Source organism: Heterodontus francisci, chromosome 14 (genome assembly GCF_036365525.1).
Source record: "Heterodontus francisci isolate sHetFra1 chromosome 14, sHetFra1.hap1, whole genome shotgun sequence".
Lineage (NCBI taxonomy): Eukaryota > Metazoa > Chordata > Chondrichthyes > Heterodontiformes > Heterodontidae > Heterodontus > Heterodontus francisci.
The window spans coordinates 51,020,032-51,092,120 of NC_090384.1; positions in this window are offsets into that span (position 1 = coordinate 51,020,032).

A 72,089-nucleotide genomic window follows, 5' to 3' on the forward strand; every position below is an offset into this window, starting at 1 on the left:
TGAAGTGAATTGATATCGTACTCTGTATTTCAGTGATGTCAGGTTATGCAGGGGAATTGTATACCATGTAGCACTATAGAATTCAACAATAAAAAAATGTCCCAAGGTGGGGTTCTTTTGCACACAGAATACAAAAAACACATGGTACATTATAAAAACGATATGCAGAATGTGATAGAGCTGCATATATTTTTAACGCCAGGAAACTGAGAAAGATGTAGAGATTAAGCCAAATTAATTGTGATGTGGTATGCTAATAAAAAAACCTTCTGAGATCTCAGAACTTGACAGCTGAATGGAAACAGGTGACCATTTTCCCCTTCAGTTCACATATATCTTTACTTGTCAAATCCTATTAAAAAATATGAAAAATGCGGTTAAAATAATTTCTATGTGCTAGACACAGACGTGAATATCTTAAGTGAGGCTGAGAGAATGAATTCTATTAACAATAAACAATAACTTACTGCCCTTGTGCCTCATATTGAGAAAAAGGATGAATTGAGATTGAAATCTGAATCAATTCCCAATACAGATGGACTTGGATGAAATCCAGATCAAGTCTGATTTTTGATAGTGGGGGTAAGAGATATCTGATATGACATCAATTTTAAGCAAATCACATACAAATCATTTTATAAACATCCACAGTGTATTCGTGTTTGCAGAGGAGAGTGTAAATGGCAGGAGACATTAAAATATGGGTACCAATGATTGCAAGAGTCTGCTGATTTAGTGTAGCCTTTGAGTATTTCTTGGCAATTCTGAGCTCCAGGAAATATGTCTCTGCACTGTAAAACCATTGTACTGGAGAAACGGTGTTAGCTAATAACCTTACACCTCTAGAGTTTTGTAGGTTTTGTACATTCATTCACAGACATAAAAATGAGTGAGTACAAATGCCACTGATGTATAATGGCATAGATTTGGACTACCTGATCGCAAAGTGATTTTGAAGCTCCAACCTCATTTAAATTTGCCAAACGAGCTGCAGGGTGCCAAACAGGCATTGTGACGCAGCTCGCCAGGTTTCACACTAGAAATCTGGCCAGAGCTGCTAACAGCAAAGGTAAATTGTGGGGTGGGAGGGGGAGCCTTCTTTTCTTCCTTCGACCTGCACTGTGCAGGTTCTGAACAGTTCCCACCTAAAATGGCAATCGAGGTCCTATTTACATAATTGGACTCTGATTTCCATATCAAAAGGGGGCTATCATCTGAAACAGGTGTATGCTTTGGACACTGAATAGTAAGCCCGTTTGAAAATGGAGCCAGCCACATTGCCAGAGGTAATGTGGTGGTGGTGATGGAAATAAGGCTCCATTTTGAGGTGGTGACTGCGCCATTAACGCCAGATAAAGGTACTCAAAATCAACCCCCGAGAGTTAGCTCTCTGATAGTCGTTCACATCCAAGTGCAAGCCCATTTTGCTTATTTTTATGTTTTCTCCACTCCTGTCTTGAAGACACAGGATTGATTTTTCTCGACATGACCATTTTGCTGCACCAGTTCATGCATGGAAAGTCATGGGTAAGGGAATTTGCTAAATTGTTCGAGTGCTTGTTCTTGTTTTGTGTTTGTTCAGGCAAATGACGAATATAGGATGCTCCTACTTAAAACAGACAAATAATAAGATAATGACACCAAAGTAATGCAATATAGTTTCCATGTCATTCTGTGGCTTTATACAGCTTGCTGTCACTTTTATTTATCCAGTTATATAAGTAGGCACCCAGGGTTGCTAAGTATTGAGGTTATCAAAGAGAGTTTAAAAGGCTAGTACGATGATTCGTTTGACAGTTTTGAAGCTATTTATGCACCATTTTTTAAATGTTGTCTTTGTTTTTTGAGCATATACTTAGGTCCTCATGAGCTTTTATGCTAATTTTTTTTGGCATTACTGGCATCAATGAGTTTCTGCAGAGGAATCCATGATCTGAGGTCTTTGGAAGAATAGAATAAACAATAAGAGGATGACAGGCAGGTTAGGCTGTTTGAGAGATGGTCTGTGCCCACCTGCCAACATCTGCACAGACCAAGGTGAACATATCACACTTTGACAGATGATTATTACATTTGAGGCAGCAGCTCTGAATGTAGTAAGACAGTAAGCCTGATGACAAACTTATAGTTGAAAGCCTAACAGTTATGCTGGATGGTTCACTAGAAGCACTCTAATCACAGCATGTCATGCTCCATGTACACTACATGAAAGAAGTCATGCCAGGGTAATAATCAACCAGCAAAGCCGTACCAAGATGCCACCAGCCATACTAGCAGGCATTATCTCGCTTCATGAGTACAATTGTAGAAATTATACTGATAATGTCCCGAGCAGCAGAAGCAGATACAGAGTCATTACATTTGCACATACCATGAAGCATAGGGCTTGGATCCATCTCCTTTCAGGCATGCTGCAATGCTGATCTATGGGAGGTGCCATGGATTAACACAGACAGCCACAATCCTTATAGCCACATCATGCAGCACCACTTGTACTTGAACAGTCCTTGAACAGTGGGTCAGGTGCTTCGTTGTCAGCCTGTCATTGAGGCCTGAGGCTCCTAAGTGGTCATTTTCAATAAGCTTGATGATTATTTAGAGCGAATCATAAGGCAGGACTTTAGTAATCTCATTGCCACAATTAAATTCTGCTGTCGCACTGATCTGTGGCTGTAGTGAAGGCGAACATAGATGATGGTGAAACAAAAACAAGAAATGCTGGAATCACTCAGCAGGTCTGGCAGCATCTGTGGAAAGAGAAGCAGAGTTAACATTTCGGGTCAGTGACCCTTCTTTGGATGGTGATATCTGTCAGCAAGGCAGCCTATCCAAATCCTCCCACCAACTCAAATCTGATGACCGTACAGTAAGGTCATCAGACAGTTACATAAGTAGTGAACATGATCCATCCAATAGATTATTATAGGCATCCAGCAGCTATCATCCTTACCTGTTCCTGTCTTGAAGTAGCACTTAACTTAAAAACCATACAGGTTTATGAAGCCCTAGATTCCTTCCACAGCCTCTTCAGCCTTCTACTCCTTCAGCTGGTCCCCTTGCTGCATTTGAGTGTCTTCCTCCTCTGTTGCCTCTACAATGATGCTTTTTTGCAGCGAAAAGTTGTCCAGCATGAGGCTTATTACCACAATCCTTGACACCTGATGGTCTAAGGACTTGAAACATTTCTTCAACATGTCAGTGGTGGCTCTATGATTACTGTGGTAGAAGCACACACCTCATTATATTTGTTTTCAGTGTCTTTGGATGCTGCAAAGATGTCAAGAGCCATTGGTACAGATCACCCTTGATCACCCAGGGGCCACCCTTATACTTGTCTTTGTAGGTCAAATATTGTTGAAACATTGGATCACCTTAATAAAATGGTATTGTGACAGCTGCCTGGGAAGCGAGGATTGGCTTATATAATGTGATAATGGTCACAAATGGGCTGAACTTTCATCCAGTGGAATTCATTCAGGAAATGCAATGGTGCAATGGAGCTTGGAGGGCTACAAAAGTGTAATGTATATTCCCATGGATATTCATGTCCTACCAATCTGCAAAAATGCAGCTCCTGGTGCTGTTGCTGTTTGTTGATTGTCCACTGAGAAGGATTTTGAAATTGTTCAAACAAACAAGATATCTGTCATTTGTTTTATGTTGTGGTGGATTGAGTAATGTGTCTGATATAGCTACTGTTACATTGGAAGCATCTGGATGAATAGAATTTAAATGCTGTCATTAATCTAAAAGCCATTATCAGTATGGTGTCTATGGATGAGTTTAGTTGCAGGGTCACTTTTCAGCATGTGACAAAAATTCATCATAACCTCCCTTGTGATTTGTAACCTGTGCAATGACTGCTCCTCTGACTTATTGATGTATATACATCTTGTTCTGTTGATGAGCCTGTGAGGGTAAAGTGGATGCACAGAGCCTCTGGTGTAGTCTGACCTGTCTAACATCTCTTCAATGATCCTCTCTTCTTCCCGACAATAAACACAAGTACAGGGAATTCCCATGGAGAAACCTATTGTGGGACTATTAATAAGGTTGGGACAAAAATTGCAGTAGCCCAATAGTTAAGTGGCAGGAAGATAGAAAATAGTAACAAGAAAAAATCTTAACAAGTCAGGGGTAAATTTTCATTGAAATTTTCAGACAGGGAAATGTAAAACTACAATTGTGTCAAACATTCAGGCCCTAACAATCCAAGACTCCCACATTTCCTATGCAATAGGAGGATGTTCGCATGTCATAAGAACCACATTTAAATATCAAAGGGAAATGCAGGTGGAAGTTGCACAAATGGTACTCCCATCTCCACCATTTATGTGTGGTTCACCTTTTTTATATCTGTTTTGGGAGTAAACCAATTAGAAATTTACACCGTTGTGGTGGTGGTCCAAAATGGGTCAACATGCTGGTGGGCATTACAGCTGCAATATTTACTGTGATGATTGGCACAGAAGACAGAGGATGAAACAAGCTTCATAGAACATTTGCAACCTAACAAGGAGCAGTTGTATGGAGAAACTAAAGTTATATATGGTGTTATAAAAACAAGACATGCTGGAAATACTCAGCAGCTCTGGCAGCATCTGTGGAGAGAGAAGCAGTCACTGACCTGAAACGTTAACTCTGCTTCTCTTTCCACAGATGCTGCCAGAGCTGCTGAGTATTTCCAGCATTTCTTGTTTTTATTTCAGATTTCCAGCATCTGCAGTGTTTTGCTTTTATCTTGTCTATAGTGGTTATTACTGACCTGCATCACCGAGTTCAACCTGGAGCCAGTATGTTAAATTTGAACAAAGAATATTATGAAGGTATGAGGGACAAATTGGCTGAGGTGGATTGGGAAAATACATTAAAATGTGTGACAGTACATAGGCAATGGATAGTCTTTAAAGAAATATTACATAGTTTACAGCAATTATACATCCCTTCAAGGCACAAAACCCCCAAAAGTCAACTGTGGATAACAAAGGAAGTTAAGGATTGTATAAGATTAAAAGAAAAGGCATATAAAATTGCCAAAAATAGTAGTAAACCTGCGGATTGGGAGGATTTTAGAATACAGCAAAGGAGGATGAAGAAACTGATAAAGAAAGGGATAATAGAATATGAATGTAAGCTGGCAAAAAATATAAAACGGACTGTAAAAGCTTCTGTATGTATGTAAGAAGGAAAAGTTTGGCTAAGACAAATGTGGATCCATTACAGACAGAGTCAGGAGAATTTATAATGGGGAATAGAGAAATGGCAGAGAAGCTAAATGATTACTGTGGGGTGGCACAGTGGCGCAGTGGTTAGCACCGCAGCCTCACAGCTTCAGTGACCCAGGTTCAGCTCTGGGTACTGCCTGTGAGGAGTTTGCAAGTTCTCCCTGTGACCGTGTGAGTTTCTGCTGGGTACTCCGGTTTCCTCCCACAGCCAAAGACTTGCAGGTTGATAGGTAAATTGGCCATTGTAAATTACCCCTAGTGTAGGTAGGTGGTAGGAGAATTGAGGGAAGGTGGGGATGTGGTAGGGAATATGGGATTAAATGTAGGATTAATATAAATGGGTGGTTGTTGGTCGGCACAGACTCAGTGGGCCGAAGGGCCTGTTTCAGTGCTGTATCTTTCTCTATGACTTTTGACCTGTCTTCGTTGAGGAAGATACAGCTCCAGCGACCCGGGTTCAATTCAGGGTACTGCCTGTGTGGAGTTTGCAAGTTTTCCCTGTGTCTGCGTGGGTTTCCTCCGGGTGCTCCGGCTTCCTCCCACAGCCAAAAGACTTGCAGGTTGATAGGTGAATTGGCCATTATAAATTGCCACTAGTATAGGTAGGTGGTAGGGAAATATAGGGACAGGTGAAGATGTGGTAGGAATATGGGATTAGTGTAGGATTAATATAAAATGGGTGGTTAATGGTCGGCACAGACTCGGTGGGCCGAAGGGCCTGTTTCAGTGCTGTATATCTAAAATCTAAAAATCTAAAGAAATCTCCCAGAATTAGAAATCCAAGGAATTAGGGAGAATGAGGAATTGAAGGAAGTTAGTATTGGTAAGAAGATTGTATTGGAAAAATTAAGGGTTGATAAATTCCCAGGACCTGATATGCTACATCTCAGAGTGTTGAAAGAGGTAGCTATGGATATAGTGGATGCATTAGTGGTCATCTTCCAAAATTCCATAGATTCTGGAGTGGTTCCTGCAGATTGGAAGGTCACAAATGTCACCCCACTATTTAAGAAGGGAGGGAGAGAGAAAACAGGGAATTACAGACCTGTTAGCCTTACATCAGTTGTGGGTAAAACGATAGAATTTATTCTAAAGGATGTGATAAATGCACACTTGGATAATTATGATCTGATTGGGCATAGTCAACATGGATTTATGAATGGGAAATCATGTTTGACAAACCTGCTGGAGTTTTTTGACGATGCTACTAACAGAATTGATAAAGGGGAGTTGGTGGACGTGGTATACTTGGATTTTCAAAAGGTCTTTGATAAAGTCCTCCACAGGAGGTTGGTTAGCAAAATTAAAGCACATGGGATAGGAGGTAATATGCTGGCATGGATTAAGGATTGGTTAACAGGCAGAAAACAGAGAGTAGGAATAAACGGGTCATTCTCGTGTTGGCAGGCTATGACTAAAAGGGTACCGCTAAGATCAGTGCTTGGGCCCCAGCTGTTCACAATATATACCAATGATTTGGATGTGGAGACCAAATATAGTATTTCCAATTTTGCGGATGACACAAAACTAGGTGGGAATGTGTGTTGTGAGGAAGATGCAAAGCAGCTTCAAGAGGATTTGGACAGACTTAGTGAGTGGACAAGAACATGGCAGATGGAATATAATGTGGAAAAGTGTGAGATTATCCACTTTGGTAGGAGGAACAGATGTGTAGAGTATTTCTTCAACGGTAAGAGATTAAAAAGTGTAGATGCACAAAGGAACCTGGGTGTCCTTGTCAATAAGTCATTAAAAGCTAACATGCCGGTGCAGCAAACAATTAAGACAGCTAATGGTATGCTAGCCTTTATCGCAAGAGGATTTGAGTACAGGAGTAGTGAAGTCTTGCTTCAATTGTATAGAACCTTGGTTACCTTAGGAAGGATATTATTGCCATAGAGGGAGTGCAACAAAGGTTCACCAGACTTGTTCCCGGGATGGTAGGACCATCCTATGAAAAGAGATTGGGGAAACTGGGCCTGCATTCTCTAAATTTTCAAAGAATGAGAGGTGAACTCGTTGAAACCTACAAAATACTAAAAGGGATAGACAGGGTAGATGAAGCTAAGATGTTTCTCCTGGTTGGAGAGTCTAGAACCAGGGGATGCAATTTCAAAATAAGGGGAAGCCACTTAGGACAGAGATGAGGAGAAATTTCTTTACTCAGTGGGTTTATTTATTTTTATTTAGAGATACAGCACTGAAACAGGCCCTTCGGCCCACGGAGTCTGTGCAGACTATCAACCACCCATTTATACACTAATCCCATATTCCTTCCATATCCCTATTTGTCCCTATATTCCCCTACCACCTACCTATACTAGGGGCAATTTGTAATGGCCAATTTACCTATCAACCTGCAAGTCTTCTGGTGGTGGGAGGAAACCGGAGCACCCGGCGAAAACCCACGCAAACACAGTGAGAACTTGCAAACTCCGCACAGGCAGTACCCAGAATTGAACCCAGGTCGCTGGAGCTGTGAGGCTGCGGTGCTAACCACTGCACCACTGTGCAGGTTGTGAATCTTTGGAATTCTCTACCCCTGAGGGCTGTAGAAGCTCAGTCATTGAGTATGTTTAAAGCAGAGATTGACAGATTTCTAAATACAAATGACATAAGGGGATATGAGGATTGTATGGGAAAAAGGATGATCAGCCATGATCATATTGAATGACAGAGCAGGCTTGATGGGCTGAATGGTCTACTCCTGCTCCTATGCTCCTATGTCATGATCCCTGCGGAGGACACCAACAAGCCAAAAGAAATGAATCCCCTTACTGAACCCAGTTTTGTTAACCAAAAACCAAACAGACAAGATTTCCCTCTTATAAACCTTATTTTAAATCTCAAACCAAAACCGACATAAATTAAACATGAACTAACAGTTAAATCATGATCGATGTATATATCTTAAAGGTTACACGTTAATTTGCAGACGCAACAGATAGTCCTTATGGATCCTCAAAATAGGCTTATCAGCAAAGTGGTGCTGCACAGTCTCACAGTACAACAAAATCAGAATCTTCTTCAGGTAGTTTTTCACGTTCTGTCCTCCAGAATGTAGATATGGAGATAATGAGGACCCATCGATCGCGAGCAATTCAATTTTCTCATTAATGGTTTGGTTTTGTCGCCTCTCAAACAACCTGAACCTTGCCCACTACTGTCCTGATGGTGTAGTATCACCGATAACTCTTTCAGTCACTGAAGACAGCTGCCATAAGTCATTAATCAATGGTCAGCCCTTTGTCCAGGCTACTCTGCCTGCAGTCAAACTGCTTCAACCAGCTGCTTTGTAATCTGATTCTTCAGAATTCCAGAAACTTACAGCTCTCAGCCTATCTCTTTAAAATAATATGACTGATTTTCCAACCACTACAGATCCTTCACAACTCCCCAAAAGTATTTTTACAAAATACACACAGCCTTTAGCTGGCTTAACACTCTGTCGAGTTTTCTTGACAAACTGAAACTAAAACCTCCAGTCACATGTCCTTGGTAAAAGAAACTGCTTGTTTGTTCTCAATCACAGGACTGTTTGTTTTTCTAACTTGGGTTTTACTCCCAGAACATGGAAATCCCCAGCCTCAAATCAGTGACCATTTCAAAAACACAAACACAAGCTGTACAGAACTCAGTTTACCCACGAAGATGTCATAACACAACATAAAATGATATTCTGCTAGAACAGAATTCAATCATTTTTGCCCTTCATATGGCAATCAAGATAATGGAGGCTATCAATTTTACACCATTGGCAGCTTCTGGGTGCAATAGGAGGCATTACAGGCCTACGGTTCCAGAGCCACAAAGATGGTAATCATCAGCACATAGATTTTGGTTTGGAGCAGCACCGGCAATTCAAAATGCACGTCAATGTACATTTTCCCAGAGGTAATCCTATATCCAATGATATTTTAGTGTCACTGAGCTCTTTAAAGGGGATGGTTGCTCGGAGATGTAACTGTAGTACTGCACAGTTCATGTGCCACAGACTGAGCTGTGCTAAAGTGAGACCCATGCCCGGAGCAGCGTGTTCATTGAGTAGGCCTTTGGTGCACCCAAATAGTATTTCAGGTATCTGAAACACTCTGGCAACTACCTCATGTAAGCCCACACATAAGTGGCCAAACGTGCAGATGCTTTGCATATCATACAACATTGCCATTGATGGGGGAATCCATACCCAATTGACCAATTATTATCAGGCACCTGAGCAAGTGGAGGAACATCTGCTTCCTGAACAAGCATGAGGGCAGCTGTGTCAACTGATTGACACTAATTTCCACTCTGTTCCTGCAGAGGAATATTAGTCATGCTTTGAAATTTTCTATGCTGGACCACCATTACTCTACATCTTACCTGTAACTCATCAGTGTGAGCATTTACTAATGTTATTTGATGTTTATAGATGCTTGATGTTTATGCACTTCTGTGCCTTTAATGGAGTACTGTGATTTAGCTGATAAGAAGAGCCCTTCCCCTCCTTCTCCCAATATATATCTGTCTCTGTTTCTAAGGGGATAAAACTTAAAAGTGCACAGGGCCAGAGAGAACACAGGGAGTATCTGGAGACCAAGGGCCCAGTGGGGAGTTCCACAGGAAGGCATCCCAGCTGAGAACCGGGCAATGCTGATTCACCTAATCTGAAGGCTGAACTGGGAACCATACGGACTTGCAAGTCAAAGCTGGAAGTGGAAGGTGGGCCACAAAGGTTCCTGTGAGTGTAACGGGGGAGCCCTCCAATGTTGGCTGACCTCAAATTGATTGGGGGCATCATGACCCCTTGATCCCTCATTGGCTCTGCCACTGGTGATAGCTGTTTATGTGCAAAGATTTATGTGTAAGGTGTGCCACCAGATGTAGGGTGAGATAACATGTGTATGGTGTGTGTGTGTGTGTATGCCACCAGGCTCTTGTGGTGTTATTAACTCTGCTGAAATCTGAGAGTCCAAATCTATCTCCACGTGTTATGGTCCCCTAGGGCTTTTTCTACTACTTGCAGGCTTTCAAATTCCAAGCTTGGTGTCACTTTTATAGTATTTGACTTATCTCTTCTTCTCTCTACTCTTTGTAATCACAATGGTATTCAGCACTATAAGCCTTGCTTCTTCACCTAGGAGCCTTGATTTTAAAAAAACAAATCATGAACATTGGTTTGTTGACAGTTACCACTCATAAACATAAATTATTGCTGAATGTTGAGCTATGAATTCACATTTATTGCAAGCTGCGCTGAATTCTTTATAACCAGCATGCCACCAAGCTGAATGGGATCCAATCCCAGATCCCACGGAAGAAAGGACTCAGTGCACTCTTAAAACCTCCCCTCCCAGGACCCCAAATGTATACAAATCACATTTCCTATTTTCATTTGTATAACATATTTGATGTTAATATGACTGCACACTCCAGTGTTCCAATGACTGAGATTTCTAAATGAGGTTAAAAAAGAGGTTGGCATGCTTTGCTTTTGGGACTTCAGGGGTGGAATCTTACTATCTTAGTCTCTGGAGCATTTTCAGGTCATGAACCCAACCTCCTTATCAGCTGGCTTTCTGGTAACCTTTTACCAGAGCAAACCAATTAAGAACTCACCTCCAAGCTCCTCGAGCAATTAGGGTGGGTGACATGGCCATTTTGTTAGAGGAAGGATTTCTGTTTAAAGGGATCATGGCATGTTTCAGAGAAACTCACCAGTAATTGGATTTTTCAGGCTGCAACATCCACAGGAATGATGAGGAGACCTGAGGAGGCTGCTCAACAACCCAAACCCCCATCACCACACCCTGTTCACCCCTGGTCTCCCACTCTTAGCTGGAGATCCACCTGATGGGGCTGCAGTGAGACGAGCTGTCCCAAGGATGGGTGGAAGCGGACAGCCATCCCAACCAAGCAGGCGTGGATGGAAGTGGTCGAGGAAATGAGCAGCAGGTGTGTGTCCCATCCATTCTGGTGACAGTGTACTAATAGGATCCAGGGCATCAGGAGGGCATGAAAGGTGAGTGGCATAACACTTTCAGATGCCAATCCCCACAATCTGATTTGCCCAGCATTCTCCTGCACAGCACGCCTCAGATCAACACGCCTTACAGCTCCACTCATTCCTCTCCCTGAAGGCACCTCACATCCCCATCTGAGCAGCCAACACTCACACTTACCCTCATCCTATTGCATTTTCACACCCATACCTCACAGTCAACCTCCACAAATGCTGTCCTTCCCTCCTCTCCAAACAAGCAATTACGAGCACTCACACCTCCCTGCTTCCTATCTCTACAGGAGAAGAGAGCACACAACTTGGTAAGGTAGGCCTCCAGTGACAGGCACCTTGGCCACTGGCAATGCATGACCACCTGCTCACTTGGAAGGAGGTCTTATTCCAGGAGGCTGCAGATGTCAGCAGGAACCTGTCATGAAATCCTGAGCCTTCTCAGGCACCGGTACTCAGACATATCGAGAGATCTCACCAGCCAACCCCTCTGCCCTGTGGAGGGGCATGCAGCGGAGAAGGAGGCAGCTGCCACTGCTGCTGGTGTTCCAATTGCTGCTGCTGGAGCAGTTGGCAGTGGTAAGCCCCCTGCCCTTGATCCTCATCGGGTTGGACGATGGAGCTACAGAAGCTGCTCCTATGCTGTTTTGAAGGCTGGCAGCAGGGAAGTGCAATGAAGGTGGGTGGAGTACCTTCCAAGCAGTTGACAATCCCTGTCTAGCAGTGATAGCACTCTGTGATGGAGGGGATGCTTTGCACAGCAGCCTCTCACCTGGCCATGGCTGGAGCCCTTCAGTGTAAGTATAAGCCTTCACAGTTTCACTGAGGAAGTTCATCCCACTGTCTTCTCCAGCCTGCCAGGTTGGGAATACAGCATGGAGCTGCTCCACTGTGAGAAAGAGGAAATCCATGTGCAAAATCGCCTTTAATAACCTTCTTAATTACTTTAATTGGCTTCCCGCCTCACCTACAGAGGTTTTCTATTTCACTACTGCCCCGGGAAAGGCGGGAAGAGAAAGGAACATATTAGTATACCGGCCTGATGGCATTTTCCATAATTTTCCTTGGCCGCCTCCATGTCAATCTCCTACCTCCTCACCAACACTGCCCCCAACTCCCTTGAGGATGGCCTGCTTCCATGGCATCCTCTCTTCGAGGCACAGTCCCAGCAGTGGCCACCACTCCTCTTGGCGCTGCTGGGATTGCTGAGCTGCCGGCCCTCTGATTGGCCAGCAGCTCCTGGGGGCAGGCCCCCGTCCTTTAAAGGGACAGGAATCCCAACTGCAACCAGTTATTTGCTGGAGAGCCAAAAAATGCGTCTGGTAGTCCCACAAGCGGCAGAGGCAGGGTTGCCCCCAGCATTTGGGCCCATCGTTGGGGTCCCCATTGCACAATAAAATTCTGGTCACTGTGTGTGAGCTACCTCTGGGTTTTTCAAGTCACATTTTAGCACTCAATGAAACCCATCATTTCCCATGAAAGCATTTATCTTCCTTTACTATGTCTTATCAAAGTGATGAAGGACACTCTTGGGAATGAAACTCTGAAGATGGCAATGAGTAGTTCTCTGGAGCTCTACAGACTTATTAGCTGTGTGACACAAAGTCACATACAGTGAAACATGAATAATTTAAATCAGTTGCACAATACTAGAAATGCCTCTGAGCATCACAACAATGTCAAAAAGATTTTGACTTTCCTTGGACATTGTTTAAAATAACTGGTAACTAAAGTTACTATATAAAATAAGAATTCACAGAGGTTATGGTAAATCCAGAGGAAAGTCAAAGTACGTCAAAATTGCCTGTTGAAAATATATAGCCTGGAATACTAGGCCTAGTGTGTCGTGAATAGTCAATAGCCTCTTTTTTAACCATTTATCAGAAGCACTAACTGTTTGTTTTAGGGTTAATACTGCTAGTAAAATTATGAAATGTGATACAAATGTATTAAGTGTTCTGATAACTTTTGATCCCTTCTTTATTTGTGTTGCTGACTTTATGGGCTGAATCTCCTGGACTTTGAAAATTGTCAGCAGTTGGGACCATTTTTAAGTCCCGACCCAGTTCGCCTCCTGGATTGCTGATCAATTAGGGACGGTGAGCAGGTTGTGGAGATGGGAGGGTGAGTCAGTGCATGAGACTGCAAGGCCGGCCATCAGCCTTCACTGTGTATGCAGTGAGATTGCTGCTGTTGTGCATGGGACACAAGAGGGCTGGACAAAATGGAGGAGTGAAATGGTGGAGGCAACGGCTGCCATTTCCTCACCACCAGCACTATTCCTTACTGCAACCTCCAGGAGATTGGAAGGAAATTGCAAGCCTGCATCTGCGGATGACTTCAGGCTTGCTGATTTCCTTCTGAGGGCAGTAGATTTAATTTATTTGTCATGGTGCTGCAACTTCCTGCTCTGCATGCGCTTCCTATTTTCTGATGAGCTACGGACACAAAGATGGTCCCGTGCGACGCTGGTAAAATCTCATTTACACTATAAAATTGATGCTAATTGGTTGCTGATGAGCCTTAATTGGCTTCCGGCTGCTGCTGGGCAGTTTGGCATCAGCACACTGAAACCACCTCTGGGAAAACATGAGGAGATGGGAACATATCGAGGAACTAGCATGACTTCTTTCTCTGTGATTTTGCCAGCAAAGACCCCACCCACCCCCACCCACCCCCACCCACCTCCAAATGCACCTCTGAGACCCTGGGACAATTCCCTCTGATGTCACCGACTGCTTTTTCTGAATAATATTTGGCACAGAGTCTCTAGTTTCAGGGGTTTTTGCAAAGTCAAAACTGATCCCATTAACAATCAGGAATGAAACACCTCCCCACTCTATACACAGATCACTTGGACCCATAAAAAGAAACACTGCTCAACTAGACAACTGCAGGTAAAAGATTGGCCGCTATGTTTACGGAGAAGGAGTGTGTTGTGGTGTTGTGGGGGTGGTGTGGGGAAGGTTGTAGCTGCTAGAAAACCTGGAAGTGTGGATTTCCTGAAGGCCCTACTGAATTTAATGGCAGAACCTAATTTAAATTTTTGGATTTCATTTCATGGCCAAAGGCCAGCAACAAACTAGATTGAGAGGCACCAAGCTGCATCCAGGAGTGGAGAGGAGAGAGGGAGAGCTCAAAGTTGAGGGGGCATTGTGAAGAGCCAGAAAAGATATTGAGGGGCTGGAGAAGACATGGAAACGCGGGGAGCTGAGGGGGGGGGGGGTGCGTTGGGAGGCAGGAATAGATCGTATTGACCAGTTGCTGGGAGGGAAACAGTTAAGTTTGGTGGGACGGAGGAAGAACTTCTGCTCCTGGCCCACAAGATGTGCTTCAAAGTCACTTACCTGATGGATGCAGCCCTTTTCACTTCGTCTCAGCTGCTGGTTTTCCTGAGCTCGCAGGTTTTAAAAGTAAAATTCTGGTTAAATTTGAAAAAAGCAACCTCATTAAAATATTTTGGTCCCTGTCCTGCCTCAAGAGAGGATGTTAGTTGCCCACACCCCAACATTCCTGCATTAAAACCAGGAGTGAGTACATTGGAAACTGGTTGGGGTCAGGTTACCAATTTTTAAGTTTTTAACAACCACCTGCCTCGCACGCAACGCCTATTCTGGGTGGTTAAAATTACCACCTTTAAGTTAAAAAATAAAATGTAGATTAAAAAATTGCAAAATGATAAAGAGGCCATTACATGGAGACTCTGAGATCAGATACCCTGACTAGATACATTTATTGAATCATCAAAGTATCTCCATCAGACTACCGGGAATCAGATTTTTCCACCACACCAACAAAGATCAGAGGTTCTACATAGGAAATGTTAATGAAAAGGAGCTAATTTGACATGAAACACTTTCATCCTACTTTGAAAAAGGCAGAGCTGGGATGTTGGAGAGAGTAAAAACAAAGGAAAATCAATAATGAGGCTTAATTAAAAACCTGAGTAAAGGACAGGCACATCTATACAAATCAGATATCAGTTTAAATGAAATCTTAAAGAACATCAGGACAGCTGAAAGCAACAGTCAACAACACTTGGTTCATCATGTTCAAGACTTGGGCTGCATATTCAAATTGGAAAGCCATACATTTTTCATATTTTTAATGTTGCTGGATATACCACATTGGAGAAAAAGAACTTCCAGCTTTATGCTGCTTTATACTGTGACAACAGTTAGTTTGAGTTTTATTGCTGACAAGAGGATGAATAAGTTTTGAAAGATCAATGGCCTCATCAGCAGAAGCAGGTAAATTTCTTAATTCTTAATTTTCAGTTGGCTGGATTGCACCAAAGTTACTATTTGGCTTGTAACTGTATGAAAATGAAACATGGCATATTCATTGAGGGCCAAAAGTTACTGTTACAATTCAATTCCTTTCTCGCCTTTTTTTTATTTTGCAGCATAAGATAGTTTCTTAAATAGCTCCATGTTATACTACAAAATGGATTGGTTTGTGAATGCTGGAATTGGGGGAGTTGCCCTTTTCTTCTAACACCTTACAAGCTAGTAAGAAACCATTGGACCTCACACCATACCGTCCCTCCACTCTGAAAGATGGAAAATGACACTGGCAAATTGTTCTGTTCAGACTTAACCAGAACTCAGATTTATTAATAAGACATTATAATTGCACAAGAAACAAAAGAATGCAGTGAGCGACTTAGCAATATACTTGAAATAAAAATAATGTTGAATCAATCCACAAACACTTAAATATATTTTTTAGAATGTTATTCCTATTCAGTCCCACAATCAGCCTTATTTGTGGAGAAATCAGTTTTGGAATTTGTAAATGTATTCTGTGATATGTCTGCTCCTCACCTGGAGTTCAGCTGTCACTTTAGACTCAATAGAGCCTGAACCAATGATTCAACACTTATGTCATTCCTCTGGACCTCCAAGGTGGAATATCAAATCTAAGATCAAAACAAATTTCATCCATTCGGCAGACAAATTGTGCTATGAATGAATTTTGTCAGGTTGAATATTTTTGATGTTTGCCTTGGTTTAGGGAAAAGCCCTAAAGTGTTCAACAGAGAAATAAGATAGTTGTTATGGAGTTAACTTGTAGGTTTAGAAAATTAACACTATGGGAAACTTACTTGCAACCTTCAACCAAGGCCAACTAAAGCTATCTCTAGTTGGATTTGTGAACTGTCTTTCTTCCTCATAAAGCCTATAAGATTCTTTTTAAGAACACAGTTAATCATAGTCAATTTAAATAATTTATCTTACAAGTATATTTTTAAAATATCAGATATTGTATTATATGAGGGAGCTCTGCTGCAATCACATCTACACCAATCATCTTCTTACCGGAGGTAAACTTAACCCCATAGACTGGAAAACCTCTCATGTGACATAAAGTGATAAACAGAGTACAGGCAAACATAGGAAGCTTCCAGCAGGAGACAATCGACACATATAGAACATCTGCAAAACAATGGACTCAATACAGCTATTGCAGGTTTGAGGACCTCTGTTCACAAAGATTGTACTGATCTGCTTAAGTGGAGGATCCCACAATATTCTGAAAGTGGTAAAACAACTTTTGAATGTAGCATGGAAGTGAGTTCTATAAGTAACATCACACTGTGCAGTGGGGTGGTTGTACATATGTCCTGTACATGGTGGGCTTCCAGTCAGGCTGGAACGTCATGAGTAATGAAGAAGTGAAAGTCAAGTGACCTCTGCACAGGCAGAGAGAGATAAAATAGGAAGGCGGATCACTCCTATGTGATATTGTCAGAAACTTGGCAGAAGAAATGAATTTTAAACAAAGTGTAGCCCTTGTGTACAAAAAGGATAGCTATTCTTCTTGTATCAGCCTTCTGGGACACTTCAAAATAGCTGTTTCTTCAATAAAGAGATCAGTGATTGCTTTGTGAATTAGGGCCTGACTTGTCACTTGTCATCCCAGTGTTTTGATTGTAGGAGGGGCAGTGAGTTATCAATTAATTTGTAAGTTCTAACAGAGTATTTGTCAGATTTTACATGGAACACTAGACAGTTCCTGCTGGTTTATTTAGTGCATGCTGGTCAGTCTTAGCCACTAACACATTTTTCATCATTTTTGGGTTTGTCACTTTCAATGGTCCTTTTTGGCAGCTTCACTCAAAACAAAACTGAAAATGTGAAGGATACTTGGTAGCAACAGTAGCTATGAAATAAGGTTAATGCTACCTGATTGGCTGAAGATGGAATGATCATTTGCACTTGGTAGTGGCAAACTAATAATGTTTATACAAAAGGTAGTGGAAAAATGAACAGTAAAAGTCTGTTTCTCAATCAGAACTTACATTTATGTAATATTTCCCATGCAGGAAGATGTCTTATAGTTCGTAATAATAAAGAATAAAAAGGTTTGATTAACATCAATCAGTGGAAAGGAGGGAGAAATAGAGAGGCTCGGACGTGTGGAATATGATGGCTTAGTTGGGGCGAAACTGTTTTGAAAGCATGGAGGAATTGTTAAGATGGAGGGAACTATGTAGACAGCCTGGAATGCAGGAACATAGTGGCCGAACCCGTGATTGCCAGTGGTGGAGCCATGGAAGTGAGAGGTGAGGAGAAGTCCATTATTAGAGTAACAGAGGGTGTATGTCAGAATGCAAGATAGGAAGAAGTTGCTCAAGTAAGGTGAGCTAAGGCCATTAGGAGATGCAGAAACAAGGATAAGAATTTTGATAAAACTTGCTGGGGCATGGGGAGCTAATGTAGCTAAGTGGAGACTGGGTGATGGGAGTATGAGATTTAGCACAGGTTATGGTGTTTCTAAATGAGTTTAAACCTTGTGGAGAGGTAGGGAGCCAATTAGAAGGTGTTGAATAAGTCAAGTCTTGAGATGACAAAGACTTAGGTCAGGATTTTATCCTGCTCTTGGAGATGGGAATGGAAGCAGGGGCTGCAAGGCGGAAGGGTGGGAACAAAATAGCAAGGGGTGGCATCAGGCAGTGTACCTGCTGTTGTCCTGGCTCCATGGCATTTTGTCCATGGTGGGGAAGACGGAGGATGGCCTTCTTGCCGCAGGCCAACCGATGCCCTTATGTGGCCAATTAATGGCCACTTAAGGGCAGCTTCTCACCCAGCCGCCACGTGGCGACATCACCAGGTGAAATCTGGTGGCCATGTAGCGGGTTCGGGGGGTTGGTGGGTGTGGTGTCCCTTCTCTGGGGGCAATTCATGGCCAGCAGCTCAGGAGGTGGGAGCTTGTTCCTTAAAGAGTAGGAATTCCCAACAGCAGGCAGTTAATTGGCTGTCCACCATGAAATTCCACAGTGGGGGGGGGGGGTCCGACAGAGAGTCAAGGAGTGGCCTCCCCCACCTTCCAGGCTGCCGCTGGGTCCCCATTGCCATCATAAAATCCCGACCTTAGATGAGGGTTTCAGCAGCAGGAGAGACCTGAGGCAGAAGCAGGCTCATATTCATTTATCAAGTATATTAAATGTGGATATGGGTCCACACACTGATCTGTACATTTTCAATTAGGTCCACTTACTTCCTTGCCTTGTGCTATCTGAAAATTGCTCCCAAAGCAACTGCTGTATTTCTCTCCCATCTTCAAAAGACTCCTAAATGAAAATAAAAAAATCCCTTTAATGCCTTCAGTCTACCCATAAATGTTCCCTAATCTCCAGGTCAATGTCTACTTTTCTGTCTTGTGAAATGCTCCAAGATGTTTTGCATTCCATTAGGAAGGCTATGCAAATTCAAGTTGTTGTTGCAATCCTAGTAGAGGTCTACTCACCCTATGCACAAAAAGTTTTCTTTTAGATTTTCCCTCCCTGATTTTTCCTGTTGCTGGATCAGCATTGCAACAGTACTGCGAAGAATAATATCCACACCAACAGTATGAGGAAGTGGAAATCTGGTGGTAGTACCTCCCCTTGCCAACATTATGAATGGTATAGTTTTAACTGCTTCAGACCAAAATTTGAACATAAAAAGACACTTTTGGAAGATGCGTCTGTGGTATGAATGACGTCTCATTCTTTCTAAGATGTTAGGATGTACAAAAACAAACATGAAATGATGCTGTTTGAAGAATCATGTATGAATATTCTATGCATTGGCATAGAATTCTTTGGTATGCTATTTCAATAGAGGCATTAACATCTTGTTAAAATAACAAAGAATTTCCTATAAACTTGTTAAGCTAATTCTTGCACAGCTGTAACTTTATTACCTACCTGCCAAATTAAATTTGTCTGGTTTTGCATTTGGTCAAGATAGTACAGAAATAAAAACTTTCCGAACAAGATCCCAGTAATATACAAAGTTCAAAATGGCTTAATGACAAAATGTTTAATAGTTGCCTTGCAAAAATGTATACTATAAAAATAAATGCTAAAAAATGAACACTATTCTAGCTCTGTGGAAAAGCCATGCATTCCAGAAAAATGTGTTTTTATATCTGCTTTCATAAGCTACACAACCATCCTCAGATTGCTCTATTTTAAAGGTGCAAGAAAGGAAGTTAAGAATAGGATTAGGCCTTTTAGCCCCTCAAGCCTATTCCACCATTCAATGTATCGATTATGTGACACATATATTTGGCATCCTGGTTTTAACAATATGCATCCTTCTCTCTTGGCTGGTTGGATTTGACTGTGGAATATGAAAATGGACAGGGAACATTCAACTGATCCCAATGGTAAAATCAGTTATATCTTTTTTAGTTCCAGGACTAGCACAGGAGATGAGGGAAGTGAAGAGAGAGAGAGAGGACCCAGCAGCCCCTGTTGGAAACATAGATGTTGGCTGATGACTCAGCGTTAAGTGTTACACATGGAAAATGTCCACTTGGAGGAGGGACCAGAAGACAAGTAGCGGCTGTAGAACTATACATCAGCAAATAATTGACACCTTCAGGGGGAGATAAAATTGATGAGAATAAAAAAAAGGAACAAAAATATTGTTTTGGTTCAAACAAAGTAAAAGATAGAAAGCTAAGCATCTTGAGAATTATATTTAAGTCACCATTTAGTCAGTGTTAGTTGAACTGGTAATGTTGCATCATTCAATACTGTATTATAGTTACCACATGCCTCCTGCTGGTCAGCAAACAGAAGAGCATTAATGGAGCAAAGCAGTTTGAAGTTTTCTCAAGAGCAAAGAGAAGACTTTGGAGAAGAGAAAATGACAGGGCATAAAAAATATTTACTGTAAGTGCTACACATTTTGTGTCATTGTAAGCGAGTATTGCTTCACAACAATGTAAGAATTGCATTTTAACTGAGCTGATATCACTCAGCATTTGGTATCAGGTGTGGGACTATTTCGAGGGGATAGTCACATAGCACTGGAGTCCCACACCAGTTATCATATTCCTGCAGGCAGAGTAAAACCAACACTAAAATTAGATAACTCAGGTGATTCACTATGCCATCTTTTGGTTTCTAATATTAAAAATGAAATAATCTTTTGCAATGACTGGGTCTAAGTGGAAAAACACAGATGAGGAGAGAGGCAGATAAACAAAATGATCCAAGTATTTCATTCATTAAAAGCTAGCCCACCCATGCCAATAGTGATCAAAAAGACTAATTTGATGTCAAACTTTCTCACAAAAGCTTTAGATTATAAAAGTAAAGAAACACTATTAAAGTTATACTAAGTGCAGGGTCGTACCTCATTTAGAATATTTGTGTTAATTTCATGGGGCTCCAAGTCACTGAAGGGACCTGCACCCAGACAGCACAAATCATTGGAGTATAAGAAACCACAGAAAATGTGGGGCCTCACAAAGTTTACATTATTGTGTTGACTTTTGGAAACTCACTTTTGGAAGAATATTGGTTTTGGACACAGGTTGGCAGATCTTTGTGAGTACGGCTCTGCTTTCACCTGTCTAGAGTGAGGGAGGGACAGGCAGAACCACATGTAACTTCATATTATCATCTTGTACCATTCTAAAAGCAAGTACTAGTCTTTAACATACCTTCAATACAATAGCAGCAAAACACTCACTTATAAATTGTATTCGTGTATAAGTAGCTTACCTATATTTAAAAGACTTAAAAAGAGATAAGTAGATTTCCCAATGGTTTAGTCATGGGTAAATTGCCGTGCATTGTAGTAGCGAACTACAAAAACCTGAAGGTCCCAGATTTGATTCCCAATCTGCTTTGAGATAGCTGTTTTCCACCAGGGGATTAGTTGGGGAGTTGTAATTGCCTTCAATTCTCCCGAGCTAGGGAGAGGTAAGAATCAGCTAGGATTCCTACTCTTAAATCTAGCCAATAACTCCTGCTGGAAAGTGCATCTGTGAATACTGGGTGAGGACAGAATCAACTATGATGTACCCCCCATGATTGACTAAATGGCAGACACTCCATGAATGATTTTAACCCTGCCCCCTCAGCAAAAAACAGATGAGACTCATCCTCTGACATCCCACACTGCTCCTGCAGGCTTCAATTTTAATCTGTTCTTCTGAGCAGGTCAGAAGGACACCAGCCAATCTTCCTTTAAACATGCAGTTCAGGCTCCAATGACACTCCTGGGGTCCAACTGCTAGTTTAACTATGGGCCTAAGCAGGGAAGTTTTCCTGTGCTTCTGGGCTTACATCGCTCCTGGTGCACCAGCACCTTAATTTTAAACTTCTCATCCTCATGTTAGAATTACTCCATGGCCTTGCTCCTCCCTATCTCTGTGACCTTGGAGGAGTAGCAGCGCCAGGCTATAGGGGTTAAATTATGAGGACGTGGTGCCTAGATTAGGCTTGTATTCCCTTGAATATAAAAGATTAAGGGGTGATCTACTTGAGATGTTTAAGGTGACCAAAGGAATTGATAGGGTAGATAGAAAGAAATTGTGTTCTCTAGCGGGGTTTCCAGAACAAGGGGGCATAGACATTAAAGTAGAACTAGGCTGCCATTTACGGACGGTGCCAGAAAGCACTTCTTTACACAAAGGGTAGTGAAAACCTGGAACTCTCTCCTCCAAAAAGCTGTTGAGCCTAGGTCAATTGAAAATTTCAACTGAAATTATTGGATTTTTGTTAGGCACAGGTATTAAGGATTATGGAACTATGGCGGGTAGATGGAGTTAAGATACAAATCGACCATGATCTAACTGAATGCCAAAATAGGCTTGGGTGTGCTGAATGGCATACTACATTAAAGGCACTATATAAATACCAACTTTCCCACAGATCCACCTAGACCCCAAACAGATAAGTCTTTTTACAGTTTTTGAGTTTCCATGTGAGGCTAGGAGGAACAGGCATGCTCCTCTGCACCTCACAAAGAAAGTTCAGACCTCCCCTGTCCTGGGCTCCACCTCCCGCCCCATCCCACTGCACCATCAACTTACCTGAGTACCGGGGGCTGATCCTTTATTCCCCTGTAGCAGCCATCGGTTGCCACCCTGCCAGCCAGTAGCCATTACCCACTTTCCCAGCAGGGAAACTGGTTGAGGGCATGCATATGAGGCCCAGGAGTTAAAATGTCCTGAGCCTCATGCTGCTGACATCAGGGAAGTTTTCCAAAAAGCTTCAACGGAGATGAAAATCAGACACTTGTACTAAGGGTGGCCAATCTGATATCACCTTTGTCAAAAGTTAAAATTACCCCAGTGCATGTTAGCTTAAAACATTGACATATTCTATGCACCTCTACTGATAGCCCAACTGAGGCTGACTACCTCAGCACAGACTAAAGATTTAATCTCGCCCTTCTGCCTATATGGATCAGCCGGTTATAGTTACTCCAAGTTATACAGCCTTTTCCCATTTCACTGGTCCAGATTTTGCAGTCAGTGATGAAGCTGGGTGGTTTACCGCTGACCTTGAAGAAAGTTGCCAATAAAAATCTACCAATCTTTGTGGGTGGATTTTACCTTCTCGATGTTAGTTTGAATCTTGTGCCAAATCAAGGGGATCTCCAGGTGTCCAGCAACAGTGATGTCATCAAACAGGAAAAGGAGTCAATCACATTGAAGAATTCTCATGGACAGCAAACTAGAAAGTATAAAGCACTGATTATCCTTTACTATTTGGTATAATTTTACAGAGAACAAAATAAAGATTTGGATATACACATGGGATTAAGGTAGAAGTTGAAATATCATAAACAAATGTGTAAAAACATTTTAAAAATTGGGAACTTTTTTTATCATAATGGAGAATTTTGACATTCCACAAATATAAAGTTAGTTTTTCAAGGCCAGAGTTGTTATTCAACAGTAATTATGAAGTTAATGTGCCGTTAAAAAACTCAGTTACACCTCATTGAACAAGGTGTAAATTTTTCAAGGGCTTTTACTGTGAGACTATTAGTTTAAGAATGGAAGTTCTTGTCAGTTTAGTGAATTCCCATTGTTTGCAGTCTTCAGGGACTTCAACATCCCACCCTGTGGAGAAGCATAGAATCACTGACAGCAACTTCTGGATTTCCACATTTAACTGCATACATGCAAACTCAAGATTTTGCTGTCAATTTTAGAGGAGTAATGACAGAAAATGCTGACAGTTATGCCATCATCACTACCACAAAATCTGGGCCAACATATTCCGTGGGGAATTTATTTTACAAAAGAAGGACAAAAGCAGATAATTGTTCCAAAAGCTAAATATGGAAGTTAATTTAACTGCACTCACAATTTTATGGGTATGTGTGAAGAATGCTTCACTTCACTAATATTTTATTTCTCCATACTTTGGTTCTTTTGGCTTGCTTAGCTGAAAGGTCAGTCCATTTATAAAGTCATAAATTGCAAGTGTGAGGTTGAAAATCATGTATTTGCATCTTCACTTCCTTCACAGGAAGGAAAATCCACTGTGCCTCTGAAGAATCAATTGTATAATAAAATTCAACCTATTCTTAGACAACTTTAGTTGCCATAGCTACCAGTTGGACATGTCCTTTAAGATTTTCTTTTAAATGAACTACTCACTATAACGAAGTAACAGTAAGATAACCATCGTTTGCAAACTCTAAATTTGGACAGAAGAGCCCGTTAGAGACAGAGGAGGTTGTGGAATCATGATTTGAGTTTCATTGATTGCTTTTCCATAGATCAAAATCATCAAAAAGCCTTTTGAACTTCAATAATTAATGCTTCCACATTAGCAGATACAAATATAAGTGGGCAAATGGACTTTTAGAAATCTCTGGATCGCCCAGATGGGTAATAGTACACTGTAGTGAGCACTTGGGCCTTGAAATTATGCTGTGTGAATATTCATGTGCCAAGATTAATGCATTGATATGGAATGCCCATTGTTTTTATGAAATCATTAACCCATTTAAGACAAATATGTCAGTGCCTCCACACCATTAAAACAACATAAAAGGCATTCACTAATATCCACAAAATAATTTTAAAGCATCAGTGTTTTTCATTTTTTGCTATGTATTCATTCTTTGTGCTTTTCATTTTGTTGAGCTGTTTGGACAGCTACTGTACTTCTAAAAATATCTTGAAGGGAGAAAAAGTTACAAACTGATACCTGAATAATAAAATACTGAGAACTGTTCCAGAATATGAAACATCCATGTATACCTATCAGAATTATTAAATTATTCCTTATTCTCGATAATGAAAAGTCTTTGCAAATGGAAAATGCTGGAAATACACAGCAGGTCAGCCAGAACGCAAAAAGAGAAAAAGATGGGTTAAAGTATTATCCTTCATCAACACTCATTAAACACTCATTAACAGGGGGATTGAGTTTAAGAGCCACGAGGTTATGCTGCAGCTCTATAAGGTCCTGGTTCGACCACACTTGGAATATTGTGTTCAGTTCTGGTCGCCTCATTATAGGATGGATGTGGAAGCTTTAGAGAGGATGCAAAGGAGATTTACCAGGATGCCTGGACTGGAGGGCATGTCTTATGAAGAAAGATTGAGGGAGCTAGGGCTTTTCTCATTGGAGCGAAGAAGGATGAGAGGTGACTTGATAGAGGGGTACAAGATGATGAGAGGCATAGATAGAGTGGATAGCCAGAGACTTTTTCCCAGGGTGGAAAGGGCTATCACCAGGGGGCATAATTTTAAGGTGATTGGAGGAAGGTTTCGGGGAGATGTCAGAGGTAGGTTCTTTACACAGAGAGTGGTGGGTGCGTGGAATGCGCTGCCAGCGGTGGTGGTAGAAGCAGATACATTAGGGACATTTAAGCGACTCTTGGATAGGTACATGGATGATAGTAGAATGAAGGGTAGGTAGTTAGTTTGATCTTAGAGTAGGTTAAAGGTTCGGCACAACATCGTGGGCCGAAGGGCCTGTACTGTGCTGTACTGTTCTGTGTTCTATGTTCTTTGTTAATACTTCCAAAAAAAACCTCTCATTGTATTAAAACAAAAGGCATCAGCTAACCATTGACAATATGTTTACTCTTTGTAGATTAAGTGCCCGTGCTTTCTAATTTTGGACAGTGAGTCCTTAAACTTCCAGAGAATAGCTAACAAGGGACGTGAGTTGTTTTATGCTCCTTTGCATAACAGGAGTCACATAAAGGTCAGTCTATACCTAAAAGGCAGCAGTTCCCTGAGCTGCTGTCTGCTAATGAACATGACAGGGACTTTTACAGCAATAGACTGTGAACGATAGAGAGAAAGAGAGATGCTCATTAAGTCTTTTTGATTCAAACCCTGCAGAGAATAAGAAATACATAGTGATCAAAAGAAAAAGAAACTGCATGCTGAAAATTTTAAATAAATAAAACAGATAATTCTGGAACTACAAGCATCTCAAAGAGAGAGAGACCAATTAACATTTTGGGTAGAACCATTCATTAAGAGAAATAAGGGCACATTAGGAATCAGCTACTAAATTTAAGGATTGATGCAACCAAAACCTCTTGAACTGAGCTCATATTCCTTAGAAGATTTAGAACAGAAAATTTAAATAATTTCTTTACTGCAATTATTTGGACGATATCCCTTTCATATTTTACAGCCTTTCTGCCTCCGCATATCAACATGTTGGAGCAATAACAAGTCCTTTCTGTTAGCTTAAAAGAGCAGGGATTGAAATGAACATCAGTAACTGTTAAAAAGAGTTTCTCACTGAGGGTGACTAAAATGTAAGAAGTGAAATCAGTTTGAACCTTTGTCAGCTTCGATTTAAACTCCAGGGAATGGAAGTTCTGTGCACAAAAGTGCCTCCAATTTGACAGCCTGACCTGCAGAATATAGTGGAAATGACAGTTAATGTTGCTCTTTTGAGATTGAATTTAGATTATCAAGTCTTTAGGAATGGAAGAATGCCTGACACAAAGAACCAAGCATGCTAGCTTGAATCTAGGGCAGGAACTGAATGTTTCTATAAAGACGCAGCACAGCTAGACAATTTGCCCTGTCACAGAGGAGAGTGCAATGATGTGTTGGTCAATATGATAACTTAGCTCCATAGATATGTAGCACTGTTTAAAATTAAGATCAAAGCACATTACAGAAGTCTGTGCTGCAGCCGAGAGTGTAACTATGTTCACCACGGACTATTTAAAACTCAGATTCCTGTTACTTCAGTTAAAAAAGATTTAAAACAGAATTCTAAGAACATTTATAAAAACTTCCCAGGTATATCAAATGCTAACAATACATCAGTGCAGTACATAGCTTGATGCTCTGTACAAAGTTCCACTGTACCTGACCAGATTATACTACAACCCTGTCTTCCTGCTCAGGTGGACATAAAGGCACAAATCCCATTCAAAGAAGAGCAGGAATTTTTCCCATTGTCCTGGCCAACATGCATCCCTCAACTATTACAATTTTTTCCCCCAACTTTCTACCCTATTTTGGTTGGATGTATGATAAGTAGATCATAGAATTCCAAATTGCTTTTAAGTGTCCCAGTTGGGCAGATGGAAGAGTGCTTGCTCCAAGCAAAATGGCTGCATGCTTCAATTGGCTGAGTTCTCATGACAGCAAGATTCTGTATTTGGGAGAAAGTGAAGCAACACAGTGGCCTTGATACCAGATTATTCTCTTTTACTCCAAATATGGTACAATGAGAGGGATATTCATTAATTACTCTATATGGATCCCAGTTCACAGTCCTATGTTCTATATGAGATCCCGCCAGTGAGAACTATATTAAATGCTCCCGATAGTTTCTGATCAGTTCTGCTGTGTGTGAAGAATGTGCTAGTTTCTGAGTCATATTGGTGCCTGATAATGATTTCTTTGTGGCTATCACAATGCTTTATTGGCTTCCTGACAAACATTTCTATTGTGAGGTTATGCTCGAATCTAATCTGTTATACTTCCTAATAAAATCATTCTCAGCTTTGAATCAAGTCATCCAGTTTAATTTGTTCACATCCTGAGACTTTGTCAAGCTATAATAGGTATGAACATCACAGTTTGGCTGCAACAATGTGGGGTGGGTGGTGGGTGGGGGGGGTGCGGTGGGGGGCTGCAGACAGAAAGTCTAATGGATAAGTAGCCAGGGTGCCTCCTGTTCCTTTGTATCATCGAAACAGCCATTATATCATAGCCTGGAGGCTTGTATGGAGGAACCTCATTTTCTTCCACACTGCTGAACATCAGGTGACATGACGACATCAAAGGAGAAATTAGCAGATGGTCTCTTGGTGTCAAGTTGAGTACTGGAGTTAGGTGCCACGGTGACAGATTTGGTCAGTATTATTCAGAAACATATAGACAAGAAGCTATGAGTGCACAGATCTGTCTGAGGTAGTTGGTCTGGGACAGATATCAGAATTACATAAAAAGTTACAGAAGGAAAAGAAAATTAAACACTGATTGGAAAACATTGATTATTCTGTGTGGCAAACACAGAAAATAGCCAAATTAAAAGAACAACTAGAAGGTGAGAAATGTATGGCAACGATGAATAAGAGTAGATTGTGTGAATTTGAGATGACGTTAGAGGACAAAAAGCAGCATTGTAAGTCTTTGTTTGGATCACTATCTTATTTACAGGCTGAGATTAGTGATAAAATCAAAAAGGTGATGCAGTGTGAGGTAGAGCCGAGACTGTTAGAAGAATACCAAAGTAAAATTGATGAATCCGAAGAAGGGTCACTGACCTGAAACGTTAACTCTGCTTCTCTTTCCACAGATGCTGCCAGACCTGCTGAGTGATTCCAGCATTTCTTGTTTTTGTTTAAAATTGATGAACTGTGTGCTGCCCTAAGGAGTGTTCTTAAACAGCAAGTGGAAGACCAGAAAACTGCTGAAAAGAGAAGCAATCATGAGATGTGTCAAAACCAGATTCAGGAACTAAAAGATCATTTGAAGCAACAGTGGGTCTTATGTTTGCTGTATCAGGTCGACAGGTTGGAGAACAGAAAAGTTTTGGGGAAAAACAGAATATTTTATGATATAGCACAGGCTGCGTGGAAATATATATACACAAAGGAAGAACAGGGTGACCTGAATGCGAGTTGTGATAATAATGGCTTAGAGGAAAAAGGGATGATGATGCCCCTTAGGGTAACAAAGAAAGCTGCAAGGGGGATGGATGTGGGAACCACCACAGTACCGTTTGAAGTTCTGCAATTAAAAGAGGTAGATCAGAATATTCCACAGATTAAATCTAGGGAGGGTTGGAGCCTCAGCATAACTGCAATAGAAAAATTAGCTGACTTAAAAAGTTGCAATGAGGGAAATAAGGCGAAATTGTTACTCCATGTATTCCATCCAGATGTGTAAGTGTCTCTTTCTATATCAATAAGAGAAACACTGGGACCTGGAGAAGGGTGAATGAGGCAGTCTGGAAAGCCACAGGTCATTGGTCAGCATCAGATCGCAACGCTGTAAAAGGCCTGCTGGATTGCAAACAGGAGGCTAGTGAGCCCTCAAATGTGTTTGCAGAATGATTATGGGCTCTGCGTGAAAGATATAAAGCAATTACTGATGTTTACAATTTCTCCAGTGATCACCACAATGAGGAGTGGATTATAGGATGGATGAACCAGAGTGGGAACTAATAAAATCCCAAAAGGCAAAAGTACATTCAATCCAATCCTCTAATGAATGTCAACCATTTTGGGCCAACCATCAAGAAGATCACCCCCCTCAAGTCTAAATCAGGGGACACGATCACTGACCAATGCAAGCAAATGGACCGCTGGGTGGAGCACTACCTAGAACTGTGCTCCAGAGAGAATGTTGTCACTGAGACCACCCTCAATGCAGCCCAGTCTCTGCCTGTCATGAATGAACTGGATGAACAGCCAACAAAATAGGAACTCAGTGTTACCATTAATTCTCTAGCCAGTGGAAAAGCCCCTGGAAAGGACGGCATTACCCCTGAAATAATCAAGAGTGCCAAACCTGCTATACTTTCAGCACTCCATGAACTGCTTTGCCTGTGCTGGGATGAGGGAGCAGTACCCCAGGACATGTGCAATGCCAATATCATCACCCTCTATAAGAACAAGAGTGACCGTGGTGACTGCAACAACTACCGTGGAATCTCCCTGCTCAGCATAGTGGGGAAAGTCTTCACTCAAGTCGTTTTAAACAGACTCCAGAAGCTGGCTGAGCATGTCTACCCTGAGGCACAGTGCGGCTTTCGAGCAGAAAGATCCATCGTTGACATGTTGTTCTCCCTTCACCAGCTACAGGAGAAATGCCGTGAACAACAGATGCCCCTCTACATTGCTTTCATAGATCTCACCAAAGCCTTTGACCTCATCAGCAGACGTGGCCTCTTCAGACTACTAGCAAAGATCGGATATCCACCAAAGCTACTAAGTATCATCACCTCATTCCATGACAATATGAAAGGCACAATTCAGCATAGCGTTAACTCATCAGACCCCTTTCCTATACTGAGTGGCATGAAACAGGGCTGTGTTCTCGCACCGACACTGTTTGGGATCTTCTTCTCACAGCTGCTCTCACATGCGTTCAAGTCTTCAGAAGAAGGAATTTTCCTCCACACAAGATCAGATGGCAGGTTGTTCAACCTTGCCCGTCTTAGAGCAAAGACCACAGTCCTCATCAGGGAACTCCTCTTTGCTGACAATGCTGCATTAACATCCCACACTGAAGAGTGTCTGCAGAGACTCATCGACAGGATTGCGGCTGCCTGCAATGAATTTGGCCTAACCATCAGCCTCAAGAAAACAAACATCATGGGACAGGACGTCAGAAATGCTCCATCCATCAATATCAGCAACCACACTCTGGAAGTGGTTCAAGAGTTCACCTACCTAGGCTCAACCACCACCTGTCTCTCGATGCAGAAATCAACAAGCGCATAGGAAAGGCATCCACTGCTATGTCCAGACAGGCCAAGAGGGTGTGGGAAAATCGCACACTGACACGGAACACAAATGTCTGAGTGTTTCAAGCCTGTGTCCTCAGTACCTTGCTCTACAGCAGCAAGGCCTGGACAACGTATGTCAGCCAAGAGCGACGTCTCAACTCATTCCATTTTCGCTGCCTCCTGAGAATCCTTGGCATCAGGTGGCAGGACCGTATCTCCAATGCGGAAGTCCTTGAGGCTGCCAACATCCCAAGCATTAACACCCTACTTAGCCAGCGGAGCTTGAGATGTCTTGGCCATGTGAGCCGCATGGAAGATGGTGGGATCCCCAAGGACGTATTGTACAGTGAGCTCGTCACTGGTATCAGACCCACCAGCCGTCCTTGTCTCCGCTTTAAACACGTCTGCAAACGCAACATGAAGTCCTGTGACATTGACCACAAGTCATGGGAGTCAGTTGCCAATGATCGCCAGAGCTGGCGGACAGCCATAGAGGCGGGGCTAAAGAGTGGCGAGCCGAAGAGACTTAGCAGTTGGCAGGAAAAAAGACAGAAGCACAAAGAGAGAGTCAACTGTGTAACAGCCCTGACAACCAATTTTTTCTGCAGCACCAGTGGAAGAGCCTGCCACTCTAGAATTGGCCTTTATAGCCACTCCAGGCACTGCTTCACAAACCACTGACCAGCTCTAGGCGCTTACCCGTTGTCTCTCGAGACAAGGCGGCCAAAGAAAAAAAAGAATGAATGTCCCACTGCGACCCCACCCCCCACCCCCCCCCCCCCCCCACCCCCCCCCCCCCACCAATCCCACCAAATAGAGGAATGAAGAACAACCAAAATCTGGGCTCCCTATCCAGCACTCCCTTAAAACCCAGGCTAGATCACCTGCAGGGTTTTGGAGTTGTGGGCAAATGGGCAATCTTCACTGCAAATGTCCAAAAAGGGACCATTCACAGAGAAAAGACCCAGTGGGGAGACGAACTAATGAGGTTCCGAAGAAGGGTCACTGACCCGAAACGTTAACTCTGCTTCTCTTTCCACAGATGCTGCCAGACCTGCTGAGTGATTCCAGCATTTCTTGTTCTTGTTTTTGTTTCAGATTTCCAGCATCCGCAGTATTTTGCTTTTATATTAATGAGGTGGTGGGTTTGCGAAAAGAGATCGAGGAATTAAAATGATGTATAAGGGAGTCCAGGCAAGCAGGCTGGATGTATGTGACAAGGCTTGAGTCGAGTAATGCCCCAAGCATGATATGACAGTCAGCAGCCATGCTGTTATGGGGATCTGTGAGTGAGTTGCACTCGGATCCCTATGTAGTCCTTATGTAACTGCAAGTGTCGGAGCTATGTCCCAAATACCAGGCCGACTCATGTGTGCGCTTGGAGAGAGATTCCCCACACATTTGCCTATAACAGGGTGATAAGATGCCCAGCAGGAGGCAGATTCTGCACAGCAGAATTTCCGTGAACCCACTAGAGTGAGAGGCACAGCTGGACAAGGAGCCTAAAACACAACCTCATACTGTTACCTTGCAATGTACTCCATTTATGAGAAAGTGGAAAGGACTCCCAGCCAACCATCTGGGTGCAATAATGGTACTCCAACAAGGCCATCAGCCATGGAAAGTCAAAAGACTCCCAGAAGACAGCTGCATCAGAGACTTGTTAACATTCTACTCTGTGAAAACATTAAGGTTTCGATAGAAAAATCTCCAAGGAGATCGTTGGGTTTCAGTGCTACATATAAACCACAGCAAACTGGCTGCTGGAAGAAATTAGCTGTTGCTAATTCTTGTTAGGCAAGGGAATGGCAAAGCAGGCTCGAGGGGCCCAATGGCCTACTTCTGTTCCCAATTCATATGTTCGTATGCTTCGGAAAGGCTCTCGCAGAGAGAAGACTGTATGGGTGGAAACTCTGAGCCAAAGAAAAATGAAGAACTCTCCAAGATACACCACATTGAAGCCCAGGCACAGAATTGGAGAAGGTGAAAGAGGCAGCGAAGACAACTTTGAGGAGGCCACAACTTGGTAGAGGAACACAGAAATCATCACAGAAAGGAAACAGCATTGATTGCTGGTTGTTGAAGGTTAACTGTAGTGAAGGACTGCCATGGAAAGAAAAGGCAAGCAAGATGTAGGCATAAAGTTCAACGCAAATGAAGAAAACTGAAAATTGAAGCACTGGGGCAGAATTGGAAAAGGTGAAGGAACGCCAAAAGCCTGTTTGAAGGAAGTCACTGTGTATTGTCAGCCAGTGATCCAGGCTAGAGAACTCATGCTCAACAGTCAGCATTGTACAGAATTGGCTTGGACACAATGGTAGAAAACCAAAGGAGCACGTGGATACGAATTGTGAGTGAGACATAGCTGAGCAGAATCCAAGCCTTAGCAGGAAGGTCGAAGAGGAGTTTGAAACCAGGAAGATTAAACAAGAAAATGTGGAAATGGGCAAGTATGAGAATAGAGCTTCAGGGCAATTGCCTTGTGACACTGCTGTCAGCTCTGTGCTTGAGTAGTGGTCTTTATCAATAAAAGACATGTGTAGAAGTCAGATACAAAGTGGCAATAACTCAGAGGATGCTGTAATTATGGAGTCTATCCTGTCGCAGATAAGGAGGTGCAGATGGAGATTTAGAAATTCATCATAGAGATTGAGGAATAATTGAAGACTGATGACCCAGAATTGGAAGAGAGGACTTTTGTGGATGTTATCTCTCCAAATGAATCACGGAATGACACTATTAAAACAAGCACGCTGGAATCTTAGGAAAGAAACCAACAAATTGGGAGCTGTGCAGTCAGAGGGGGACATTGAAGAGGAGGACAGTACAGAACTTCCAACAGTCATTGAAGAAAGGACAACTGAAGTGAAGTAAAAACAGGAAATGGAGAAGGCAGAAGTACTAGAAAATGACGAGAAAGTCGAAGAAATGAATGACTAGGCTGAAGCGAGTGTAGCAAAACTGGGTCAGGAAGCAGAGGAGCAGAATATAAAGAAAAATGAACAGATGCCCAAGTCAGCACTTCAACTGGTTATGAGTAACTTGGACTCTTCAAGGAACTTTGGTGAGCTGCAGATTGCTGTTATCAGTTTCTTCAAGGAAAGAAAGCTATCAGTCTCTTCCATCAGCATCAAGAAATCCAGAAAACATGGCCATGCAACCTTTCTCTCTGGAAAGGACCTAAGTCAAGTGATGAAGTGCAATGGGGAACAATTGCTGGGCTGAGCCCTGCCATTGCATAGATCAGAGCAGATTCAGAAACCTGCAGCAACTGTCCAGGACAAAAACAAAAGCTTAAGAAGCCTGACTGGGACTCCATGATCCTAACCCCAGCAAAGAAGAAAAATGTTTGGAAAACATCTATTTAACTAAACTAAACAAGAAGGAGACTGTGCCTCTACTGAAGAAAAAAAAAGGAAAAACAGGATCAAAACAGAGGAAGAGGAGGAAGCTTTTATGTCAGTGGTCCACTTTGGCTACCCAATTCCACCCCTTAGCCTGAAGTCAATCCGTCAATGCACATTTGATTCATAGGCAACAGGATAACAGGGCGGCACAGTGACGCAGTAGTTAGCACCGCAGCCTCACAGCTCCAGCGACCCGGGTTCAATTCTGGGTACTGCCTGTGTGGAGTTTGCAAGTTCTCCCTGTGTCTGCGTGGGTTTCCTTCGGGTGCTCCGGTTTCCTCCCACAGCCAAAAGACTTGCAGGTTGATAGGTAAATTGGCCATTATAAATTTCCCCTAGTATAGGTAGGTGGTAGGGGAATATAGGGACAGGTGAGGATGTGGTAGGAATATGGGATTAGTGTAGGATTAGTATAAATGGGTGGTTAATGGTCAGCACAGACTTGGTGGGCCGAAGGGCCTGTTTCAGTGCTGTATCTCTAAGTCTAAATCATAAATCTAAATCTAAAACCTTATGCTATCACTAAGTTAGGATGTAGTGCACAATGAGGGCCAATCCATCTGGGCTCATATGCTCTCTTATGTTTTCTTAATTGTTCAGTTTGTTTTGACATTATTCTGATTATTTCTTTGAAACATTATTTTGAGAATCAACTGCAGGTCAGGCAAACTTTGTCAATTTACGTGAGCCTTTTGGAAGGTCTGCATGAGCAGGCAGGAAGTCCATGCATTTAGCAATATCTGTACAATTATTAGTAAATGTTGCTACTTTGTAATTTTTAAGATTGTGAACTCAAGGTGATCCAGCTAGCAGGTTACCACAATTGAAAATAAATGAACCTGAGTTTTAAACTCAGGTTCATTATGGGAGAATGCTAGAATCTGCTTTGTTATACTATAAGACTCTTAAAAAGGGGATCTCACTTCCCTCTGAGGTCCTGACCCTGTACTGAGTATCAATCGCACAAAACAGAATTTGGATACAATTTCCACTTTATGTGGAACACCTGTATTAACTCACCAAGCAATAGTATATAGTTACAACACCAGTTGCTTAGTATACCCACGTACAGGAGCTCATTCCCGGGGTGGTTAGGTCCGCTGAATGACTTCTCCTGCATGACTTCCTGTGACTGACCAAGTCACACTTCCCGGCTACAGCAACAATGTCTTTGTGAGCTGTGGCTTTATACTACTTTCTGATCCTGGCCTCTTGACACATAAGATAATGTTTTGAATGGGGTCATCTGATTGGGTTTCAGTGCCTTTCAATCCCACGCTGGCTATGCAAGACCACCTGCATGTGGTCATATCCTGCTTTCAGCAGGAGGTGTCTTAGATGCATACCACCTATTTCATCTTGATAAGGCAAGAAGGAAACCATTCACATTTATTTTAAAAGGCCATTGTCCATGAGAGTGGTTGTAGATAGGCTGTTTGATGTTGTAACAGCCCAGGCTACCACATTAGTGGCATGTCCTGACTTGTTTGTCTGAGTGTATATGTGGGGGTCCTTGTTCAGTTACATTGTCTTTTATTTTTAAAACATCCAATATGAACCCCAGTGACGATGTCTTCGGTCAGAATTCTTCTCCCTTCATCCCAATGTCCTTTGCCGCCATGTTCTTACCATCCGATGAGTCACACACGCTGTTCCACACCACAACTGGTTACATTCTATTTATGAACAGAAATACAAGAGATATTAACAAACTCCTCACAGCATAACAAAAATACAAGAGACATCCAAATGCCTTACAGCACTTCCTAATAAAATCATTCTCAGCTTTGAATCAAGTCATCCAGTTTAATTTGCTCACATGCCAAGATCTCGTCAAGCTAGAATAGATATGAACATCACAGCTTAGCTGTAGCAATGGGCAAAGAATGGGGGGGGGGAAGGTGGGGGGGGGAAGGTGGGGGGGGGGGGGGGGGGTGGGAGGAGGTGGTTCAGAAAGTCTAATGGATAATTAGGCTGGATACCTCCTGTCCCTTTGTATCATAGAAACTGCCATTATATCATAGCCTGGAGGTTTGTATGGAAACCAGGTGGTATGAGTTTATTGTGTAACCGTAATAATTATTGTAATTTTGTGACTGAGTAATAAATTTTAATTTGGACAACACACTTGAGCCTGAACTGTGAGGAATCATTTAACTAATTAAAGGAGAATTTCTTACAGGTTACTATGACAAATCATATAAATACTTCATGCGAATGGTATCAACAGCTTCTTGCTTTGTGCTGTTTGTAGTCAAAGATGATTGAGCTTTGCACTTTTACAACTTAGATTATGAAATCCAGTTTTGTTTCTCAGCCCTTTGCCCAAATCAACATTTTCAATTTGATCTTTCTGTGAAGTAAGAGCATCCTGCAGGAATTGAATGTGTCACATCTTGACACATAAAAAGATCTTTCAGGTCGTCAGGTCAGTTGAAAGCTTGGTGAGTGCAAAAATCTTTATTTCCCTTCCCTGTCCCTCAGCAAAACCTTTAGATGTTGTTGAATACTTGAGAAGAAGGCAAACAAAGAACTGGTAAGTGTGGCTTACAGATTCAGCAGTGCGGACGGGAAATGGCATTATATCATTGTACAGTACTGGACTGACTGCAAATGTTCCATGCTGCATTACAAGCATGTATAGTAACCCTCGTGCTCTGCTCGATAAACAAGAATTCCATGCAGTTCGTATAAGTAACACTGTCATTGACTTCTTAACTCTTACACTGTTGGATTAGCACACATTCTATTCAGAGAGCTCAAAAAGTGGTAGAACCAATGTTTTATCTCCTATTTTGCTGAATAAGCAGGAGGTCTCGACAGTTATACATTGAATATTGTATCAAGTTGCATATATAGGGCTGAATTCAGTCACGCTGGCAGCGCAGGACCGAAAAGTTGACAGGAACCGCATTGGATTTTTGGAGCCCGCCGGCTTGATTCTACGGCTCTCAGGTAAGTAAGTGGCTGGTGCCAGATCCCCGTCCCTTTAACGGGGATGGGAGGTTTGGGCGATGAGTGCAGGAGGGGGTGTAACACCAGTTGGGTCGTTTGCTGGCAAGGGCCCTCCATGGGCCACAGTTTACCCACGGAGGAAGGCCAACACCCACTCCAAACCTGCAGGGAGGTCATCTTGTTTCACTAGGTAACCTCCCCACTTGGGGGAAGCCCACTCACCACCTCATCCCTCCACTTAATTACAGCGGCGGCAGGAAGAGGGCCTTAAATGGCTAATAATAGGCCACATGGGGCCTCAATTGGATCTGGGTGGGAATGTCATCTTCGGCCTTTCCCTTCCCCGATTTAAATCGTGTTATGACAGGAAGGTGATGGGCACTCTTCACCACCCGCCCCACCCCCCCACCCCCACCTGCCCCCGTCTTCTATCGCAATTCTATGGGACCCCCGTACTCGCCTTCTAGTGTGTCTCCAGGGGACCCATTATATCCAGACCATATAGTGCATTTAATATAGTCAATGTCCCCAAGGCATTATCATAGAATCATACAGCACTGAAGAAGGCTTTTCAGCCTTATGTACCTGCATCAGCTCCTTGACAGAGCTATCATTAGTCCTAGTCCCTTACTTTTTCCCCATAGCCCTGTAATTTTTTCATTTACAAGAATATAATTGATTCCCTTTGAAAGTTACGATTGAATCTGCTTCCATCACCCTTTCAGTCAAAGCATTCCAGATCATAACAACTCACCGCGCAATAAGAATTCTTCTCATGCCCTTTCAGGTTCTTTAGACAATTACCTTAAATCTTTGTTCTTAAGTCTATTGTCCTTCCTGCCATTGGAGACATTTTCTCTTATTTCATCTATCAAAACCCTTCATAATCTAAGAACAATTGCACCTTCTCTAGTCTTTCCACATAACTGAAGTCCCTCATCAATGAAGCCACTCAAGCTAAATCTTCAATGCATCTTCTTCAGGATATCAGAGTGCTATTTGAATATGCATAAATATTAAAAGTTTCAATTCAAAAGATTGGATTTTAAGTCTTTGAATTTAAGCACAACTGATTTGTACTAGTATTATGTTTTTCACTAATTGCTTTGTTCCATTTTGTTCTATTGATTGAATAAAAAATTTGCAATGACAGTGAACATGACAGTTCTTTTTTTGGTTGCTAGGGACAAAACCAAATCGAATTTTACTCTTGAAGGCACCTGGATTGGACATTTTAGATCTGCATTCAAATAATTGAAATTGGGTCACTACAGTTCAACACTGGTTTGGTAACATTGATGTGCGGAGCTATACAATAACATTTTGGCATGCATGGTGCCAGTTTCAGTGCTTGCCAAAGTGATCAAAGGGCATAATGCCATTTTCGGTGACTGTCTGAGTGAAGCATGGGCACATTGCCAGGTTTGGTGCCTGCTCAGGGAAGAATGGGTACAATGCCATTTTATATGCAGTATGTAGGCACAATGCCAATATCCTGCCAGAGTTTTACCATCATTATACTACCATCAGCTGTGGTTCTAAGGAAAAAAATGTGCCTCACACCCCATCTTGTAAAAGAAAACACAATTAAAAGAAAATTGTAGATAATCAAAACTCAGCACAAGATGGTAACTGAAGAGTGACACAAATGGCACACAATTGTATTATTCATATTATTAACACATTATTTAAATATCATTGTATCTATTCAACGGTAATTCAACTGTAATCCCTATAACTGGTGAACACAAACCTTAATAATTCCAAGGTCTGTTTGGAGTAGTGGAGTGTGAAATCTGGTCTGAAATCTGGAAGACGTTTCAGCATGTTGGGTTATGGTATTTTAATGGTGCCACTTCATTATAATATTACTTATGGGTTTGGTGTTGAAAGCACAACAGCCGGTGTGGTATAGACCCATATGACGTAATCTCAACTGACGCATTTAAAGGGTCAAATGAAAGACAGATTTTGGAGGAGTTAGGAATTTGCACAAAGAGAGGGAGAAGTTTCATCATGAATTCAGGATGGTCAAAGTCTGTGCTTCGATTTAATGATGTTTGATGTAATGCTGGTTGCAGTGAGGAGTAGGATAGAAAACCCCTTCAGCAGTAATGGGAAGAAGAAACCTGCTCCTGCGACTAAGAGGGCGGTGGCCATGGAAGTCAGCAGCAGAAGTATTGTGCCACTTTCCTGGATTCAGTGCAGGAAGTGCTTTAATGACCTAACTGGGTCAGGAAAGGTGAGAATAGTTGCACAGTCACTCTTAGATCTGTTCTTTGCCCCATTGCAAGAGAAGAGAACCAGATGGGGGATGGAACCAGAGGTGATCCTCTGCAGGGCTCACAGCTAATAAATGCAGAGTTGGAAGTGCTGGAGATCACTGGCATTTTGGCATCTCTTGCCATCAGAGATGGGAACATTGGTGGCAGAATTAAATATCAGCAACCACATGTCATACAATACTTAGTCATGTTTACTTTATTTCAGCAGCGAGTGAAATATGATGATCTTTAAAATGTTAAGTTCCACTATTCTGGCTTTGCCAGTACTAATTCGTCACAGGATTCATGCTTACCATGCACCAGCACAGATACTTGCTCTTTGGTGACAGTTAGGCAGTTAGTTATGTGGTTGACTCTTACATGCCCTCTGAAATGGCCTCTCAATTGTATCTAACCATTACAAAGTCAATAAAAAGGAATGAAACCGGACGGACCACCGGCATCGATCTAGGCACCGGAAATGACAACGGCAAACCCAGCCCTGTCGACCCTGCAAAGTCCTCCTTACTAACATCTGGGGGCTTGTGCCAAAGTTGGGAGAGCTGTCCCACAGACTAGTCAAGCAACAGCCTGGCATAGTCATACTCATGGAATCCTACCTGACAATGTCCCAGACACTGCCATCACCATCCCTGGGTATGTCCTGTCCCACCAGCAGGACAGACCCAGCAGAGGTGGCAGCAAAGTGGTATACAGTCGGGAGGGATTTACAATGGGGGGTCCACAACATCGACTTTGGACCCCATGAAGTCTCATGGCATCAGGTCAAACATGGGCAAGGAAACCTCCTGCTGATTGCCATCTGCCGGCCTCCCTCAGCTGATGAATCAGTAGTCCTCCATGTTGAACAGTACTTGGAGGAAGCATTGAGGGTGGCAAGGGCACAAAATGTACCCTGACTTCAATGTCCATCACCAAGAGTGGCTCGATAGCACCACCACGGACCGAGCTGGCCGAGTCCTAAAGGATATATCTGCGAGACTGGCTATGTGCAGGTGGTGAGGGAACCAACAAGAGGGGAAAACATACTTGACCTCGTCCTCACCAATCTGCCTGCTGCAGATGCATCTGTCCATGACAGTATTGGAAGGAGTGACCACTGCAGTGTTGTTGTGGAGACGAAGTCCCGCCTTCACATTGAGGATACCCTCCTTCGTGTTGTCTGGCACGACCACCGTACTAAATGGGACAGATTTCGAACAGATCTAGCAATGCAAAGCTGGGCATCCATGAGGCGCTGTGAGCCATCAGCAGCAGCAGAATTGTACTCAACCACAATCTGTAACCTCATGGCCCGGCATATCCCCCACTCTACCATGACCATCAAGCCAGGAGACCAACCCTGGTTCAATGAAGAGTGCAGGAGGGCATGCCAGGAGCAGCACCAGGCATACCTCAAAATGAGGTGTCATCCTGGTGACGCTACAACACAGGACTATCTGCGTGCCAACTGCGTTAGCAGCATGCGATAGAAAGAGCTAAGCAATCCCATAACCAACGGATAAGATCTAAGCTCTGCAGTCCTACCACATCCAGCCGTGACTGGTGGTGGACAATTAAACAACTAACTGGAGGAGGTGGCTCCACAAATATCCCCATCCTCAATGATGGGGGAGCACAGCACATCTGTGCAAAAGATAAGGCTGAAGCATTTGCAACAATCTTCAGCCAGAAGTGCCGAGTTCATGATCCATCTCGGCCTCCTCCTGAAGTCCCCAGCATCACAGATGCCATACTTCAGCCAATTCGATTCACTCCGCGTGATATCAAGAAAAGACTGAAGGCACTGGATTCTGCAAAGGCTATGGACCCTAACAATATTCCGGCAATAGTACTGAAGACCTGTGCTCCAGAACTTGCTGCGCCCCTAGCCAAGTTGTTCCAGTACAGCTACAACACTGGCATCTACCTGGCAATGTGGAAAATTGCCCAGGTATGTCCTGTACATAAAAAGCAGGACAAGTTCAACCCGGCCAACTACCACCCCATCAGCCTACTCTCGATCATCAGTAAAGTGATGTAAGTTGTCATCAACAGTGCCATCAAGCGGCACTTGCTTAGCAATAACCTGCTCAGTGACGCTCAGATTGGGATCCGCCAGGGCCACTCAGCTCCTGACCTCATTACAGCCTTGGTTCAAACATGGACACAAGAGCTGAACTCAAGAGGTGATGTGAGACTGACTGCCCTTGACATCAAGGCAGCATTTGACCAAGTATGGCATCAAGCAGCCCTAGCAAAACTGAGGTAAATGGGAATCAGGGGGAAAACCCTCTGCTGGCTGGAGTCATACCTAGAGCAAAGGAAGATGTTTGTGGTTGTTGGAGGTCAATCATCTGAGCTCCAGGACGTGACTGCAGGAGTTCCTCAGGGTAGTGTCCTAGGCCCATCCATCTTCAGCTGCTTCATCAATGACCTTCCTTCAATCATAAGGTCAGAAGTGGAGATGTTCGCTGATGATTGCACAATGTTCAGCACCATTCGCAACTCCTCAGATACAGAAGCAATCCATGTAGAAATGCAGCAAGACTTGGAAAGTATCCAGGCTTGGGCTGATAAGTGGCACGTAATATTTGCGCCACACAAGTGCCAGGCAATGACCATCTCCAACAAGAGAGAATCTAACCATCTCCCCTTGACATTCAATGGCATTACCATCGCTGAATCCCCCACTATCAACATCCTAGGGGCTACCATTGACCAGAAACTGAACTGGAGTAGCCATATAATTACAATGGCTACAAGAAGAGGTCAGAGGCTAGGAATCCTGCGGTAAGTAACTCACCTCCTGACTCCCCAAAGCCTGTCCAACATCTACAAGCCACAAGTCAGGAGTGTGATGGAATACTCTCCACTTGCCTGGATGGGTGCAGCTCCAACAACACTCAAGAAGCTCGACACCATCCAGGACAAAGCAGCCCGCTTGATTGGCACCCCATCTACAAACATTCACTCCCTCCACCACCGAAGCACAGTGGCAGCAGTGTGTACCATCTACAAGATGCACTGTAGCACCGCACCAAGGCTCCTTAGACAGCACCTTCCAAACCTGCAACCTCTACCAACTAGAAGGACAAGGGCAGCAAATGCATGGGGACACCACCACCTGCAAGTTCCTCTCCAAGCCACACACTATCCTGACTTGGAACTATATCGCCATCCCTTCACTGGCGCTGGGTCAAAATACTGGAACTCCCTTCCTAACAGCACTGTGGGTATACCTACCCCACATGGACTGCAGTAGTTCAAGAAGGCAGCTCACCACCTCCTTCTCAAGGGCAATTAGGGATGGGAAATAAATGCTGGCCTAGCCAGCGACACCCACATCCCATGAATGAATTTTAAAAAAAGTTAGCCTTTCACCTGGTGACTTACAGTTCACCAGTATGGCAGGGACATCTGTGGAGAATGAGCATTTGAGGGCACAGCCTTCTGCGACCTCTCTTAGATACTGTTGTATATCGCTGTTAGAATATAGTATGTTGTTGGTAGCGTCGTTGTGGTGCTCTTCATAAATGTCTCAGAGTCTCTGGATGGCTGAACATTAACTTTATATTAAAAGCAAAATACTGCGGATGCTGGAAATCTGAAATAAAAACAAGAAATGCTGGAATCACTCAGCAGGTCTGGCAGCATCTGTAGAAAGAGAAGCAGAGTTAACATTTCGGGTCAGTGACCCTTCTTCGGAACCAGATGTTGGAATGAAGTTGGGATTGGGAATTCACTAATGGCTGTCATCTTTTGCCAGTTTGCCAGTATGCCCTATCTTTGGCCTCCTTGTCTCGAGAGACAATGGGTAAGCGCCTGGAGGTAGTCAGTGGTGTGTGGAGCAGCGCCTGGAGCAGCGAGAAAGGCCAATTCTAGAGTGACAGACTCTTCCACAGGTGCTGCAGATAAAATTGGTTGTCAGGGCTGTTACACAGTTGGCTCTCTCCTTGTGCTTCTGTCTTTTTTCCTGCCAACTGCTAAGTCTCTTTGACTCGCCACGCTTTAGCCCCGCCTTTATGGTCACCCGCCAGCTCTGGCGATCGCTGGCAACTGACTCCCACGACTTGTGATCAATGTCACTGGACTTCATGTCGTGTTTGCAGACATCTTTAAAGCGGAGACAAGGACGGCCGGTGGGTCTGATACCAGTGACGAGCTCGCTGTACAATGTGTCCTTGGGGATTTTCTTTAATTTAGAGATACAGCACTGAAACAGGCCCTTCGGCCCACCGAGTCTGTGCCGACCATCAATCACCCATTTATACTAATTCTACACTAATTCCACATTCCTACCACATCCCCACTTGTCCCTATATTTCCCTATCACCTACCTATACTAGGGTCAATTGCTAATGGCCAATTTACCTATCAACCTGCAAGTCTTTGGCATGTGGGAGGAAACCGGAGCACCCGGAGGAAACCCACACAGACACAGGGAGAACTTGCAAACTCCACACAGACAGTACCCAGAATTGAACCCAGGTCGCTGGAGCTGTGAGGCTGCGGTGCTAACCACTGCGCCACTGTGCCGCCCTAATGGTGAATGGTGTTACAAGACCCTATTTTTACTGTAATAATGGAATTTTGATGCGAGAAAAAGAAACTAGTTTTGGTTTGGTGGTTCCTATTAATGCATTCACAATATTTAACTTTTTAAAAAAGACAACAGCTCAATCTTGTGCCAGGCTTATGCAAATTAGTTGCATATTTTATTGATTACAAGGTTGAGGGAAGAATGTTTAAAATTCCTGGAATTTACTGAAGACTGTGCCATTGAAATAATATCCAACTCTTGCAAGTTTTTTTTTGTTTTAATACCAATCCAACTTCCAATCCATCTGAAGTATCTTTTAAAGAAATTACTCAGACTTCATAATGGGGGTGTTGAGTTCTTGATATTCCATAACTCCATATCAAGAAATGTATTGAAAATAATAGCTGTGTATTCTGAAAGGAAGCGATTTAGTATTTCAAATTATTTTTGATCTTTAATGAAATTTGCCGAGCTTGCAAAGGAGCTTGAGCTGCATAGGTCAGGAAAATCGCAGGTTCATGACTGCAATCCAGTTACTCTTAAACTGCTCTGGTGAAATTGCGCAGGTGTAGACACAAGTGGGCTTGATGTCCCCCCACTCTGCCACGTTCAAAAATCCTGTGCACGTTCACTGTCTAGGCTCATGTGAAGAATATATAATTGGGTAAAGGATTCTGCCATCTTCCATGCGGCCCACATGGCCAAGCCATCTCAGGCGCTGCTGGCTTAGTAGGGTGTATATGCTGGGGATGTTGGCCGCCTCGAGGACTTCTGTGTTGGAGATACGGTCCTGCCACCTGATGCCAAGGATTCTCCGGAGGCAGCGAAGATGGAATGAATTGAGACGTCGCTCTTGGCTGACGTACGTTGTCCAGGCCTCGCTGCCATAGAGCAAGGTACTGAGGACACAGGCTTGATACACTTGGACTTTTGGTTTCTGTGTCAGTATGCCATTTTCCCACACTCTCTTGGCCAGTCTGGACATAGCAGAGGAAGCCTTTCCCATGCGTTTGTTGAATTCTGCATCAAGGGACAGGTTACTGGTGATAGTTGAGCCTAGGTAGGTGAACTATTGAACCACTTCCAGAGTGTGGTCGCCGATATTTATGGATGGGGCATTTCTGACGTCCTGTCCCATGATGTTCGTTTTCTTGAGGCTGACGGTTAGGACAAATTCGTTGCAGGCAGCCGCAATCCTGTCAATGAGTCTCTACAGACACTCTTCAGTGTGAGATGTTAATGCAGCATCGTCAGCAAAGAGGAGTTCCTTGATGAGGACTTTCCGTACTTTGGTCTTCGCTCTTAGACGGGCCCTTACAGTATGCCCTTACCACTTACAATATGGCCCAAGAAACGAACAGACGTTTTCGAAAATTCACACTGATCATTAATGTCTGCCCTGCTTCTTGAAGACGATGTAGAATTGCTTTGACGCTTTGCTCATGTTCTTTGATGTATTCCCCATGGACCAGGATGTCGTTCATATGACAAATCATCCTTTTTAGTCCTTGCAGAATATTGGACATGGTCCTTTGGGAGATTTCAAATGCAAATGTTATACCAAATGGTAAAAGATTGAAGCAAAATCTTCCAAATGGTGTGATAAATGTTCTGAGTAATCTTGACTTCTTGTCTAATGGAAGTTGCTAAAAGCCACTGTTTGCATCAAGTTTTGTGAACATTATGCCTTTGCCAGGTTTTCATCCACTGAAGACATCGGATGAATTTCCCTCGCCACAGCTTTTTTAAGTTGTATTAAGTCCACACAGATATGAAGAATACCATTTGGTTTTGGAATCGTAACCATAGCCGAACACCACTCTGTTGGCTTCATGAATGGAGAAATGACTCCCATCCTGTTCATTTCTTCCAACTGCTGCTGGACTTAGTCCATCAATGGGTGTGGTATCTTTCTTGGCTTAAAAGTGCATACTGGTCTGACATCTTCTTTTAATGTTGTACTATATTTCGTCTTCAGTCTTTCTAGACCTGAAAATTGTTTTGGAAAGTCTGCTTGAAAGCAACTGTTGAACTCTGGCTGTTTAATTTCATCCATTTTTTTGAATTAGATGCAGGTCTAAGCATATTTTTCCACTTAACACTGAGAATGCTTGATTTTTCAAAACATACTGGGTTTCCTTTATCTTCCTTCCTTTATCTTGGATTGTTGCTTGGAGCATCCCATTGACCGTCAGTTGAATCCCTCCAGGACCTAGTAACTGAATATCTACTGGTTGTAAGGAATGTGTCGATACCCACGGCTCTTGGTCTGACAACATTGTAACACTTTAACCTGTGTCCAATTTAAAATTGGTAATTAAAATTGACATAAATGTCTCCTGTCCAGAATGCCTGATTGGGTTCATTAATTTCCCCTAGGAAGTCTCCTGGGGTTCCTTCCAATGGAAATTGGTGCAGTTCATTCACAAAGCTCTGTGTGAAGGCTTTTTGGTTGGCATTTTCATGAGGAGAGATCTTACTCTGGCACATTTCCCATAATAGCCTGTCTTTTTGAACTTAAAGCATTCTGTTTTATTAGCAGGACACTATTCACATCTGTGGGTCTTTCTGGCTCCACAGCACTGACAGGGTTTCATGGCATCTTGCACCCTCCCCCTGGGTGTACCTTCTTCTCTATGGTGTTTTTTCCATCTTGGGCTTGAGGAACTATATAGTCGCCGGATTCCTTCCATTACAAGGTTCCTCTTCAGCCTGCAGGATGGCTGTATTTTGTCTTCTGACTTCTGCCTGTCACACAATCTGAATGACTTTCTCCAGTGTGAGGTCCTCTTTGACTATAAAAAATCTGATAAAGACTTGTCAGCTATTCTCCCAACTATATGGTCTATAATCAATTCAGACTTTAGTGTTCCGTACTTACATCCTTCAGCCAATCTATACAAATCATTGATGAATGCATCCACTGATCGCCCAGCTTCTGTGTCCTTCTATTGAACTTCACCCTTTCTCGGATCTTATTGCTTCTTAACTCAAAATATTGATCAAAAGCTTGTAACACATCCTCAAATTTATCTGAAGCTTCATTGATGCCTTGTCTCATGATCACATCATCAGCTATTTCACCTATGGAGTATAGTAAAGTATCTACTTACTCCGCTTCAGATACAGCATGTAATTGTGAGGCTATTCCGAATCTTAAAAATCTTTTCCTCCAAATGGACCAGTTCAGAATCTGATTTGACCCTTCTGAATTTTGGAAGCTTTCGGGCATTTTATATTTTGAATCCAGCCTGTGCTAAACTCTTTAGGGTATTCCCTTCTTATTTTCAATTTTTGTTGCCTTTATGGAGGTTTTATCTCTATATCTGGAGGTTTCCTGGTCTTTTTCGGGTGTTTCTGTGCTTTCCTGAGGTTTCCCTCTCTTTTCGGGAATTCCTGTGCTCTCCCCCCATGGTGCACTTGAGTAATGGCCGCCAAATCTGGACTCGCCCTCACAAGGGATCGACTCTCTTTATTTTTTCCACGTCTTCCCAACCCACCTGTCCAGTGCGCCATTAAAAATAATACACCTTCCTAAAGGTTTCCCCCAACTCCCGACCTTAGCTCAGTAATGTGACTAGCAGCCTGATCACTCAACCCAGTTTGATTTCACAGACTACCACTCTTCTGTGGTGCAGCCTGAATGCCTGTGCGACTGACTCACTGACTCTCCGAGTCTTTTGGTCATCTACGGAGCAGCTCTGGGGTTCTTCGCAGCCTCTCCATGAGACCTGCAGTCTTTTGGCACTACTTTACCAGGTTAGGCTGCTCAAATCTTCTGGGTGTGTTCACTGTTGCAATGCATGCAGTCACCGCTGATCACCATGTTGTACGGCACCCACCGCTGTTCACCATTTGTATATCGCTGTCACAAAATAATACATTGCTGGTAGCGCAGTTGTAGTGCTCTTCATAAAGGTCTCAAAGTCTCTGGATGGCTGAACATTAAATCTTTATTTATATTTACATTCTATTTATACCCTCCATTAGGATCTCTAGCTCTAACTCATGGTGCTTCCAGTTCCTTCCAAGCCTACTGCTCATGTGACTATTACCATATTATCACTACAGTAGGATGGGCTACTCTCACTGTTTCTTGTTATACGAGACACATTAAATATTACAAGCAGTAAACTGCCTATCCGGAGAAGAGAACGCACACACACACATCAAAACGCACCTGAGTTAAACCTGGAGGTTGACACGTTGGATATGGCTTTTGGATGCACTGACATTTTTCCCAATTTTAGCATCCCTCCTGAACCCAAACCCTACTGTTTGCCGATAAAATTTTTCCCATTGGTCACAATCCAATTCCGGAAATCTAGCATGGCATTTTACAGAGATAGCACATGTTTTATATGCAGGAAGTGCTAAGTTCAAGAATGAGAGATCTTTGTGCTTCCCTGATGGTTCAGCTAATTGAGCAAGTGAATAACTGAATCATAAGGACCAGTAGATCCTAGGTTTGAGCATTGCTCTGTGCTGAGTTGCCAATTTAAATTAGGACAATAACAGAAGCAGTACAATATTTAGATCCAGCACTCACAAGTTAGAGAAAGGGGCATTAGTTGTTGGTTCAGCTCTTGATTTCTGTCCAGTAATTCTTGCTGAAGGTGCATGTATGTTAACGTTGGATAAGAAAATAAGAAATAGAAGCAGGGGTAGGCCATACAGCCCATAAAGCCTGCTCCTCTATTCAATAAGATCATGGCTGAATGTCTACATGAACTCCACTGTCCTGCCTTATTCCCATATCCCTTTACTCCCGTAGTAACAAAAATGTTATTGTTCTCTGTCTTGAATTTACTCATATACGTATCCCCAGCCCTCTGGCACAGAGAATTCCAAAGATTCACAGCCCTCTGAGTGAAAAGATTCCTTCTCAGTCATTCCTAAATGACTGAACCCTTATCCTGAGATTATTACTCCTAGTTTTAGACTCTTCAGTCAAGGGGAAAAACCTCTCAGCAGCTACCCTGTCAAGCCCTCTCAGAATCTTATGTTTCAATGAGATCACCTCTCATTCTTCTAAACCCCAGAGAATATAATTCCTTTCTACTCAATCTCTTCTCATAGGACAATCCCTTCATCCAAGGAATCAATCTCGTGAACATTTGTTGTTTTTTCTCTAAGCCAAGTAAGGAGACTAAACTGCACACAGTATGCCATGTGTGGTCTCACCATAGCCCTATATAAGTACAGTAAGACTTCCTTACTCTCATACTCCAATTCATTTGTAATTAAGGCTAATATACAATTTGCCTTGCTAATTGTTTGCAGTACTTGCATGCCAACATTCTATGATTCATGTGCAAGGAGCCGAAATCCTTCTGAGTACCAACATTTTCTAATCTCTCACCTTTTAAAAATATTTTGCTTTTCGATTTTCCTACTAATTCAGATAATTTCACATTCCCCACATTATGTTCCATCTGGCAGCTTCTTGCCCATTCACTTAACTGGTCTTTATCCCTTTGCAGTCTCTTTGCGTCCACTTCACAACTTACTTTCCCACCTAGCTTTGGATCAACAGCAAACTTGGATATTTTACACTTGGTCCCCTCGATGAGCCGAGTGGCTTCCTTCTGTGTCATAAATGGCTCTATGACTCAATGACTCATCTAAGTTATTAATAAAGATTGTATTTAGCTGAGGCCGAAGCACTGATCCTTATAGCAGTTACGCCAGTTATACCCTGCCATCGGAAAATGACCTGACTATTCCTACTCTCTGTTTTCTGTCCAATAACCGATTGTCAATCCATGCTTTTCTATTAACCCCAATCCCATCAGCCCTAATTTTGTGTAACAACCTCTTGTATGGCATCTTATCGAGTGCCTTTTGAAAATCCAAATATACTACGTCCAATGGATCCCCTTTATCTACCCTGCTAATTTAATCCTCAAAAATCTCCAATAGATTAGTCAAACATGATTTCCCTTTCATAAAACTGAGTTGAATCTGCCTAATCATTTTGTGATTTCTCAAGTTCTCTGTTACCACGTCCTTAACAGATCCTAGTATTTTCCCTACGACTGATGTCAGACTAACTTTTTTTTTATTCATTGGATGTGGGTGTCACTGGCAAGGCCAGCATTTATTGCCCAGCCTTAATTGTACTTGAGAAGGTTATGGTAACCCACCTTCTTGAATATAATTGATTTGGTTGCAAGGCTATATGAGAAGGCAGTTAAGAGTCAATCACATTGTTTTGGGTCTGGAGTCACATATAAGCCAGACAGGGTAAGGACACAAATTTCCTCCTCTAGAGGATACTAGTGAACCAGTTGGGTTTTTAATGACAATCCAGTAGTTTCATGATCACCATTACTGATGCAAGCTTTTCAATTCCAGATTTAGTTAATTAATTGAATTTAAATTCCCTAGCTGCTATGGTGGGATTTAAACTCAGATCGCCAGTTCTGATGGAAGTTCATCGACCTGAGACGTGAATTAAGTTTTTCTCTCCACAGATGTTGCCTGAGCTGCTGAATAGTTCCAAAATTTTCTGTTTATATTTTGCCAGATCATTAGTCTAGGCCTCTGGATTATTAGTCCTGTAACATAACCACTATGCTACTGTACCCTTAAGTGGCCTGTAGTTCTCTGTTTTCTCTCTCCCTCCTTTCTTGAAAAGCAAGATTACATTTGCCACCTTCCAATCCAAGAGGTCCTATGAGGAGAGATTGAGTAGACTCAGCCTATATTCCATAGAGTTTGGAAGAATGAGAGGTGATCGAGTTGAAACATATAAAATTCTTAAGTGGCTTGACAGGGTAGATGCTGAGAAAATGTTTCTCCTTGTGGCGGAATCGAGAACACTGGGTCACAGTTTCAGAATAACGGGTCAGCCATTTAGGACTGAGATGAGGGAAAATTTCTTCATTTAAAGGGTTGTGAATCTTTGGAATTCTCTACCCCAGAGGGCTGAGGCTGCTCAGTCATTGAGTATATTCAAGACAGAGGTCGATAGGTTTTTGGATACGAAGAGAATCAAGGAATATGGGGATAATGCTTGAAGGTGGAGTTGAGGTAGAAAATCAGCCATGATATTGTTGAATGGTGGAGCAGGCTCAAAGGGCCCTATTTCTTATGTTCTTATGTTTTAAAATTTAGGGAATTCTGTAAAATCAAAACTAATGCATCCACTTTCTCTGCAGTCCCTTCTTTTAAAACCCTGGGATAGAAGCCACCAGATCCAGTTTTGATTTCATTTTGCTGATGATTGAGAGTAGGCTGATGGGATAGTTGTTGCCCAGACTGAATTTGTCCTGCCTTTTGTGGACAGGAAATGCCTGGGCAATTTCCCACTTGGTCGGGTAAATGCCAGCGATGTAGTTATGCGGTTACACTGGAACAACTTGGTTTGATGTGCAATTACTTCTGGAGCACAAGTTTTCAACACGACAGCTGGGATGTTGGCAGGGCCCATTACTTTTGCTGCATCCAGTGCACTCAGTCATTTCTTGATACTACATGGAGTGAATCGAATTAGCTGAAGGCTGACCTCTGTGATGGCAGGGGCCTCAGGAGGAGGCCAATATGAATCACCCACTCAGCACTTCTTGCTGAAGATGGGTCGTGATGTTTCAGCCTTGCCTTTTGCACTCATTTGCTGGGCTCCCTCATCATTGAGGATGGGGATGTTCTTGGAGCCTGTTAGTTGTTAAATTGTCCACCACCATGTATGACTGGATGTGACAGGACTGCAGAGCTTTGATCTGATCCATTGGTTGTGTGATCGCATAACTGTGTCAAAGAACAAAGAAGAACAAAGAACAGTACAGCACAGGAACAGGCCATTCGGCCCTCCAAGCCTGCGCTGATCTTGATGCCTGTCTAAACTAAAACCTTCTGCACTTCCGGGGACCGTATCCCTCAATTCCCATCCTATTCATGTATTTGTCAAGATGTCCCTTAAACGTCGCTATCGTACCTGCTTCCACCACCTCCCCCGGCAGCAAGTTCCAGGCATTCACCACCCTCTGCATAAAAAACTTGACTCGCACATCCCCTCTAAACTTTGCCCCTCTCACCTTAAACCTATGTCCCCTAGTAACTGACTCTTCCACCCCAGGAAAAAGCTTCTGACTATCCACTCTGTCCATGCCGCTCATAACTTTGTAAACCTCTATCATGTCGCCCCTCCACCTCCGTCGTTCCAGTGAAAACAATCCGAGTTTATCCTACCTCTCAAAACAAAAAACAAAGAACAAAGAAAATTACACAACAGGAACAGGCCCTTCGGCCCTCCAAGCCTACGCCGATCCAAATCCTCTATGTAAACCTGTCGTCTATTTTCTAAGGGTCTGTATCTCTTTACTTCCTGCCCATTCATGTATCTGTCTAGATACATCTTAAAAGACGCTATCGTGCCCGCGTCTACCACCTCCGCTGGTAATGTGTTCCATGCACCCACCACCCTCTGCGTAAAGAACTTTCCACGCATATTCCCCCTAAACTTTTCCCCTTTCACTTTGAACTCGTGTCCCCTTGTAATTGAATCCCCCACTCTGGGAATAGCTAATGCCCTCCAGACCAGGCAACAGCCCGGTAAACCTCTTCTGTACCCTCTCCAAAGCCTCCACGTCCTTCTGGTAGTGTGGCGACCAGAATTACACGCAATATTCTAAGTGTGGCTAAACTAAGGTTCTGTACAGCTACAGCATGACTTGCCAATTTTTATACTCTATGCCCCGACCAATGAAGGCAAGCATGCCGTATGCCTTCTTGACTACCTTATCCACCTGCGTTGCCACTTTCAGTGACCTGTGGACCTGTACGCCCAGATCTCTCTGCCTGTCAATACTCCCAAGGGTTCTGCCATTTGCTGTATACTTCCCACCTGCATTATATCTTCCAAAATGCATTACCTCTCATTTGTCCGGATTAAACTCCATCTGCCATTTCTCCGCCCAGGTCTCCAACCGATCTATATCCTGCTGTATCCTCTGACAATCCTCATCACTATCCGCAACTCCAACAACCTTTGTGTCGTCCGCAAACTTACTAATCAGACCAGCTACATTTTCCTCCAAATCATTTATATATAATACAAATAGCAAAGGTCCCAGCACTGATCCCTGCGGAACACCACGAGTCACAGCCCTCCATTCAGAAAAGAACCCTTTCACTGCTACCCTCTGTCTTCTATGACCGAGCCAGTTCTGTATCCATCTTGCCAGCTCACCTCTGATTCCATGTGACTTCACCTTTAGTACCAGTCTGCCATGAGGGACCTTGTCAAAGGCTTTACTGAAGTCCATATAGACAACATCCACTGCCCTTCCTTCATCAATCATCTTCGTCACTTCCTCAAAAAACTCATTCAAGTTAGTGAGACACAACCTCCCCTTCACAAAAGCATGCTGCCTCTCGCTAATAGGATCATTTGTTTCCAAATGGGAGTAAATCCTGTCCTGAAGAATCCTCTCTAATAATTTCCCTGCCACTGACATAAGGCTCATCGGCCTATAATTTCCTGAATTATCCTTGCTACCCTTCTTAAACAAAGGAACAACATTGACTATTCTCCAGTCCTCTGGGACCTCACCTGTAGCCAATGAGGAGACAAAGATTTCTGTCAAGGCCCTAGCAATTTCTTCCCTTGCCTCCCTCAGTATTCTGGGGTAGATCCCATCAAGCCCTGGGGACTTATCTACCTTAACGCTTTGCAAGACGCCCAACACCTCCTCCTTTTTGATAACGACATGACCCAGACTATCTACACTTCCTTCCCCAGACTCATCATCCACCAAGTCTTTCTCTTTGGTGAATACTGATGCAAAGTACTCATTTAGTACCTCTCCCATTTCCTCTGGCTCCACACATAGATTCCCTCCTCTGTCCTTTCCCTGGTTACCCTCTTGCTCTTTATATATGTATAAAAAGCCTTGGCATTTTCCTTAATTCTATTTGCCAATGACTTTTCATGACCCCTTTTAGCCCTCCTGACTCCTTGCTTAAGTTCTTTCCTACTTTCTTTATATTCCTCAAGGGCTTCGTCTGTTCCCAGCCTTCTAGCCCTTATTAATGCTTCATTTTTCTTTTTGACGAGGCTCACAATATCCTTCGTTATCCAAAGTTCCCGAAACTTGCCAAACTTATCCTTCTTCCTCACAGGAACATGCCGGTCCTGGATTCTAATCAACTGACCTTTGAAGGACTCCCACATGTCAGATGTTGATTTACCCTCAAACAGCCGCCCCCAATCTAAATATTGTTATAATTAGCCTTCCCCCAATTTAGCACCTTCACCCGAGGACTACTCTTATCCTTATCCACAAGTACCTTAAAACTTACGGAATTATGGTCACTGTTCCCGAATTGCTCCCCTACTGAGACTCCGACCACTTGACCGGGCTCATTCCCCAATACCAGGTCCAGTATGGCCCCTTCCCTAGTTGGACTATCTACATATTGTTTCAAGAAGCCTTCCTGGATGCTCCTTACAAATTTTGCCCCATCCAAGCCCCTAGCACTAAGTGAGCCCCAGTCAATATAGGGGAAGTTAAAATCACCCACCACTACAACCCTGTTACCCTTACATCTTTCCAAAATCTGTCTACATATCTGCTCCTCTACCTCCCGCTGGCTGTTGGGAGGCCTGTAGTAAACCCCCAACATCGTGACTGCACCCTTTCTATTCCTGAGCTCCACCCATATTGCCTTGCTGCATGACCCCTCCGAGGTGTCCTCCCGCAGTACAGCTGTGATATTCTCCTTAACCAGTAATGCAACTCCCCCACCCCTTTTACATCCCCCTCTATCCCGCCTGAAGCTTCTACATCCCTAAACATTTAGCTGCCAATCCTGTCCTTCCCTCAACCAAGTGTCTGTAATAGCAACAACATCATAGTTCCAAGTACTAATCCAAGCTCTAAGTTCATCTGCCTTACCTGTTATACTTCTCGCATTGAAACAAATGCACTTCAGACCACCAGTCCCGCTATGCTCAGCAACATCTTCCTGCCTGCTCTTCTTCTTAGTCTTACTGGCCTTATTTACTAGTTCCCCCTCAGTTATTTCACCTGCTGTCCTACTGCACTGGTTCCCACCCCCCTGCCACACTGGTTTAAACCCTCCCGAGTGACACTTGCAAACCTCGCAGCCAGGATATTTGTGCCCCTTCAGTTTAGATGCAACCCGTCCTTCTTGTACAGGTCCCACCTGTCCCTGAAGAGATCCCAATGATCCAGATAACTGAAACCCTCCTTCCTACACCAGCTGTTCAGCCATGTGTTTAGCTGCACTATCTTCCTATTTCTAGCCTCACTAGCACGTGGCACAGGGAATAATCCCGAGATTACAACCCTGGAGGTCCTGTCTTTTAACTTTCTACCTAACTCCCTAAACTCCCCCTGCAGGACCTCATCACTCTTCCTACCTATGTCGTTGGTACCAATGTGTACCACAACCTCTGTCTGTTCACCCTCCCCCTTCAGAATGCCCTCTGTCCGTTCAGAGACATCCTTGACCCTGGCACCAGGAAGGCAACATACCATCCCGGAGTCTCTTTCACATCCACAGAAGCCCCTATCTCTGCCCCTGACTATAGAGTCCCCTATAACTATTGCTCTTCAGCGCTTTGTCCCTCCCTGCTGAACAACAGTGGCAACCGTGGTGCCACTGCTCTGGCTGCTGCTGTTGTTTTCCCCTGATAAGCCAATCCCCCCAACAGTATCCAAAACGGTATACTTGTTAGAGAGGGGGATAGCCACAGGGGATTCCTGCACTGACTGCCTGCCCCTTCTAGCGGTCACCCATCTATCTGCCTGCACCTTGGGTGTAACCACTTCTCTAAAACTCCTGTCTATGACACTTTCTGACACCACAAGCTCCTAAGTGCATCCAGTTGCTGCTCCAACCGATCCATGCGGCCTGTGAGGAGCTGCAACTGGGTACACTTCCTGCAGATGTAGTCGTCCAGAACGCTGTAAGCGTCACGGACCTCCCACATCTCACAGGTGAAGCACTTTACCCCTCTGACTGACATTTCTGGCACTAATTAATAAATTAATTTAAAATAAATCAATACTTATTAAATCCTTACTAAATTATGTTACAATTAACTATATGGTCCCGAGTGCTAGATTTCTACTATAAATATTAAATGCTAACTAAATACAGTAATCTCCTCCCTCTGGTTTAGTTACTCTACTTATTAATTAATTAGTTTATTAGGGTTTTAATCAATTTTTATCAATGTTTTATTTTCAAATTCAGTACAGATTCCCTACCAGCCAATCAGATCACAGCTTTCCTGTGACGTCACTCTTTCAGTTTTTTTTCAGTTTTTTTTTAACCAGAGGTAAGTTTTTTACACTTACTGGTCCGGACCTCCGCCCTCCGAGTCTTCTCCCTGGATGTAGGCCGCAAATCCCCGAGGTAAGTTTTTTGTACTTACCGGTCCGGAACTCTGCCTTCCGAGTCTTCTCCCTGGATGTGGGCCGCGAATCCCCGAGGTAAATTTTTTATACTTACAGGTCCGGAACTCTGCCTTCCGAGTCTTCTCCCTGGATGTAGGCCGCGAATCCCCGAGGTTAGTGTTTTATACTTGCAGGTCCGGAACTCCGCCCTCCGAGTCTGCTCCCTGGATGTGTCTATAGCATGATGCTTCTGCTGCTTAGCATGTCTATAGCCCTGTGTTGTAGCTTTACCAGGTTGACACATCATTTTTGGATATGCCTAGTCCTGACCTACTACATTCCTACTGAACCAGGGTTGGTCATATGACTTGATGGTAATGGTAGAGTGAGGGATATGCCAGGCCATGAGCTTACAGAATGTGGTGAAATACAATTCTGTTGATGCTGATGCCCACAGTGCCTCATTGACACCCAGTTTTGAGCTCTGAGGCCTGCTCTGAATTTGTCTCATTTAGCACAGTTGTAGTGCCACACAACTTGTGTGAAGACAGGACTTTGTTTCCATATGGATTGTGTGGTGGTCATTCCTAACAGTACTACATTGGACAGAATGCATCTGCGACAGTTTGGTGAGGACAAGGTCAAGTAAATTTCTCCCTCATGTAGGTTCTCCCAGCACCTGCTGTAAATCCAATTTGGCAGCTATGTTCTTCAGTATTTGGCCTGCAGAAACGCTACTGAGCTACTCCTGATGATGAACATTGAAGACTGGCCAAAATACTTTATGTGACCTTGCTACACTCAGTGTTTCTTCCAAGTGTTGTTCAACAGACTTGTAAAAATGCTGGTTAATAAAATGTATAATTTGTACCCACGTGAGATTTTGTTCTGGTGTCTGCTGCACTGTGTGAAGAACTTTTCTTGTCCACTATTTGTAGCATTGAAACCATTTGGAAAAAGTGATTGTTGTTATGTAGAAGATGCCCTGACTGCTAACAATATTTTGGATGTTGAAAGGAACGGTTTCTCCTCAATTCCATCAGCTGTATCTCCAGTTGGATGTGCTTAATTACAGAATTTCACCATTAGTACCCATTTAAAATCAGTTCAAAAAAATTCATACGAATATACATTGTCATGCTAGGCACCCACCTGTCAAGAATGAGGCACATCAATTTTGTCAAGAATATAGATTTTTACCTGTTGTTGGAGCAAGGAAATGACTTGTTAAACAGATCAACCGTGGTTGAATAAAATAAACATTTACATATAAACAGACATCGAAGGTGTGGAAGCACATTCCAGGGCCTGCTAAGAAGAATACAATCCACAAGGGCCAGGACTGGTTAGACCAGCTGGTCACATGACTACCTGGCTGTTCCAGGGTTTTCTTTTGAACTCGACACAGAGAGTTTGAAGGCAGAAAGTCTGTCTGCTCCTGGACTGAGAAAATCTCTCCTGTTTGCTCCCATCTCTTTCTCACAAGCCTTTGAATCCACTGATGAAACATGAACCCCAAGAGAGAAAAGTTTCTTACAATGAAGCTTTAAGAAGAATACTGGGCCCCAATGAAAAGCAAGATCTGCCGACAATCAAGACTCTACAGTGAGCTCAAAGAACTGTAACAACAACTCTTCAGATATCACCTCAAACTTCTCCACTTTATTTTTCTTCTGCTCATTTCTGTCTCTATTTGCATGTGTGTACCACGTATGCATGCTAGCATAGGCGCGTCATGTATCCGTAGGCATTAACTGAATTAGAGTTTAATTTTAAGTTTATTAAATTTAAACTTTTCTTCTTTAAACCTGAGAAAGCCTGTTTGTGTTGGTTTCTTTGCATTATAATTGGAAAGCGGTGATCAAGGATTCAACAAGGAGGAGCTAAAAACAAGTGGGCTGAATTTACCCGGCCCCTTGACGCCACGAGTCGCAGCATGGGGTCCGGTAAAATGTTGCGGGGAGAGGCCCGCCTCGACCCGCAACATCGAGAAGGGCCCGCCGCATATTACCGGCAGCAGCAGGACCACGGTGTGGCCACCCCCCCCCCACCCCGCCACACGGCAGCGGCACCACAATTAGCATATGGTAAGGAGTACTTACCTTTGCTGATTATACAGCCCACCGCCTCTCCACTGACACGTCTGGATTTTTGCTGAACGGGTGGCCGTCCCGTTCATGATCTGAAAAGTCGGCGGGTCTTCAGAGGCAGAAGTTGTCTCCAGTGAAGGTTAGTTGTGTTATTCAGGGGTCTCATTATGCATTACGGAAGGGAGGTGGGGGGGGGATATTTAGGGGTCTAACTGCAATCTGAAAGGGAGTAGGGAGGGGGTATATGCAGGGGTCTAACTCTGCATTCTGAAAGGGAGGACTGGGGGGGATATGCAGGGGTATAACTCTGCATTCCTAAAGGGAGGAGGGAAGGGGGATGCACAGGGGTCGCACTATGTATTCTGAAAGGGAGGGGGTCTGGGATTACTGGAGGGAAAGCTGTGCTGGCATGAAGGGAGGTATCGTGTACCATCCCTCTGTTAAGAGTGTACACTCTGTGTTTGTAGGGGGGCAATGGCACACTAGGCCCCTGTGTGTGAGGACGGTGCCAGAAAGAGCAGGAGCATTAAGGTTTTATGGATGGTGGGGGCAATCGATTCAGCTGGTAGGATCTTGATGTGGTTATGCTGTGCCACTCTGAGTGTTGTCCAAGATGGGCAATGCCATGGCATGCCAAATATTTGATCCAGGAAAGCAGCTGATGTACCCATCAACACCAATCCATGCCCTGTTAGAAACCTTTGAATACATGCAGATTTCAACTTTATTTATCACATGGAAATAGGTATGGCTCATCCTACATTGTGTGATCCTCTGCACGTGACGATCCGTATGCGCCAGAGGCAAAATCAACAGGCAGGTGCGATCCACATAGAGGCCCCCAGTCGTGAGCAGCAGTCCCCAAGGCGAGCCTGCCATTACGTTTGCCCTGCATCTACAGGCCCCACATGACATGCCATCAGATGTCAGAGCACCAGTGTCAGAGGAGATTGCGCATATAGAAAGGGTGGTGACACGTCTCTGTGCCCTGCTCAAGGATGACCTGCAGCCCATGGGCTCCAGTGGACATCCCATGCCTTTGTTCCTCATAGTGGCAGCGGTTCTCAAGCCTGACGCCTCTGCAGCCTTTTAGGGACCCACCAGAGACCTATGTGGGGTCACACAGTTAGCAGTACACCGCTGTATCAGGGAGGTCACCAATGCCCTGCACTGGAGGGCCAGTGAGTATGTCGGCTTCAGGATGGACTCTCACAGCCAAATCCAGAGGGCCATTGGTTCTGGCACCATTGCTGGAGAACCATAGGTTGTAATGTTCATAGACTGCACTCATGTGGCCATCAGGCCTACTGCCAGGCTACCACCTGCAGACGTCACCATTAAAGGAGCCCTCTCAATCTAGGTGAAGCTGGTATGTGAACACCGCAGATGCTTGCAGCGAATGTGTGATCGCTTCTCAGGCAGCTGCCATGATAACTGGGTCTTGCGCCAGGCCCGGCTGCCACCACTGCTCACTGAACTGCCTCAGATGGAAGGGTGACTTCTTGGAGACAAGGGCTATCCTTTGCAGACGTGGTTGCCGACACTGGTGAGAGACTCCACCACTGCTGCAGAGGAGAGTTACAATGTGAGCCGCTGAGCTACATGAGCCACCATTGAGCTGGAGATCAGCATGCTGAAAGAGCGCCTCCAATACCTGTATGGATAGGGTGATCCTTTCTTTGCTGCTCTGCACAACTATGCATTCAATAGGGGCCAGGCCTGGCATGTTGAGGAGAGATGTCAACAGGATTCCTCCTCGAACTATGAGGACGCTGAGGACCTACAACATGAAAGACACAAGGGAGGGCAGATGGCACCCAGGCTCTGCACGCAGGGCTAGCAGTGAGCTAGGGATGTACGGCAGTGGCTTATCAGACAAAGGCTGTCTGCTCCATAGGAACCGGCATGAGCTCTGCAAGCCACACATCACCCTCGCTCACCTGCTGTGCACCAGTCTACATCTGCAGCATTCCTGTGTAAACCATTAGAGGCAGCAGCTGACTGAGCCTATGTCCATGTCACTGCATCCGTGGAGATGCTCATGTGAAATGGTGGCATGGCGATGATGTTATTGCATATGTTGGCTCTTTTGAAGGGCCATCGGTGCAAAGGGATGTGACATTGGCGCTACATGCTGGCACAATTCATTCACACAGAGAAAAGGACACACGTGTTGGTGAGGAACATTTAGTGAAAGACGTATTTACATTGCTGTGACACCTGTGTATTCCCATTTGTGTCAGTGTGTTCTCTGTAAACCTCTGTAATACCTTTTATGGACTATTTAAGTCTCACATCCTGGAATATACAAATTTAAGATTATTCACCCAGGTGCAGCATGCCTCCAAGAAGGAATGTTACACTTGAGTGGGAGAAGAGAATTGCAACGTCACAGGACAGTATGACACAGCAGGGGAAGTATGTGGCAGCAAAGCTGAAAGTGCTGGGGTCACTCAGCAGGTCAAGCAGGTTTAACTTTCAGGTCTGTTCTGTGAACTTGGACAAGTTAACTCTGCTTCTCTCTCCACAGATGCTGCCTGACCTGCTGGATTTCTGCAGCACTTTCTACTTTGCTGCCAGATTGACAGCAGCCCCACTCTTCAGCAGTCAGGTAAGTATTCTTTGACAGTTGTTAGGAAGCAGGTGCTGGGGTGCTTAAAATAGGGCCCCGGCACCTGCTGCACAACTGCCAAAGGGTTCCTCACTGCACCGAATGTCTCGCATCTCCCCACGTAACATCGGGGAGGCGGCTCAGCGTAGTGATGCGAATGAGCCCCTGCGTGTAACATCATGGGGGCAGTGTGATGGCCGCTAAATGCGGGCGCCGCACTGAGTTGAAAGGGCGCCGCCACGCAGCGCGGCGCCCAAATAAAATTCAGCCCAGTGTGTTTAAAATTAAACCCTGTTACAGTAAGACCAGGTGAAGTCTGAAAAGGAACCCTAGACCTCTTTCTTACCTGGACGCGAGAATGTACACACAAATTAGGAGCAGGAGTAGGCCGTTTGGACTCTCGAGCCTGCTCCGCTATTTGATAAGATCGTGGCTGATCTGATTATAGCCTCAACTCTACTTTCCTGTCTACCCGCTATAACCTTTGACTCCCTTGTCAGTCAAGGATCTATCTAACTCAGCCTTAAAAATATTCAATGACCCTGCCTCCACTGCTCTCTGGGGAAGAGAATTCCACAAACTAACCTGCGTGGAACCTGATCCGGAGCGGCGGCTGACTCTCTGTGTCTCTCAGCGCGCGCTGAGACTCGAAAAGAGGAAAAAAACTTACAGTGACTACATGGGAATTCTGCAAGGTTGGGTAAGTAACAGCTGTTAGTGCATTTAAATTGCTTAAAAAGGGGGAAAGTTTAAAAAAAAACTCAAGTGATAAGGTGAGTAGGACTACTTAAATTAGTGTAATTTATTAAGGACTTTAGATTGTACTGGGTAGTGTTTGGAGTAGAACAAGACCCCTAGTGTAATTAGTATTTTTTAAAGGGAGTAACAAATTTAATTTAAGAGTAAGTCATGGCAAGAGAGCTCGCACCCGTGGTATGCTCCTCCTGCGCTATGTGGGAAATTAGGGATGCTTCCAACCATGAGTGCAGGAAGTGTATCCAACTGCAGCTGCTGACTACTCACATTATGGAGCTAGAGCTGCAGGTGGATTCACTGTGGAGCATCCGCGATGCTGGCATCATGGATAGCACGTTTAGCGAGGTGGTCACACCGCAGGTAATGGCAGCACAGGCAGGAAAGGGATGGGTGACCACCAGGTGGCGTAGTAGGCGCAAGCAGGAAGTGCAGGAGTCCCATATGTCCAGCCCCCTCTCAAACAGATATACCACTTTGGATACTGTTGGGGGGGCTGGAGGTTTAGGGGGATTTGAGGAAACATTTTTTCACCCAGAGGGTGGTTGGAATCTGGAACGCACTGCCTGAAGAGGTGGTGGAGGCAGGAACCCTCACATCATTTAAGAAGTATTTAGATGACCACTTGAAACGCCATAGCATACAAGGCTACGGGCCAAGTGCAGGAATATGGGATTAGAATAGTTGGGTGCTGTTTGGCCGGCACAGACATGATGGGCCGAAGGGCCTGTTTCTGTGCTGTATAACTCTATGACTAACAATCCTCTGAGAGAAAAAAAATTCTCCCTATCTCCATCTTAAATGGGAGACCCCTTATTTTTAAACTATGTCCCCTCGTTCTAGTCTCTCCCACAAGGGGAATTATCCTTTCAGCATCCACTGTATTAAGTTCCCTCACTATCTTACGTGTTTCAATAAGATCACCTCTCATTCTTCTAAACTCCAATGGATACAGGTCCAACTGGTCTAACCTTTCCTCATAAGATAGCCCTCTCATTCCAGGAATCAGACAAGTGCACCTTTTCTGAACAGTTTCTAATGCAATTATATCCTTTCTTAAATAAGGAGACCAAAACTGTATGCCAGACTCCAGATGTGGTCTCACCAACAAACTGTACAACTGTAGCAAAACTTCCCTACTTTCATGTTTGTTGGAGAAAAATCCAGATTATGCCCAATTATTCAACAAATTCTCCATACGCAGACATTGAGAATAAACACTTTATTCATGATATCATGGGGTGCACACCTTACCTAAAAGCGGTCCAGTGCTACTCCACCGGACAAAGGAAATCCACAACGGATATACAGTTACTCAGCCCATCCCGGCTGGACATAATCCAATCATAACAGTTATTGATTACATACATTACACATATTACCAATTAGATTACTCATTAGGCATCATGTGGCTACGTGATCAGCTCATGCAAGCCCCTGATCACCAATTGATGAGCTCAGGCCCTATCAATTATCCTTGAGTCTTCCAACTGTCACTTTTAATTGGGCCTGCATTCCTGAGGGTTTCGTGCAGTCTGCAGTTACACAGATAAGAGGGGCCCCCTTTTGGTATCTGTGCCATGCTGTACCAAACTCCAACTGTGAGCTAACTAATCTGTCCCACAATGCCTCGGTCAAATACTCCATTCTGTACCAATATGTAGCTATACTTTCAACTCATATATGAAAGGATATATGTACACGTATTCACTAGGATTATATTAATCTACTTACTCAAATAACAGTTATAGAAGCAAAAGCTCAGCAAACTTCTCGCACAATGTTGCATTGCCCTTGCAATAAACAACAACATTCTATTTGTGTTTCTAATCACCTGCTGTACCTGCATACTAACGTTTTATGAATCATGTATCAGGACACCCAGATCCCTCTGTACCACAGAGTTCTTCAATCTCTCTCCATTTAAATAATATTCTAGTTTTCTATTCTTCCTACCTAAGTGAACAAGTTCACATTTTCCACATTATACTCCATCTGCTAATTTTTTGCCCAATCATTAACCTATGTATATCCCTTTGCAGACTATTTATGTCCTGTTCACAACTGACTGTCCTACCTATCTGTGTGTCATCAGCAAATTTAGCAATGATACATTTCTCCAAGACACTGATATAGATTGAAAATAGTTGAGGTCCCAGCACTGATCCCTGTGGCACTCCACTAGTAATGGCTTGTGTTACGACCAGGTGCGAAAGGTGTCAAAGGGTTTTTTGCTGTCTTTACCTGGTCTTATTATAACAAGTTTTATTTTTTAGCACATTGTTTTGAGCTCCCACTTTGTGAACCCTTGTTCACAGCTTTCCAATTATAAGGCAAAGAAATGAGTATAAACAGGCATTATTTGGTTTAAAGGAGAAAATTTAAATTTATTAAACCTTAAACTTAAACTCTAATACAGCTAACGCCTACAGATATACGACGTGCCCACGCTAGCATGCACACGTGATACACACATGCAGATAGGAACAGAAAAGGGGAACAAAGAACAGTACAGCACAGGAACAGGCCATTCGGCCCTCCAAGCCTGCGCCGATCTTGATGCCTGCCTAAATTAACACCTTCTGCACTTCCGGGGCCCATATCCCTCGATTCCCTTCCTATTCATATATTTGTCAAGATGTCTCTTAAACGTTGCTATCGTATCTGCTTCCAGCACCTCCCCTGGCAGCAAGTTCCAGGCACTCACCACCCTCTGTGTAAAAAACTTGCATCGCACATCCCCTCTAAACTTTGCCCCTCTCACCTTAAACCTATGTCCCCAAGTAACTGACTCTTCCACCCTGGGAAAAAGCTTCTGACTATCCACTCTGTCCATGCCACTCATAACTTTGTAAACCTCGATCATGTCGCCCCTCCATCTCCGTCGTTCCAGTGAAAACAATCCGAGTTTTTCCAACCTCTCCACATAGCTAATGCCCTCCAGACCAGGCAACATCCTGGTAAACCTCCTCTGTACCCTCTCCAAAGCCTCCACATCCTTCTGGTAGTGTGGCGACCAGAATTGCACGCAATATTCTAAGTGTGGCCTAACTAAGGTTCTGTACAGCTGCAACATGACTTGCCAATTTTTATACTCTATGCCCCGACCGATGAAGGCAAGCATGCCTTATGCCGTCTTGACTACCTTATCCACCTGCGTTGCCACTTTCAGTGACCTGTGGACCTGTACGCCCAGATCTCTCTGCCTGTCAATACTCCTAAGGGTTCTGCCATTTACTGTATACCTCCCACCTGCATTAGACCTTCCAAAATGCATGACCTCACATCTGTCTGGATTAAGCTCCATCTGCCATTTCTCCGCCCAAGTCTCCAACCGATCTATATCCTGCTGTATCCTCTGACAATCCTCATCATTATCCGCAACTCCACCAACCTTTGTGTCGTCCGCAAGCTCACCTCTGATCCCGTGTGACTTCACCTTTTGTACCAGTCTGCCATGCGGGACCTTGTCAAAGGCTTTACTAAAGTCCATATAGATAACATCCACTGCCCTTCCTTCATCAATCATCTTCGTCACTTCCTCAAAAAACTCAATCAAATTAGTAAGACACATGACCTCCCCTTCACAAAACCATGCTGCCTCTCGCTAATAAGTTTGTTTGTTTCCAAATGGGAGTAAACCCTGTCCCGAATAATCCTCTCTAATAGTTTCCCTACAACTGATGTAAGGCTCACCGGCCTATAATTTCCTGGATTATCCTTGCCACCCTTCTTAAACAAAGGAACAACATTGGCTATGCTCCAGTCCTCTGGGACCTCACCTGTAGCCAATGAGGATGCAAAGATTTCTGTCAAGGCCCCAGCAATTTCTTCCCTTGCCTCCCTCAGTATTCTAGGGTAGATCCCATCAGGCCCTGGGGACTTATCTACCTTAATGCTTTGCAAGACACCCAACACCTCCTCCTTTTTGATAATGAGATGACTGAGACTATCTGCACTCCCTTCCCTAGGCTCATCATCCACCAAGTCCTTCTCCTTGGTGAATACGGATGCAAACTACTCATTTAGCACCTCACCCATTTCCTCTGGCTCCACACATAGATTCCCATCTCTGTCCTTGAGTGGGCCAACCCTTTCCCTGGTTACCCTCTTGCTCTTTATATATGTATAAAAAGCCTTGGGATTTTCCTTAATCCTGTTTGCTAATGACTTTTCATGACCCCTTTTAGCCCTCCTCACTCCTTGCTTAAGTTCCTTCCTCCTGTCTTTATATTCCTCAAGTGCTTCATCTGTTCCTACCCTTCCAGCCCTTACAAATGCTTCCTTTTTCTTTTTGACGAGGCTCACAATATCCCGTGTTATCCAAGCTTCCCGAAACTTGCCAAACTTGTCTTTCTTCCTCACAGGAACATGCCGTTCCTGGATTCTAATCAGCTGACGTTTGAAAGACTCCCACATGTCAGATGTTGATTTACCATCACACAGCCGCCCCCAATCTAAATTCTTCAGTTCCTGCCTAATATTGTTATAATTAGCCTTCCCCCAATTTAGCACCTTCACCCGAGGACTACTCTTATCCTTGTCCACTAGTACCTTAAAACGTACGGAATTATGGTCACTGCTCCCGAAATGCTCCCCCACTGAAACTTCGACCACCTGGCCGGGCTCATTCCCCAATACCAGGTCCAGAATGGCCCCTTCCCTAGTTGGACTATCTACATACTGTTTCAAGAAGGCCTCCTGGATGCTCCTCACAAATTCTGCCCCATCCAAGCCCCTAGCACTAATTGAGTCCCAGTCAATATTGGAGAAGTTAAAATCACCCACCACTACAACCCTGTTGTTACCTTTACATCTTTCCAAAATCTGTCTACATATCTGCTCCTCTACCTCCCGCTGGCTGTTGGGAGGCCTGTAGTAAACCCCCAACATCGTGACTGCACCCTTCCTATTCCTGAGCTCCACCCATATTGCCTCGCTGCATGACCTCTCTGAGGTGTCCTCCCGCAGTACAGCTGTGATATTCTCCTTAACCAGTAATGCAACTCCCCCACCCCTTTTACATCCCCCTCTATCCCGCCTGAATCTTCTAAAGCCTGGAACATATAGCTGCCAATCCTGCCCTTCCCTCAACCAAGTCTCTCTAATAGCAACAACATCATATTTCCAAGTACTAATCCAAGCTCTAAGTTCATCTGCCTTACCTGTTATACTTCTCGCATTGAAACAAATGCACTTCAGACCACCAGTCCCGCTGTGCTCAGCAACATCTCCCTGCCTGCTCTTCCTCTTAGTCCTACTGGCCTTATTTACTATGTCCTCCACATTTACTTCACTAGCTGTCCTACTGCACTGGTTCCCACCCCCCTGCCACACTAGTTTAAACACTCCCGAGTGACGCTAGCAAAGCTTGCAGCCAGGATATTTGTGCCCCTCCAGTTTAGCTGCAACCCGTCCTTCTTGTACAGGTCCCATCTGTCCCTGAAGAAAGCCCAATGGTCCAGATATCTGAAACCCTCCCTTCTACACCAGCTGCTCAGCCACGTGTTTAGCTGCACTATATTCCTATTTCTAGGCTCACTAGCACGTGGCACAGGGAGTAATCCAGAGATTACAACCCTAGAGGTCTTGTTTTTTAACTTACTACCTAACTCCCTAAACTCCCCCTGCAGGACCTCATCACTCTTCCTGCCTATGTCGTTGGTACCGATGTGTACCACAACCTCTGGCTGTTCACCCTTCCCCTTCAGAATGCCCTCTGTCCGTTCAGAGACCTCCTTGACCCTGGCACCAGGGAGGCAACATACCTTCCTGGAGTCTCTTTCACGTCTACAGAGGTGCCTATCTGTGCCCCTGACTATAGAGTCCCCTATAACTATTGCTCTTCTGCGCTTTGTCCCTCCCTGCTGAACAACAGTGCCAGCCGTGGTGCCACTGCTCTGGCTGCTGCTGTTTTCCCCTGATAAGCCAATCCCCCTCAACAGTATCCAAAACGGTATACTTGTTAGAGAGGGGGATAGCCACAGGGGATTCCTGCACTGACTGCCTGCCCCTTCTAGCGGTCACCCATCTATCTGCCTGCACCTTGGGTGTAACCACTTCTCTAAAACTCCTGTCTATGGCACTTTCCGCATCCTGCATGCTCCTAAGTGCATCCAGTTGCCGCTCCAACCATGCGGTCTGTGAGGAGCTGCAACTGGGTACACTTCCTGCAGATGTAGTCGCCCGGAACACTGGAAGCGTCACGGACTTCCCACATCTCACAGGTGAAGCACTTCACCACTCTAACTGACATTTCTATCACTAATTAGTTAATTGATATAAAATAAATAAATCCTTACTAAATTATGATGCATTTCACTGCGTGGTCTCTAGTGCTAGATTTCTACAATAAATATTAAATGCTGTCTAAATACAGTAATCTCCTCCCTTTGGTTTAGTTCCTCTACTTATTAATTAGTTAATTAGTGTTTTAATCAATTTTTATCAGTTTTATTTTCAAATTCAGTACAGATTCCCTACCAGCCAATCAGGTCACAGCTTTCCTGTGATGTCACCTTTTCAGTTTTTTTTCCCACCCGAGGTAACTTACTCTGTAAACTCACCGCTCCGGAACTCCGCCCTCCAAGTCTGCTCGGAGAATCCCCGAGGTAAGTTTTTTTATATACTCACCGCTCCGGAACTCCGCCCTCCGAATCTGCTCAGAGAATCCCCGAGGTAAGTTTTTTATATACTCACCGCTCCGGAACTCTGCCCTCCGAGTCTGCTCAGAGAATCCCCGGGGTAAGTTTTTTATATACTCACCGCTCTGGAACTCCGCCCTCCGCTTCTGTCCGAGAATCTCCGAGGTAAGTTTTTTTATATACTCACCACTCCGGAACTCCGCCCTCTTAGTCTGCTCCGAGAATCCCCGAGGTAAGTTTTTTTATATACTCACCGCTCCGGAACTCCACCTTCCGAGTCTGTCCGAGAATCTCCGAGGTAAGTTTTTCTATATACTCACCACTCCGGAACTCCGCCCTCTTAGTCTGCTCCGAGAATCTCCGAGGTAAGTTTTTTTATATACTCACCGCTCCGGAACTCCGCCCTCCGAGTCTGTCTGAGAATCCCCGAGGTAAGCTTTTTTATATACTCACCGCTCCGGAACTCCGCCCTCCGAGTCTGCTCCGAGAATCCCCAAGGTAAGTTTTTTTATATACTCACCGGTCTGGAACTCCGCCCTCCGAGTCTGCTCCAAGAATCCCCGAGCAAAATAAAGCAGAGAAGTGTTTGAGGCAATTTCAGAAGAGTTTTTTGTTTACTGTGCTTCAAGCTCAATTGACTGTAGGTAGTTTTGCTTTTCGCTGGGGCCCAGTATTCTTAACCCTTATTCACATAGGAGACTTTTCTCTCTTTGAGGGCCATGTATTTTCACAAGATTCAGTTTCCTGAGAGATGAGCAGGTAGGAGAGAGGTCTTTTCAAACCAGGAGCCAGGAGCTTTCTGAGTCCAAATCCTTTGTTGGAAGTTCAAATCTCAACAGCCAGCTAGTCATGTGATAAAAACTGGTCTGACCACTTCTTCTATGTCTGTGGATTCTGCTATCTTAGCAGTCAACCTGGAATGCTAGCTTCCTCGACCTTCAATGTCTGGTAATCAAAAGTCCATTGTTGGTTGAATTGGTCAGGGCATGGTCCTTTGTCCCTTGTTCCAACTCTGCTAGTTACTATGCAACTGTCTTTCCAGTCAGGGGCTTGCAATTTTACGTTTTAATGTTCTTGTGGTGAAATTATGTGTGCCTCACTCTTGGCAGGTGGGGGGTTTTCCTGATACCTCCACAGCCAGGGGAATGAAATGCAATTTGAAGAAAAATGGCACATTTCATTACAGAGTTTGAGAGAAATATATGATACAGAAAGAAAAACCATGCATTTCTCTCATTCATTTCCATTCATTCACCAATCTTAAAGCTTATTAAAAATAGCCTGTTCTGGGTGCCAGGGCTGCTTTACAAAGACTTTTGAGGATGGATGGTTCCCTTTCCCTCTGACTGTGGGGGAGGAGCCTTTGTTACTCTCCCTTTTGTTCTCTGGGACACTCCTACCTGCAGGCATTTGTGTAAACTGGGTTGCATTCTCCTGTGGCTTTTCGACTAGGTGAGGCATCACCCTCACAGTTTCTGTGCGCCCTGGATGGCTCTCTTTGTCTCTGCAGGTTCCTGTAAATGCTGTTAGCACTTTGGTGGGGTGCTTCTAGAGTCTGCATTCACATAGGAGGATGTGGGGTCTAACTTTTCACATTTTACGGGGTTAGTTGACCAGACAGTAGAAGTTTTCATCTGGGATTCCTCCCGGACTTCCTCTATCCTGACCTCTTGGTCACTTTTCCCCCTTCTCTTTCTAAACTTTTGCCAGCCATGTGTCTGCCTATCCCCTTTTGTTCTCGGCGGGGTTCCCTTACAGTTCACCAGACCTCTGCTGGAGGGTCCTCCTAACCCTGGTGCAGGACTTAGGGGTGTAGGTTTCACTGTAGGTTGGGGTTTTCCCTTAACCTGGCACATGTGGCAACTCATGCAGTACTCTACCACATCTTAGTGGAGTTTTGGCCAGTCAAACTGCTGTCTTATATGGGCTTTCGTCTTTCGTATACCAGCATGTACAGCCACTGTAGTCTCGTGGGCCCTTCTTAATATTTCTCCCCGGTACCTCTGTGGCACCACTAACTGGTGAACCACAGTCCATTCCTTGCCTTCAGGTCTGTCAGAAGAACTCCAATTCCTCATCAGTACCTCATTATTTAAATAGTAGCAGTCAGGGACTCTCTCTGCTTCACTTTCAGACTGGGCAGCCTGTGCCAACTCTCTCAGTACTGGGTCAGCTCGCTGAGCCTCAGCTAGGGAAAATCCATTTAATTCATTCCCTGGGTCTCCTAACTTTCCAAGAAAGTCTTGGACAGGCAGACCTCATGGTCATTTGCCTGCAGTGACAATGCAGTCTCCTCTGGGGGGAGCTGGTTTGATCATGGCCTGACCCACTACACATTCAGGGACTCTGCAGGGGACTGCCTCCTGCCACTGCTCTGTCTCTCTGACCTCCTGCGGTCTTTCTTTCACTACTGTGGGGGACTACCACCTTCACCCCGCCAGATCATTACCTAGGAGCAAGGCAACCCCGTCCACAGGCAAACTAGGGACAATCCCTACAATCTCCGGTCCCGAAACTAGCTCGCATTCCAGGTGCACCCGGTATACAGGTACAGACATACATTGCCCTCCAATACAATTCACCAGCATTTTGGTGTTCACTGCACTCTCTGGGGGAAAGATCAGGCCTTTTCCCAGTAAAAGGGATCTAGTGGCCCCTGTGTCCCTAATAATCACTATGGGCTTGCTTGCCCCACTCAAGGGGTATGGGGTTACTTTCCCTTCAAACACAAACCCTGATAACCTTCAGGAATCCTATTAACTTTTCCTGCACTGGCTGTAGTAAGCTTCCTGGGTTGCACTCTTACTGCAGTTAAAGCCACAGATTGTTCTGTGCTTTCCATCAGGTCCTTGTCTTCACTGAGCAGGTGTGCCCTGATTAATCCTATTGGTTTCCTCTTTAGTTTCCAGCAGTCAGCTTTTAAATACCCCACCTTATTACAATGGAAGCACACAGGTCTCCGGGTCTCACTCTTGCTCACAGCACCTTCCTTTTTGGCTGGAGGAGGGGCCCCTGTGTCTCCTGCTTCCCTTTCTCTCCCAGGACCGCTTCGGCTTCTATCACCTTCCCACCTTTTGTCCTTTTCGGATTTGTGGAGGTGATTAGGAAAGGTTTTCCCCTGGGAAACCGACTTATAAATTAAAGCAAACTCATTGGCCAGAACAACTGCTTGCCGGGCTCCCTGAACACGCTGCTCCTCTACACGGGTTTTTATTGAGAATGGGACAGAGTTTTTTAATTCCTCTAACAGGAATACTTCTCTGAGAGTCTCATAGCTAAGCTGTATGTTTAAAGCTCTCAGCCACTTGCCAAATGCCAGCAGCTTACTTCTTTCAAACTCCAGATAAGTTTGATCGGCTTGCTTTTTGAGGATTCTAAACCTTTGCTGATAGGCTTCGGGTACTAATTCATATGCCCTGATGATAGCATTTTTAGTCAGTTCATAATTTGGTGAACTCTCATCTGACAACAAGGAATAAACCTCATAGGCTTTTCCAGTTAGTTTGCTTTGCAGTAAAAGAGACCAGGCCTCAGTTGGCCATTTTAGCTGCCTTGCCAGTTTCTCGAAAGACATGTAAAACGCTTCCACATATTCCTCATTGAATTTTGAAATTAGTTGAGCTAGTTTTAGCAATCTTGTACCCACCCCTGAATTGTGCTCCTCCATATTGGCCATGGTTTCACTGCGGTTACTCTGTCGCCCCCTAGCTAAGTCAAGCCACTTCAGCTCTCTCTCTTTGGATTCTTTCTGAAATATTCTTTCTCTCTCTCTCTCCTGCCTTTCATTCTCTTCACGTTCCTTTTGGAAGGCTCTCTCTTTCTCCCTGTCCTGCCTCTCTCTCTCTCTTTATCCTGTCTCTCTCTCTCTTTTTCCCTTTCCTCAAATTCAAGTTTCCTTTGTTCGAATTGTATCTTTGCTAACAATACCCTGTTGGATTCTGTTTCTAACACTGCTTCTGCTTCTTCAGATTCAAAGGAAAAATGGTTGGTCACTAGCCTTAGGAATTCAGACTTCCTAGCCTTGCCATGTATAGGG